This window comes from Mytilus galloprovincialis, chromosome 13, assembly GCF_965363235.1.
Source record: "Mytilus galloprovincialis chromosome 13, xbMytGall1.hap1.1, whole genome shotgun sequence".
NCBI classification, from domain to species: domain Eukaryota; kingdom Metazoa; phylum Mollusca; class Bivalvia; order Mytilida; family Mytilidae; genus Mytilus; species Mytilus galloprovincialis.
Genome location: NC_134850.1, coordinates 20395716 through 20467804, shown reverse-complemented (window position 1 = coordinate 20467804; position 72089 = coordinate 20395716). Strand labels below are relative to the sequence as shown.

At 32.9% G+C, this 72089-nt stretch overlaps 2 protein-coding genes and 2 long non-coding RNA genes across 4 annotated transcripts in view; 3 read left to right on the top strand and 1 right to left on the bottom strand.

The window, feature by feature from the left end:
* Positions 1-331, top strand: part of LOC143056725 (sushi, nidogen and EGF-like domain-containing protein 1) — an 11708-nt gene extending 11377 nt beyond the window's left edge. The window contains exon 8 of the mRNA XM_076229878.1: positions 1-331. This exon is cut by the window's left edge and continues 424 nt beyond it. Coding sequence (XP_076085993.1) covers positions 1-127 — 127 coding nt within the window. The 3' untranslated portion in view covers positions 128-331.
* A 21849-nt stretch (positions 332-22180) lies between these two features.
* On the top strand, positions 22181-40932 carry LOC143056724 (uncharacterized). Its single transcript, XR_012972477.1, has 8 exons — positions 22181-22317; positions 24424-24618; positions 25518-25820; positions 26670-26807; positions 28983-29142; positions 37469-37751; positions 38316-38593; positions 40343-40932. It is a non-coding gene; the product is annotated as an uncharacterized LOC143056724 (long non-coding RNA).
* LOC143056386 (uncharacterized) lies at positions 30738-36640 on the bottom strand. The gene is made up of 2 exons (XM_076229480.1): positions 36152-36640; positions 30738-34147 (listed from the first exon to the last, which is right to left on the bottom strand). Exons 1-2 carry the CDS (start codon positions 36506-36508, stop codon positions 33557-33559), a joined length of 948 nt encoding a protein of 315 aa, XP_076085595.1. The 5' UTR covers positions 36509-36640; the 3' UTR covers positions 30738-33556.
* A 10891-nt stretch (positions 40933-51823) lies between the features above and the next one.
* LOC143056931 (uncharacterized) lies at positions 51824-61370 on the top strand. The gene is made up of 5 exons (XR_012972570.1): positions 51824-51929; positions 52725-53428; positions 56581-56671; positions 59363-59386; positions 60181-61370. It is a non-coding gene; the product is annotated as an uncharacterized LOC143056931 (long non-coding RNA).
* The last annotated feature ends 10719 nt before the right edge of the window (positions 61371-72089 follow it).

Here is a 72089-nt window from a genome sequence, read left to right as displayed (position 1 = left end):
TGTAGATGCTAACTGGGACTATGTAGAAGATCTGGCATCATATGGCTATTTTGTATTCTCTAGCGAAGATGCAATTCTTTTGGCACGTCATTTGAAAAAAGAAATGAAAACCATGACATGCACATAGATCGCATTTGTCTAAATCATTTAATAGATTCAACTATTTTGTTCCAAACTATCTCGAAGCTTCCCATTAACAAACACAGACATTTTCATATTCAAATATTTATATTCATTGTGTAATGAATGTTAATTTCAGAAGGACGGTAAATTGCTGTTAGCTAATCATAATAACTGTATCATAATGAAACATAATAGATAATACAATCAACCTTGTTTTATTTAGTATATTGGTGCCGATAGCTATAAAATGCAATCAGCTAATTATCGATGTTCTATCCAAATCGTAACGATTTCAAAGTAACCTCCCAGTATAGTCTGATCAGAGAAAAAGTCAAAGAAACCTGAAAAAGTCAACATGATGAGCAATGTCGAACCGTTATATTTCTGTCGCTGTATGCTCTCTCAACAATAAATTTTAATCGCCAAAGTTTCTATCTTTATTACCACACCAAAATTGTGGACACCGAAGTAGCGGAATGAATGCTTGCAGATCTTTGTGATCTCGAAAACAGAGGGGTCTGTAATGCCTTTCGTTAGGTCCATGAAACTAATATTGTAGGTACGTTCTTTTTTTTTGGAAACTTTCGGATAATGGTACGCATTCTTTTGTTGTTAAGACCAAGTCATTTGACCACCACGTAATGGAATTCGGTACATGTCTTAATCAGCTAAACTCATTATTTTTTAGGAAGCTGAAAAATGGAAATAACATGATATTCCTTTAAAATATTTTAAAATCTTGATTAAGGTGGTGCCCAACATCTTGACTAAAATTGATTTGGCTCGTTCAATTTTCATAAAATTTTGACAAAATATTAACTTTGACCCTTTGAAAAAAATGTAAAAATTTCGAAACAAAAAAACCAATCACTTTCTCAGAAAAAAAATGGTTGGATATATAGCATTTTGACAAACACTAGTTTTGAACAATCCAAAGAGGCAATACAATCAGCCATACAAGCAGCACGTCCTGATACTCCGTACCAGCAAGACCAACGCAGTCGGAGTAAAATGAAGGCAAAAAGACCGACAGACACCAGTCTATAGAATAGGTAGCTACAGTCCGCGATATCCAGACAGGATAGTCGGACTCTAAACACCCATACATCATCACTAGTTTTGACCATTGAGACGCTTAATATGTCCTTAACAATACAAAGTTATTAAAATGTTCAGCTGATGTACAGAGTTATCTCCCTGTAGTGTTAGATACCACCTTAATAACCTGCTGCGGATAATTACAAGTAAAACATTATGATTGCTTGAATTAAAAGCAAACAAATAAGGTCAAAACAGAAAACAACTACAGGTATCATAATACAATAAGAAATAATTACTTATCTGGAGCACATTTTGCTTTAGATAATGGTAGAGTTATATGGTGATCATCATTGTTTTGCCTTTTGTTCCCTTTTCTTTCAGTCATTGTATTTCTTGTCCTTTTCTTCAAATAAAACCTTTAATTTATCCTTTGGTATCTTTTTGTTAACTCATATAGATCATAAGGAGGAGGACGGGATAGGAACCAGAGGTGTCCAAATAGTTTACCTAGCCTACAATTACCAACAGCTCTAGGTTATGAATTAGAACCTCCATTTGTAGCAAAATACGTGCGACGAATCCGATAGATGCTAGTGGTGTTTTGATACTTGTGGGGCTATTTGCATTGATATTGCAAAATATTGAATTGATCAAGTCTTGCATTTTACCAATTTTTATACCTGATAAAAATAACTAAACAATTTATTTTATAATTAAAAATGGAAATAGGGAATGTTTCAAAGAGACAACAACCCGATAAAAAAAGAAGAAAACCGCACAAGGTCATCAATGAGTCTTTAACACAGTATGAAAATCCCGCACCCGGGGATGGGCTTTCATATATTTATATTTATTTACTTTTTTGTATCAAAACATGCATTGTGTATTATAAGTTTATCATTGTTGTTACCCATGTAAAACTTTTGTACAAGGTCCCTTCTCTCAAATAAATAACCCTACTTTTGAGACGATTTCCTTGCTAAATAAAAATGGAGTGTATGCGATTAGATAAGCGGTGTTTTGATTTGCTATGATACTAAACAAATTTACGAAATTTGAATACCAGTTATCTCCAATTGCCATTAGTTTTCAGTGTGTTTGAATAATCCAAAATGTTCTTACACCGTCTTGAACATGTTGCATAGAAAGAAACAATTAACGTAATCCTGAAAAATTTCTGTGTGAAACTCAGAACCCATGAAGTAGACTGCCCCATAAAGGTAGCCTTTTCCAACAGTAGTATCCATGGCCCACTTGTCATATATTTCCTGGAAATTAAAACGAGTGAAAATTAATGTATGTTCATTATCGTCTTCCATGCATACCGATATAATTTGGAAGTAAAAGTGGTTTTTTTTTTGTTAAAGTGTTCCCCTGAAAACACGCAACATATTTCTTAAATTTCGAGGGTTTTAGTTTGTCACTATCTGAATACTTCGGTGTTGACATGAATATAAATAATGTGGTAATTCTTATAAATTTCCTGTTTACAAAACTTTATCGAAAAACTAAGGAAATTCTTCATTGTTCTTATCCCAGGCATAGATTACCTTAGCCGTATTTGGCACAATTTTTTGGAATTTTGGATCCTCAATGCTCTTCAACTTTGTACTTATTTGCCTTTATCAATATTTTGATATGAGCGTCACTGATGAGTCTTATGTAGACGAAACGCTCGTCTTACTATTATCCTGGTACATTTGATAACTATCTGACATTGTGTATGCCTAACATTTGCAAAACGACCTAATATAATTATGAAAATGATTGAAAATTCAACATATGTTGCCTCTGATGATCCAAAACAAGTGTTGCACATTGTTATTCTAAACTGTTTCCCAAAATTATCGCCCTGAAGATCATAAAAAAAACAATTATAATCAAATATGTCAATAAAGGTTTCGAATTTTGTAAATATTGTCGTTATTCTAATGATTATTCCGTTACAGAACAAATTCCCGACTATTTGGATAATATTGAGCTCCCTCTTTTTTTTATATTCAAATAAATTAACCCGGAAAATTCCGAAATATGTATTTAATTCTAGAGAAGTATGTAAAGATGATAGCATCAATGATATTACAGGTACGTCATGAAATTCCATTAATTTCAAATACATGTATGACCCTAGTTTCATGTTAATCAAACAAATCATTCTCCAGTAAAGGACATTATTATCGTCCGCAGTCAATTATCAATTGGAATGCGTATCGTAACATCATCCACGACTTACTCCGTACTCGCTGCAACAAATGGATAAAAAGAATAAAAGGCGAGAAAAAATTCTTATGATTCATTTTTTTAAATTTAGTAATGACTTTCAATATTTGAAACAAACATTTAAATTGTTTTTACTCCTAATAACAATCATAATAGACTTAGGTCTATTTTTCATATCAAAAATAAGCTAAAAGATCTCGCCAAGGAGTTTGTTATTGTACCGGCTGTTAAGGCAGCCAATAACGCAAAAGGAAATCGTGAATTTACGTTTATTTCAACGGACTCCATTCTCGGAAAATGACATATGTGACAAACATAAACTTTTAACTACCTCTACAAATGCAGCATGATATAACATGAAAATCCAACTATTAACTGGCTTCCATAGCTATAGATTTACTTCGTCTTGAAGCCATTCTTTCTCCACTAAACTGTCTATTCTACCTACTAGTACTCTTGATACAATAAAAAAAAATCTAGTAACACATTCTTCAAAAAAGGCCTTAGAGATTACTGAAATTAATACAAAAGGCGTGTCAAAAATCATGCTCATATTGGTGATTTCTAGGTTTTGATTTTTCTACCACTTTGTTTGCTATGAAGATTTCGTTTATAGTCAAGTTATCATAATTGCAATTTGGACTAACTGTGCACCGCTTATTGTGGGCCTGTTTCTGTGTTGTTACGAGTTACAAATTATGACTAAAATCATCAAAGCCCATCGAAACAACCTCCGATACAAAATTTAATAACACTTTTAAATATTTGGAGGATATGTTGACTCTCAATGATAATAACTTCAGTATGTACACTTAACAGAATTATCCTCCTGAACTGATTTTAAATAACGCTAATACTAACAATGATCACAACCCTTTCCTTGATCGCGATATCAATACCTTTATACACAATTTTCGACAAAAGACACGGTTTTTCATATCCTATAATTGTTAATTATCCATTTTTGATGCTGACGTTCCCTTGTCATCATTTATTCTAATATGACGTGCTTCTTTTGCTTTGTGAATAAACCCATGCTCTAAATCCAATAACCCCCCTTTTTAATCTTGATTGGTACATGAATTATACGAACATAGCAAAACAAAATATAAAAACCAGTGCAGGAAAATTAATTGACTTAATAATAAAAAAAAACGGGTGAAATAGGTAATAAAGCAAACAAATATCACATTAGATTTACTTCGCCCCATCAAAAAGTTCCCGCTAAATGAGCTTATGACTAAACTGCATATATGGAAGTCTAGTACTATGTTGGTGTAAAAAATAATGAAAATAATGGTTTTGGTATCTTCTTCCTTTTTTTTTTAAATAAGGTAAAAATTGCAAAAAATTAGAAATTTGTAAAAAATTGAGAAACTTAAAGAATTTAAACCTGATGATAAGAATTTCACCGCTAATACTCAAGATCGTTTGCAGTCATTCAGACATAAACATTGAAGTATATTAATAAATTCAGTTTAATGTTTTGAAAATTAATACTTAACGTTATCGGATGTATACCACTAATTGACATCCTCATCTTTCCCTCCAGTTTTTCTGGCATACATCATGAATAGGCTTGGTCAACCAATTCTGTAAGACACAACACAAGTAAATATGTCTCCATATTTCGTGTTATGAATATTTCTAACATATACTACATACGGTTACAAGTATCAACCAAATAGCACGTAATGATGGTGGCTCCAGTTTCATTAGTCATACATGGACCAAACTAAGTATTTATTAAAATCGTCATGTTAATGGATAACGGATATATCATATTATTAACTATGTTTTATCAGAACTTAATATAATGTCATTTTGAAAGAAATATAGGACTTACGTTATAATTTAAAAGAAAGTTGTGAAGTAGTAATTTACTTGCTCAACTATACATGTCACACATTTCAAACATTATTCAATAAAGCTAAGTATTGTTATCAGCGGAACAAGGACGTCATTCGTAAATATAAATCAACGTGCAAACATCTAACATGTCTAATACGTTCATGTTTTTATGTCAAATCTGTAATGGTAATATTCTTTACAAATCACGAAAATGTCGTCATTCATTTCAAATGCTATGCAAACCTTTAAACAGACTTATTCAGAATGGATAAAGTAACGATACTGTTGTCACATAAAAAAAGATGTGGTATGATTGTTAATAAGACAACACTCCACAAGAGACAAAAACAACACAGAAATTAACAACTATAGGTCACCGTACGGCCTTCGACAATGAGCAAAGCTCATACCGCATAGTCAGCTATAAAAGATCCCGAAATGAAAATGTAAAACAATTCAAACGAGAAAACTAACAGCTTAATTCATGTACAAAAATTGAACGGTAAACAAATATGTAACACATAAACAAACGATAACCCCTGAATTACAGTTTCCTGACTTTGGACAGGCACATACATGTACATACAGATTGTGGCGGAGTTAAATATGTTAGCGGGATCCAAACACCCCCTAACCTTGGACAGTATTATAACAGTACAACACAATAACGAACTATAAAAATCAGTTGAAAAAGGCTTAATTAAATCATCAGATGGACAAAAATCGAGTGGACGTGGACGGTTACTTGTACATCCTAACAATAAAAAGACAGTAGGTACAGATCTAAGAGTACTCGCAGTTAATTCATTAACGACGGCATTGTTTTGGTATCAACGTTGATTCACTCATAGTGTATTTTCATCAGATATGAACACATTTACTTGTACTGAGTTTGACATTTACTATCTACGTAAATGTTCAAGTATTTAATCAAGACTGAGTTAGACAAGTGCTTCGTACGAACCAAATTTGTAAAGTGTCAATTTTATTGATACGAATTTAATGTAAAATACAAAATGTTTATAAAATGCACGTGTATGTGAATTGAGAGTGAATACCTTGCTACTACAATTACTGCTACTGAGTAAGTAATGAATGAGGTTGTTAAATTTTATTTATGCCTTTTCGTGCTTCTTTGTCACATCTTGATTTGTTTTTATATGGATTAAGATTATAACACATTCTTGACAGCTGTACCCCTATTTCTAACATTTCTAACCATTGTGGTTGGTTTTTTTTTTGTTCACGCGTCGTTGTCAACATAATGGAATTTGATGCGACGATCATATAAGTGAGATGTTTAGCTAGCTATAAAACCAGGTTCACTCCAACATTTTCTACATAAGAAAATACCTGTCCCAATAATTACCAAAGGTACCAGGCTTATAATTTAATACGCCACACGCGCGTTTCGTCTATATAAGACTCATTAGTGACGCTCAGACAAAAACATTAGAAAGCGAAACAAGTACAAAGTTGAAGAGCATTACTGATCCAAAATACCAAAACCAAAAGGTTATCTATGCCTTGACAAGAAAATCTGTATAGTATTTCGAACAATTCATAATTTAGCAAACAGTCAATCTATAAAATGACCATATAATTAATATCCATGTCAACATCGAAGAGCTGACTACTGAGCTGGTGATATCCTCGGAAACGAAACATCTGCCAGCAGTGACATCGACCCAGTGGTTTAACTAGTTATCAAAGATACCAGGCTTATCATTTAATACGTCAGACGCGCGTTTCGTCTACAAAAGACTCATCAATGACGCCCAGATAAAAAAAACATAGAAAGCATGACCCAAAATACCAAATAGTTATGTCAATTACGGCTAAGGGTACATGTATCTATGACGTCAGCAATATGACAGTCAATTTGTTTGATGTGTTTGAGCTTTTGATTTTGCCATTTGCAATTGATAAGGGATTTGAATTTTTCCTCAGAGTTCAGTTTATTTCTGATTTTACTTTTAACTATAGTTATTATGCAAATATACTTATAATGCAGAAATTGATTTTTTGTTTTATATCTATGTGTTGATTTTTTGTTTGTGTGTTAATGAATTTTTTGTTTTAATTCTTTTGTTTTTTATGCTTGTTGATTTTGTTGATGTTTGTTGTCCTATTTAATCAAGATGTTATTTATTTACAAAACATTTTCAAAATTATTCATTTTGACCTCACTTGAACCATATGTACAGATCAATATAAATATCACGTGATATGAAAGGTCGTGACCACTATAACCTTGACTCGGCCTGACAAAAGTAAACAAATAAACAGTTTATTGTGTGAAATTTACATAGTATAGTCAGTTCAAATACTAACTAAGGTTTGTGGTTTATCATTATTTTTGGTGAAGGCTTGCATTGTGTTAAATTATTTTACAATGTATATATTGAATTTGATAATTCTTGGTTTCATCAAGGGTATAAATATCTATAAAAAAAAAACAATTCTCCAACTGCGTTCTATCAATTAGATGTAGGAATATATAGGTCATATGTATGTATACTAACGGATTCAGTACGTTGCGATGTAACAGGTGAAGGTATATTGATATAGTCCAAGTCATGAAAAATAAATTTAAACGTTTTGATTAATTGACTGATTTTGTAGATTACAAAATTGATTAACACGGAAATTAATATGAAACAATCAAATTAAAATATCGAAGAAAGCAGTATACTAGACCATGAAGAAAAAACATAACAGGTCTTCAAAAATTGCAGAGGAGCTCCTGGTTTCTGTTATTTAAAGAAAATATAAATCAAAATCACGTACATGTAACTCGAAATATATCGTCTCTCATTTTTTGTCTGAGTTGTCGTTCTTAGTTTCTTGATATTTATTTGGTTATCGTAATTGTATTGTGGAAGGGGTATTTTAATCAGAAAATCATTTGATTTAAAAGAGGGTATAATCCTTTGTACCACTTTGTACCCTTATATTAACTGCCATGACTGCATGCCTAATCATTAATGTGATACTAGACCATGTTACAATTATTTTTAATCTCATTAAGCAACTTGAAGTCATATAAAATGAGATTGGAAATTAGGAATATGTCAAAAGAGAAAACAACCTAACCAAAGAACAGACAACAGCCGAAGGTCACCAATGGGTCTTCAACGCAGCGAGAAAATTCCGCACCCGGAGGTGGTCCTAAGCTGGCCTGTAAATAAAATTGTATACTAGTTCAGTTAAAATGGACGTCACACTGAACTCCAAAACATATTAAGGATTATGTACCCTTGTGTTGATTCAATGCTAAACATATGAACATTTTATAGAAAATCCACAGCCTTTATCCTTGTACTCTCATATTTGGCAATTTGGTGACTGATAGATATAGGATTATTGCATGCAGTGCTAGCATTGATTTCCTAAAAACAAGTTTATTAAGGGAGCTACCATTTGATTTTTATGGGGGTCTAGGATGACATTTGAAAAAAAAATAGGTAGGACAGGAGTTTTGAGTAAAAAAAAAAGGCAGGATGAGACACTTTGCAAAAAATAAAAGGCAGGATGACAATTTAGGTAAAAAAAGTCAGGATAAACTAATAAAAAAAAGGCAGGACCGAATAGAGTGAAAAATAAAAAGGCAGGACAGAGATTACAACTAAAAAAAATGCAGGACAAAATTTTTCATCCTAGCCCCCCCCCCCCCCCCCCCCCCCCCCCCCCCCCCCCTTTAAAATCAAATGGTAGCTCCCTAATGTGGTTATTGGTTAAAACAAATGATATGGACCAAATCAAGTACACCTTTTAGGGTGCGCTCGACTTTAGTGACTCAGCACGAGGTATTTTAGAATATGCAGGTTGGTTAAACATTTTGTAGAAAATGAACACTAGCACATCATAGAAAAGCAAGTGAGTAATCTATGTTTCATATTTTAAAACGAAAATATCTGTATTAAAGGCTGTGGATTTTCTATAAAAATCTTGGTTTATTTGCCACAATTAAGGTTCATGTGGACCCTATGGCTAAAATGGCTGCATTTTCACCTCCAAATATACTCTGAGTACAGACAAACATGTGCATCTGGAAAAGTTTTAAGGCATAGCATGCCCTAGATAATTAAATAGAATTCAAATGCATTGTATGATATAGAAAATTCATATTAACTTAACTGGATTTTGCCGTGCACTTTTTTTCGTACCTGCAGAAGATGATGAAATTAACAATCAGTTGAACTTTCTTTGATATGGTCCTTAATAGTTATCCCACGATGACGCGGTGTGTCAGTGTAAGATCACCCCGATGGCCGGAGGCCAGAGGGTGATCTTACACTGACACACCAAGTCCGAGTGGGATAACTATTTTACATCCCAGCTGTTTTAGATTAGACGAAAAACCATTTACAATTCATAAAATCTAGTTTAGAACGCCACACAACCATTATAATATACTTTATACATTACTATATGATTTGTACCCTTTTTGACCCCCGAACATGATGAGTAGATATCAAACAATGTAAACTCGCCCCACTGGCCAATCGGCCCAACCTATATCGCCACTTTATGAAAAAAATCGCCCCACTCTTGTTTACCTACTCTCCCCACTTTTGAAAAAGTGTAAAATCAAACTGAACAATCACTGACAACTCACTTAATTATTAACGAAAAGGGTTTAAACCCCACTGAATAAAGGTCTGCCAACTCGCCCCACTTATAAAAAACATCATGCTTCCTTTAAGTATGTTAAATTACTGATATATCGTATCCAGTCGTCCTGGTGTAGTGGTTGTGTCGTGGCTTGATATGCTAAAGGTCTTGAGTTCGAATCCCAGCATATACATTGGATTTTTTCTACGTGAATTTTGATAGATAGTCTTTTCCGTATAATTGTATGTTTAATTATAAGTTTTATATTGGATTTGACATTCCCGCCAAAATGTTACAGAACAAAGGAAAGCATGCATAACAAAGAAACTCAAACTAGGGTGATCTGGTAGGGGTGATCCGGCTCAGATCACCCCTGTTAGAACAAAGGAGCTGGGATGTAAACTCAGGTACACAGTTAAATCACCAATTATTGTCAAGTATCTATTGTCCATGTCAATCAATACAGCTCACTTCAATTATTACCTGTGGGGAAGTTGATTCGCAAACCTGTTTCCCAACTTAGTTTATTTTGGCATCTTTTAGAGGAACAAAAAAAAGTGCACTGCAAAATCCTTGTAAGTTTTTATTTTTCATATATACATAAAACATATTTGAAATTTATTTATCTAGGGCATGCTATGCCTTAAAAATTCTACATATGCACAGGTTTGAATGTACTCAGAGTAAATTTTGAGGTGAAAATACGGCCATTTTAGCCAAAGGGTCCACATGAACCTTAAAGTACTCTTTTTCTGGTAAATGCAATGAAACAGTAAATAATTAGGCTTTCCATCAAGTTTCCCCTTGGTATATGTACTAAATGGCCTATCTCTATTATTCATTATATCTGTAGTTTTGATACAATTGATGTTTGAAAAATTCGTACAAAAATGGCCACATAAGGGGTTATAAACCCTAATGAAATAAAATTAAAAAACACAACATAGTACACTTTTATACTACTTTCTCAACCTAAACCCCAATCACAGTATATATTGAATGCATGTGCATCATGTGTCTATTACTATTGTCCATATTTGGCTTTCAAAATATTTGTTTTTTAGCATTATTAATGTTACTCAAGCTCAACATTTGCACTTGCTATAATTGATTGATCAATTGGTTATTTTTAAAATGTCCAGCGTCAAATATTACACCATTTAAGCCGATAACTCGTTAGTATGATTCAAATGAAAAATTTACCCTCCGTTTTTATATATATAATACTACACCGACACGAACTTAAAATGTAACAGTCGGTACGCTGATATATTTACTGTATCACCCTAATCTAAAATATTCTTTTAAAAGTACGAGTCGCGTGTATTAGTCCTAAATGCTGCATGTTTTCGGAGAGACTTTTTGATCATTTTTTTCACAGTATTGAAACTATGAATGAAAATAAATGTTTGGTAAAGGTCCAACAAGACAATAACCACCTATCAACAAAACTTCAGATACAAGATTTTTCAAATCTACCGGTACCGAAACAAGTTTAGAGGAAATAAATACGCTCTCTGAATATGCTGTAGTACTTTCAACTGAACAACTTTGATATTTGATCTGCAAATAAGTCAACATGACCGAAATCTTCAGTCGATAAGAGTTAGTGTCCTTGGTCTGATGTTTCCGTATTTCTAGTACGCTTTTTGCATATGGGGTCATTGGTGTCTAAGCGTGACGCGATATTGTCGTTTTTGGAATCGTGACACGGGAAAGTCAAATTATTGTGCAGTGAAAACGGGATTTGAAGTCGAGCGGGACACGGGAAATGACAAAAAATTATAAATGCTTACTTACATAGTGTAATCGGGATACGGGAATCTGACAAAACAGTTAGCGGGATCCGGGATCACAACCCCCCAATGAGACCCCCTGCATAGACTAAAGAAGGTAGAGAGAAAGTGCAAATAAAAACCATTAGACTCTTTACACGAGTTGATTCATATTTTACATGAGTTGATAGCCATCAATACTGGTTACTTCCTATTATTTGTCGGGGTTTATTTTTGTGAAAACTATAGGAGATAGAGAAAAGCCTAATCAAGCAAAATTATAAGCATAGAAAGCACTATAAAATACACAAAATACGTTAAAAAAAAGTCCACGCCTTATAAAATCTGTTTCCCTTACATGCTGATTATCGATTGATTTAAGTGTTATAAATAATATTCTGCTAAGTATAATTCATATTTTATAGATGGACTGAAAGTAAAATTCATAATTTTAACATAAAAATAACTAACCATACAGTGTCTGTAAATGTTATATAAATATGAATAAAATTATTATTCGACTATAAATCACAATTTCAATTATTTGCTTCCAACTTGAAAACTATAATATAAAAAAGAAGATGTGGTATGATTGCTAATGAGACAATTGTCCAGAGGAGACCAAAATGACATAGACATTAACAACTATAGGTCACCGTACGGCCTTCAACAATGAGCAAAGCCCATACCGCATAGTCAGCTATAAAAGGCTCCGATAAGACAATGTAAAACAATTCAAACGAGAAAACTAACGGCCTTATTTATATAAAAAAATGAACGAAAAACAAATATGTAACACATAAACAAACGACAACCACTGAATTACAGGCTCTTGACTTGGTACAGGCACATACTTAAATAATGTAAGCGGGATCCCAACCCTCCCCTAACCTGAGACAGTGGTATAACAGTACAACATAAGAACGAACTATAAAAATCAGTTGAAAAAGGGTTAACTCATCAGATGGACCAAAATACAAGTGGAAGTGGCCGGGTACTTGTACATCCCGAAAAAAAAAGACAGTAAGAACAGATCTGAGAGTACTCGCAGTTATCTGACTGCTAGTTCAAAGCCACTAACAACTAATAAAACAAATCATGCATCCAAGACTAAACTATCAATCCGTATACATCCAACATCCAATGGATTTAGTATAGTGCATAGAAAAGAGACTGACTGTCCAGCGAGTAATGGTTCTAGAATTTCTGTTATTAATTGTCATTAATTCATTTTTGTACGATCTTTCTATTTCAGAACACATTAATACTTTAAGACATTGCTCGTCCAAACTAAAAAAAAATCGGACCAACATTTTTATTAAATTTAGCTGATTGTTTCTATTTTTTGTTAGAGTTTAACCGTTTGTCTTCGTTGAATTTCACTGCACTTTAAGTTCTATTGATTAATTAACAACTAAATATATATTTCAGCTGAACATGGCGACATCAATTCCAACATGCGACGTTTGCATCAATAATGACATATCGAAAACTGCCTCTGGTTGGTGTCTAGAATGTAAAGAAGCTATCTGCACTGATTGTGAAAAACAGCATGGCTGTATGAAATTAACAAAGAATCATAAAATAATACCTATAGACAATAACAAGATGCCAACTTCCAATCTTGATTCGGAGCAGGAATGCAATGACCATTCCCGAAAGTTAGATTTTTTTTGTTTAAAACACTCTCAACCATGCTGTGTTACTTGCATTTTTGAGAAACACAAAAGATGTCAAGAATTGAAGCCATTACCGGAAGTCGAAAAGGGGATGACGTCATTCGATAGTTCGTTTTCAAATTTAGAAGATCGAGTAGAGGATATTATTGAAAGTATCACCGGTCTATTAAAGGAGAAACGAGAAAATAAAACAAGATTAAAAGTTCAAAAAAATAACATCATAACCGAAGTGCAAACTATTCGAAAGTCAATAAATAGACACTTTGATAAAGTTCAGCTGATTCTAATGGAGGGACTGGAAAAGGAAGAAAAAACACAAAACGAAAGAATAGATATGTGTATTGAGAAGCTTTCAGCAATCCTAAAGAAAGTTGACAAATTGTCAAGTAAGTTGGAACAAGCAAAGCAACATAAATCAGAGTTCCAGGCTTTTCTTGCTGCTTTTGAATGGGACAAAACAATTGAAAAAGAAGAAAAAGCATGGACTTCATTGCAAACAGATAAATTATCAGATAGCGCTGACATTCAGTTAGATCTTTCATCGATACTCAAGGAGTTTGAAAAAGATTTAACTGAATTTGGAAAGATAGAAGTGACGTATTCACCATCTAAGAAACTTCTATTAGAGAATCCTCCAAACCAAGGACATTCATTGACCTCTGCTTCAAGCGCCATTTATAAAATAAACCTGACAAACATTTGTTCTTTTCAAACACCGTCGGGGACATCGAGGGAAACACTTATAACAGATATAGATATGTTAGATGATGGACGAATTATCCTAGCCGACAATTCGTCAAACCGACGTCTTATTTTAATGAGTCAGGAAGGTGAACTTATCAAAATCATTCAAATAAATGATATATGTTTCGGTGTTGCAGTCATAGACAAATCGACAATTGCTACAACATTAGTAAAAAAGAAGAGCATTGCTATCGTTGATATTGACTCATCGGAGGTGCAACAATGTATATCAATGAGCGAGGAGTGTTACGGTTTATCTTTTGCCGGTGAAACATTAGTAGTCAGCCTCGATGACCCAACATTCCAGTTCGTTAATCTCTCCGGTAAAGTTGTATCTTCTGTTTGGAAAGCTGATTACGCCGACTACTGTTGTGTTCATAATAACAAGCTGTACTATGCAACATCAAGTGGCGACTCAGTATTCGAGGCGAAATTGAACGGAGATATTGTCTGGAAATCTTACTGCCAGAAATACGATTTTCCCGATGGTATTACTACGGATGCTTCTGGTAATGTCTTTGTTGCTTGCAAGAGTAGTAAGAAAGTATTAGTCTTTGGAAAAGATGGCAAGGAATCTAGAGTTCTTTTGACTAAAGAAAATGGGTTGAACAATCCCAGGGCTATACATTACAAGCGTAAAATGAACATACTTCTTGTGTGTAATTTATCTGGAAAATGTTTTTTATACAAAGTTACAAATTGAACAGTAATCTTGATGCATCAACATAAAAAAATTTGGTTAAATATTTTTATTCATTCGTTATGCCTCCGCCGTAGAAGAGGGGGCAATACGTTTTACCCTTCTCCGTCCGTATGTCCGTCCGTACGTCCCGAAATTGGTTTCCTTCCTCTTACTTAAGTTTGCCTTAACCAAATGAAATACAATGCTTATTGCCACACACACTGATAAACTTTCAATCTTTGGGGCGTCACTATAACCGTTTTAGATTAATGTTCCTTTACCATGTTTACAAATGGGAAAATTGCTGAATTTTTAGTTTCCGTTCTCTTATTTTTGTTTGCCTCAACCAAATGTTACGAATCTTTAACACACTGCTTATTAAAACTGAACACAAATCAAGTTTTTACCATTCTACCCTTATTTCTCTTCACAAATGAAAAACATGGTTCTGTTCTATAATACCCCAGTCCCACTAGGCCACGATCGCACTACGCTCTGTGAAAAAAATGCAAATTTTAATGATCGTAGTACGATCGTGTAGATCGCAGTAAGGTCGTATCACGGTCGTGGTGAGGTCTTCAAGATCGTGATGAGCGTGGCAAACTTTGAACATGTTCAAAACAATTGTGGTGCGGTCGTGGCGAAATCAGGTCGTAGTAGAAGCGTAGAGAGAGCGCACTAAGATCGCAAAGTTCGCTGTACCTTCGTAGTGAGAGCGTAGCGAAAACGTTATTCTATTCGGAAAACTGCGCTACGATCTCATTGCGACGTTATTACGACCTCACTACGACCATCACGTTCTCACCGCGACCAAACTACGCTTCCACTACGACTATACCACGCTGTTCACGACCATAGTAAGATTCTAGCACGCCCTTGTCGTCCTCATCACGCTCTTTTTACGACCTGACTACGTTCATACTAAGACCATTATTCTCATTATCATTTTCCCATAAAATATATTGATTCTCTCCAGGTTTTGTTTGTCTGTATGTAATTGGGACTTCTTGTCCATTTTCTCTAACGGCTCAACCATGCTTGAAGGACGCCTCCGGGTGCGGGAATTTCTCGCTACATTGAAGACCTGTTGGTGACCTTCTGCTGTTGTTTTTTTCTGTGGTCGGGTTGTTGTCTCTTTGGCACATTCCCCATTTCCATTCTCAATTTTATTCTTGTTTTCATATAGATTAGACCGTTGCTTTCCCCGTTTGAATGGTTTTACACTAGTAATTTTTGGGGCCTTTTATATCTTGCTGTTCGGTGTAAGCCAAGGCTCCGTGTTGAAGTCCGTATCTTGGCCTATGATTGTTACTTTTAAAATTGTTACTTGGATGGAGAGTTGTCTCATTGGCACTCATACCACATCTTCCTATATCTATTGACACATCTGTTTCATATTTGCTATCGTTCACTAAAATATCGTCATTTCAGCTTTATGGACCAGCAATAGGTTGTAATTTAGGTCGGATTGGTCGGTCCGACATGTCTACTTGATCAAGATTCGTTACTATCAGAGCTCCATTTGCCTCTACATCAACCCTAACACCACTCCCACGTGTTCTAGTAGATTTTGGTGGCATGACTGTATTTTTTTCGAGAAATCTACGTATTAATCAGAAATAGAACTGAAGGAATGATACTGTATCGATATGATGAGCGTGGTGAGATCGTGGTCTAGTGGGACTGGGGCTTAACTTAAGTTTGCTCCGACAAATATTATAAAAGCCCCAGTCCCACTAGACCACGATCGCACCACGCCCACCGCGATCTAAATTAAATTCAGATCGTGGTGAGGTCGCGGTATGAGCGGCATGAAAATGTAAATTTTCGTTGCTTTCACGATGCTACTACGTCCTCATTACGCTTCTACAACGATCCCGCTACGATTATAACACGTTTTCACCGCGCTTATTCTGCGACCTTACTACGCTTATCAAGATCTTTCTACGCTCATCACGTTCTCACTACGACCATACCACGAGTTATCCGATTGCAACACGATCTTACCACGCTTCTACTGCGATTATAGCACGTTCTTACAACGATTACACTACGTTCAAACCGCGATCTTACTACGCTCTCAGCAATAACATCAACATTGTGTTCCATATCGATACAGTATCATTCCTTCAGTTCTATTTCTGATTAATTCGTAGATTTCTCGAAAAAAATACAGTCATGCCACCAAAATCTACTAGAACACGTGGGAGTGGTGTTAGGGTTGATGTAGAGGCAAATGGAGCTCTGATAGTAACGAATCTTGATCAAGTAGACATGTCGGACCGACCAATCCGACCTAAATTACAACCTATTGCTGGTCCATAAAGCTGAAATGACGATATTTTAGTGAACGATAGCAAATATGAAACAGATGTGTCAATAGATATAGGAAGATGTGGTATGAGTGCCAATGAGACAACTCTCCATCCAAGTAACAATTTTAAAAGTAACAATCATAGGCCAAGATACGGACTTCAACACGGAGCCTTGGCTTACACCGAACAGCAAGATATAAAAGGCCCCAAAAATTACTAGTGTAAAACCATTCAAACGGGGAAAGCAACGGTCTAATCTATATGAAAACAAGAATAAAATTGAGAATGGAAATGGGGAATGTGCCAAAGAGACAACAACCCGACCACAGAAAAAAACAACAGCAGAAGGTCGCCAACAGGTCTTCAATGTAGCGAGAAATTCCCGCACCCGGAGGCGTCCTTCAAGCATGGTTGAGCCGTTAGAGAAAATGGACAAGAAGTCCCAATTACATACAGACAAACAAAACCTGGAGAGAATTAATATATTTTATGGGAAAATGATAATGAGAATAATGGTCTTAGTATGAACGTAGTCAGGTCGTAAGAAGAGCGTGATGAGGACGGCAAGGGCGTGCTAGAATCGTACTATGGTCGTGAACAGCGTGGTATAGTCGTAGTGGAAGCGTTACGTAGTTTGGTCGCGGTGTGAGAACGTGATGGTCGTAGTGAGGTCGTAATAACGTCGCAATGAGATCGTAGCGCAGTTTCTCCGAATAGAATAACGCTTTCGCTACGCTCTCACTACGAAGGTACAGCGAACTTTGCGATCTTAGTGCGCTCTCTCTACGCTTCTACTACGACCTGATTTCGCCACGACCGCACCACGATTGTTTTGAACATGTTCAAAGTTTGCCACGCTCATCACGATCTTGAAGACCTCACAACGACCGTGATACGACCTTACTGCGATCTACACGATCGTACTACGATCATTAAAATTTGCATTTTTTTCACAGAGCGTAGTGCGATCGTGGCCTAGTGGGACTGGGGTAAAAGCTTATATACAATGCGCATTACCACAATACTCAAGTACAAATTTGGGAAGCGTCACTTTTACGGTTCTTGAGTTATGTCCTTTTATATGCAAGCGGTGGGCGCTATCTGTGCTCCATATGTACTATATCTATATATTTAATTCTGTGTTGGTAAATTTCGAAAACAATTATGAAACTATCATTCAAAATACCCCAGGGCATGCCAGGCAGAGGTGACCTTTTATAAATTTCACTTTTATTTTGGGTTTGCTTTGAGGATATATTTGTTTGGTACGCATCATTCGCTTTTTATGTTGAGGTTGAAACTTGTGGATGAAGTTTATTCCAGATGAAAGATTTCATCACACGCAATAAATAAATTGTTAAATTGTCAGAGCAACATTGAAAAATCCCTGAAGATCTATTTTTCTAAAGAAGATGTAGTATGGTTGATAATGAGACAAACTATCTACTAGCTATATACACTGTAAAAATGGTGTTTAGATCCTAAACACAATTCTAAGCACATCTTTAGTGCACTTTTTTTTACATGTTTAGATCTAAACGTGTCTCAGTACAATGTGTTTAGGATTGTGTTTAGAATCGTGTTTAGCTTAGAAAAATGTGTTTAATTTCTATACACTTTCATTTTTAAACGTGTTTAAATTCATGTCATGTTTAAATATTATGTGCTTACTGAAAAATGTGTTTAGAAATTAAACACAATCCTAAACACGTTTAGATCTAAACATGTATCGCAAGTGTTTAAATTCTAAGCACGATATTTACAGTGTATATTTATATAGAAAGACAGACCAAATAACAAGAAAGTGTTCGTATAGGGTGAAAGGTCACAACAAAGTTTGATTTTCTATACAGAAATAGCAGATATGATTTATTGTATAGTTTCTGTATTATCATTTACGATAGGTATTAATCTAACAATTTGTGTGATCCTCCCGCATGTACTGTCATATGTAATGCCAGACACAGTCTATACTAATCAATAGAGACAGGTGAAGCATTGAATTTCTTTGAATGTAAATTAATCACATTGAGCATCAACTTGGACATTTGATATTCTAAGTATATGAAAATTAGCATTAAAATATCCTACGTCCTACACAATATTCATCATTATTCTTCCTCAGGAAAGATCAAAAGTAAACATTTGAAAATCAAGAATATATGAGAACTTGCGTTCGTGCGGAAATTACCACCAAAATAAACTAGAAATAATAGTTCTATCGATCTAAGGTAAATTTTGCTTGAGAAAGTTTGCACGACGGGTGCCACATGTGTAGGAGGATCTGCTTACCCTTCTGGAGCACCTGGGATCACCCCTAGTTTTTGGTGGGGTTCGTGTTGCTTATTCTTTAGTTTTCTGTGTTGTGTCATGTGTACTATTGTTTGTCTTTTTCATTTTTAGCCATGGCGTTGTCAGTTTATTTTCGATTTATGAGTTTGACTCTGGTATCTTTCGTACCTCTTTTTTTGCACCCTTGTTTTTGAATAATTAAACATTTATCTACATATATATAAAATTTTACAAAGAAGAAAATAATCAATTGAATGTAAAATTTTGATATTTGATATATTTAAAAAAAAAACGGCTAAACGAAATAAAAGGGCTTCAAAGTGCTTTATCGTGTTTATCCGAGCAAGTTGGCCACTAACACCAGATAAATTTAAAGCCCAAATTAAATGGCATGCGCAGAATAACAAATGAATTCTTGTACAGGTCGGGACCACTACCTTATATGGAAATGCATAAATTAGCATACTTATGTTCTCTCACGTGTAATTGTTTATTTACATGTGACGCAATTTATTTTTACCTAGGTTTTTGACCAATCCACAAAATGAGTAACAATGCATGATGGACTACTACGTGTTTACAATCAACCGAGAACACGTGTTATTTACTAAAATACAACACATTTTTTCGTGCAATGCGGGATTCACAATTTCGCTTAGTTTTTCATTTTGTGTATCCTCATTTATAGTTCGTAAAAAGTATTCCTTCCATGCTCAGATTAACGTAGAGTTGTTTCTATGCGAAGAAAAAAGGGTTTGAATTACCCGATATATAGCCTTTAATATGTTTGATGATGGCACGGAGATTTCATGTATTTGTCCACCCGACAGCAACGAAACAACAGTGAAAAACAATTACCCATCAGACAAACTTACTAGTGTAAAGTAAGCCGTCCATAACAGTCGGTGCTAATATTCACGAGTACAGCAATTTCCGTATAGATAATTAAAGGCAAATGTGTGATCCTTGAATTTTGTGTTCGTAAAAAGTGCGAAGAAATATTTACATACATGGCAGTGTTAACAAAATCTACAAGTATTTATTTTTGTCACATTTCAGTATACGAGACTTCCAAACTGTTCCCTTTGTTTTGAAGGTAGTGAAGTAGTTTCATTTTGTTTTCGTTTTTTAAAGGACGACATCAAAAGATCGATGTAGGATAAAAAGCTTAAATCGAATAGTTTGTTTTTTGTTTTTTGTTTTGTTTTTTTTTTTTTGGGGGGGGGGGGGGTGAAAGTGCTGCAAGTTTTATCGATCCAAAATCAATTTTATATAAATACATATTGGTCAATCAATTTTTCCCAAATTAAGTTTAGAGAGGGGGTGTGGGGTCAGTGAAAAAACTATGCGAATTAAATTCTTATCCTTCATTGAACTTTTGATGTCGTCCCTTAAACGAGCTCGGACATTTACCAAAATAAATAAAATCATTACAGCTGATTTCCTAATGCTTGCAAAGTAAAACTTTGGTTGGCTTGCTTGCTTTGTGTGTATAGTTGTTTATACAAGCTTTGAAAATAAGATTGACATCTTTAAACAATATATACAGGCATAGTTTAACTTGTATATTTTATATTTGAATTTAATTCTTCTCTTTTTATACATTTTATTGGGCCGGTTATATTTTTTTTTTTTTTTTTTTTTTTGGATTGTTTTACACAAGTAATTTTGTGGTTATTTATAGCGTACTTTTCGGCACTGAACCTATGACTGCTTACTTTACTAGATTGTGTCTTTTTTGGAAAGATGTCTCATTTGGTACTCATCTTCTCATTTCTATATACAAAGCACGTTTTAGAATAAAAATAATAGGTAATGTGGCACCCACTGTGATCCATGAGCTTTAAACATTGGAGATATTTCACATACGTCAACATGACAGCAGTCGAACGATAAAAAAACCTCTGAGGTATATTTTGTGATAAAACTAGCAACACACGGACTTTATCGATGGATGAAGCTATACAAAATGTATTAAGCTATATACCGTACCCGCTCAGTGGCGGATCTAAAAAAAAAAAGGGGGGGGGTTCCGGGGGTTGGAACGATCAATGCATTTGCCAGAATGGGGACATGTAGTTGGAACCCCCACCCCCTTTTATCATGGGTTAGCACCCTCCTTTTTAAAATGGCTGGATCCGCCCTGCCGCTTTCATAACACTTATTTTTAGCATACTGAATATTATAATGTTTTTACTTTCAGTTCAGGACCTGATAAAAATTTTACACATCCAGTACAGAAAGAAATGTTTCAATGAAACTTTTCGTGTTTTTCCAGGCAGAAATGATTTTGGAATGACATTATACAGGTTTAAAAGAGCTAAAAAAAAATCATAGTGGACAGTGGTCATCATTCATCTGAAATTTCACTGCTTCAGGTCGTAAAATAATTGCACAGGTACAATGCATACCAATGGAGAAAACCTGTTCAACAACTTTTAATAAGGCGAAAAAGAAAGTCCAATAGCGAAGCCCGTAAACAATACTTTTTTAATCTGAGCATGCAAATTGAAGATTATGCTATATATTTTACAAAAATCACATTCGCAGAACAAAAACTTATATTTTGAGAATCCCAGACACTATATTAGTTGACAGTTCTTCCACTAATTCCACGTGTATTCCGGTTGTAGTAAACTCGTAGTAGCCCACAATGCATTGTAGCTCATTGAGTCGATTGATCTATTTTTCAAGGTCGTATTGGACTTGTATTTGGGAAATTACTATGCAAATATATTCTGACGTAAAGAAATCTAGAGTTCTCGACCTGTTGTAGTATTGATCGTAAAGAAATGATTAAAAATGTCATTTCTATAAGACAGATAAAATCAAACTGATTACACACGTATTATCAAAAACTATATTGATAAATTTTTGGTAGTTAAGGAGCTTGTGTTTTCTATAACATTAACCATTTATCCAAAGTCGACGTGTATAGCCAATAAAAAAATTATCATTACGGAAGTGAAAGATTGAAGGTAATGTAATATCTTTATTTTAAATTGCCTATAATGATATTATTATCAAATCATAGCGTCTTGTATTCGTTTTCGATCAAAATATTTTAGCTGTTTTTGCATTTAGGTATATGAATATGTTATATGAGCATGGTGAGTGTCAATGAGACAACTCTCCATCCAAGTCACAATATAAAATGTATACTAGTCAACCATTGTTGGTCAAAGTGTGATTTTCAACACTGAGTCTTGGTTCACACCGAAAAGCAAGCTATAAATAACTAGTGTAAAACCCTTCCAACGGACAAACCAACGGTCTACATGGTCTAATCTATATAATAAAAACGAGAAACGAGAAATACATCAATACACGACGACTACTGAACCTCAGATTCCTGACTTAGGATTTAGGTGCAAACAAATGCAGCGGGTGTAAACGTTTTAATAGATACCAACATTCACCCTAATCTGAAACAGTAGTGTAACATGTGTTAAATCACAACATAAAAGGACAGACTATAAAATATTAATTGAATGACTAACTCAATCAAAAGAAAAATCAACACAAGTTAAAACACACTGAACGAATAAATTTGGTGCAGTTTGAAAGACTTTAAAACGTTTCATATTAATTCCCTTTAGATTTCGCCGGGGGTTTGCTCGCCGTCAATGTGTTTTATGTTTGAACACGCACCATTCTGTATGTGCCTGTCCAAAACAGGCCTATAAATTTTCTGTTTTGAATTGTTTTACTTTTGTAATTTCGGGGTCTTTTATAGCTTAGTAGCTATGTGGTACAGATTTCGCTCATTGTTGTAAGTCTTTGGGATACCTATTTATACTACCAAAGAAAACAAAAACGATTTCAGTGAGCCGCAACCTCTCTGAAACCATATACAAATCGGAAATATTTGTGATATGACGTATAAATGTTGTGATTTGCACTTCCTAAATTTGTCTTTGTAACTAACTTTTTTCCACAGAAAGCTCCAATTTTTGAGAAAATCAGTGTCAAAATTCGGAGACCGTCATCGATCTGTGTATTATACGCCTTCGCGCATGCTCGGTCGACGTACTGCCTGTGGGATTTAACTTTATGTATAAATCAGAAATACAAGACAATGGTTTAGATTAAAAATTACACCCTACCAGGCCCTTTTGTTTTCCACATAATTATATTACCAGTAATTAACCTATTTCGTGTTGGATCCAATAGTAAATGACTCAAAATTACCTGATGCCTGTAATCTATTCTGTACGTTTCGCCTCTGTCAGGCGCACAACCAAACGGTGTATTCAGGATTTGCTTTAAACATGGGTAATAATCACACCTGAACTTTGTCATTATACAGACAATAACTGTGCACCTTATAATCAGCATGACTTTAATAAAAGACAATACGAATTCGAAGAATAAGGCGTCTGTTCTTTACTCAATCACGTACCCGCGATGAAAAGGCGCGGGTATGGTAATAGTAGTTGTTAATTTCTATGTCAGTCTCTGGTTGGAAGTTGTCTTACTGGCAATCATATCACATCTCTTTATTTTTACATTCGGACGTTAAAATTATACGAAGTGCTATTTACATTTAATTGCAATTGTCAACAATAATTGTCTGCGTATTATAATGTGAACCTCCCTTTCCGTTTTCATGCAATATCTGGAATTATTCCTATGTTAATTTAACTTGCTATTCTTCAACGTTAACTACCTCTAGATTTCTCTGGTTTATAGATTAAAAAAGAGTGACGAAAGATACCAAAGGGACAGTCAAACTCATAAATCGAAAATAAACTGACAACGCCATGGCTAAAAATGAAAAAGATAAACAGACAAACAATAGTACACATGACACAACATAGAAAACTAAAGAATAAACAACACGAACCCCACCAAAAACAAGGGGTGACCTCTGAGGACAAATCCCCGCATGTAGCATCAAATCACACTCGGTATCCCTAATGTCTTTTTTTCTGATTCACTCCGTTGTTCTATTTGATATCATATTTTCCCATTTCTCATATGTTTGCATTTTTATTTAAACAACAACTTATTTTCAATATGATTAATGAATTCGTGAGGAATATTGTAAAAATAAAACTAAATAAAAATCATAATTTGAACAGCTTGAGATGCTACCAGTGATTTACCTGCTTATATTCTTGGATACAGTATTTGGGAAAGTTCCAATGTCAGACTTCTTTTCGTTTGGACACAGTACAGCTGACCTTTTTCTTCCTGCAAACGATGATGGATATTCACCGGTACAGAACCTATCAGTGGTATTTGAATTCTTCTCTGAACATCACAAGCAGCTCTTTGTAAGTGTTATATGTGTGCATTTTAATTTATAGACCAACTAGAACTTCAAATTTGGAACCTTTTCAGTTTTCATTTTATTTCTTATTATTGTGTTTCTAGAAACAGGATTTTATTTATGTATACATCGTATGAAATACATGTACAAAAGAACTTGCAAAACATGTATAATATTTAATTATTATAAATCCTGAAACAAACATGCTATTGCACTTGTTCTTATGTACACGTAATCTTTAAAATGGGTTAACTGGTTGCAACGAAATTCAAAATTCCGACATGTTCATTGGTTATTCATACTATTCTTTTTCATGTTTTTGTTAAATATAATTCCATTCTGAAGCGTACAATATAATTGAAAACGTCTGATGTTAAAAGTTTTCTAGGTTACTAACACAATATTCTCAGCACCGTAAGCGGACTTGTATTCGACGCAAATTGAAACTTTTTCAACAGGTCAAAGAAGAAAAAATAGTTTCGACAACTTATAAGAGTTGATATAAGCAATTTGTAAATCTCACTCTTTATGAAGCCTATTATTATCCAATTGTGGCCTATCTTGAAAATGATAGTGTAATTAGAATATCTAGTTCAAAGATGACCGTGTATGGTCATTTAATAACTATATGAAATATCTTTTAGAACTTTACCGTGTCATCTTGCTTGTTTTTTATTAATTTACCCTTAACTATTTTTTCATTAATTGTCATCCGCCATTTCCGCCATTTTATTTATTTTTTTTAAATCTATCCCTTTTTACTCAAATCTCCTGTCCTGTCTTTTTTTCAAATTTCATCCCAACTCCCCATTAAGATAACATGATCCCTAAGTGTTATACATTCCGACGAACACAGCATAACGCATTTAAAGTAGTTTTAATTGTTTGTACTTGTTGTTTAAGGTGAATACAAATGGACTTATATCGTTTACGAGTCCTGTCGGTTCATATACATCAGAACCATTTCCGACAATTGGCACACGAATAGTTCTTGCTCCTTTCTGGTCAGATGTAAGAACTTCATTTTGTGGTTCAACATGTAGAATTTCGTATAGAGAATCAACAGAACCAGTCGACTTACTCAAGGCTTCTTCGGAAATCAAGAAATATTTTCCTGTAATGAAGCATTTTAGTGCAAGCTGGACGTACGTTGTTACTTGGTATAATGTTCCTTTCTGTGGAGCCTCAAGCATAGGCATCAACAAGGTTTAATTTCATTTACGAATATAGTTACTTTATGATACAGTGTTCTCTGTAAGGGTATAGTCACTGTGACCAAATAGTCTTTCTTTGTCACTAGGTACATCTGTACTATAATATGTAAATAAGTTTGAAAGTCCGCAATGATCATCATGATGGTTGACAGAAAATCAGCAAGTCCATGAAAAGGTTCGTAGCAGTATTCTCATTCAACATGCGATCATGACAGCCTTGTGAACAAGTATAAGAAAGAAAGAAAAAAGAAAACACTAGTAATCAGGGAAAATATCACAAGGTTTTGAAAAGATATAATTTGTATAAAAAATTACAATAAATTTTAAATACCATTTTTACCCGTGCTACTAGAATATAGTTTTTCGTTTGTTTACAGCTGCATGTTATGATGAAATATAGATTTTCTGTCAATCATATAAAATTCAAGAATTGAGAAAAATCTGTTATTTCTCGTTTTGTTAAAAAAAAATGATAATTTTGGAGCATATTACAACATTTCTTCTGCTGAATAAATATTTGAGATAAGTCGAGATATTCTGCAATCATATGTTTTAAATAGAGAATATCTCAGTTTAACTGCAATATCTGAGACAATCCTGGATTTGTACAAAATTTTGGATCTCATACTAAATGATCGCAGCTTGAGACAAATTACTGACAGAGATAATCCTGATTTTAACCGAGAAAATAATAGTTTAAGAAAATTTAAAGTGGCAACGGTGTGCCATGCTTTCAAAGTAAGCAATTATCATTGTTGATGTATGGCTGTCTTACTATCCATTATACCGAATATGTCTATTTTTGTTTTGAAGTTAATTGAAGCATGTCCGTTTATTTCAGAGAAACACGTTTCAAGCCATTTTGATTTCAGACAGCAAAAGTACGTTTGTAATTTACAACTACAATAAGATAGAATGGACCACAGGGTTGCAAAGTCATGGTGATGTCGATACCGGTCTTGGTGGTATACCTGCACAGGTATATAAATAATTATTAGTGATTGAAGATACCAATAAAATGTTTTAATCGATGTCTAAATACAATGTAGTTGTCTTTGTTATATCTAAATGATTATTACATGTATATTAAATGATTTATAAGAATCCGTACTTTTGATTTGCTGACAGTTAAAAGAAAACCCTTACGAAAATAATCTTCATTTTCCAATGAAAAGTAACATTCATAATACCACGTGCTCCCCGTGACACAAGTTTTATAAGACATGTTATTTAAGGTTGTTCAGTGGTATAGAAAAATAAAATGACAGAATTGTGTAATACTTTGTCAAAATGAAGATTTTACTATGCTTTTTTTTAATTGATAAAAAGTATGGGTCATTGCGCTATTTTTTAAGAAACGAGACTTTCAAAATTCCCAAAGTTTGTTAAATTGTTTATGAAACAACACATATTTGAGCATAAAAAGAAATCTATGAGACAGAACTTTGAAATAAAAAATAAAAAATGTGGCACAGACATTGTTTTCTTGTTACATGTAAAAAAAGAAATTTTCCCGATATGTCTTGTGTAAAAGAGTTAGGTCTTTTTTGAAAAAAATAATTTAAAAGCACAAATATTTGGTATTTCTTAAAACATTTTCGATAATGCAATGAAGAACTAAGTTTTCTTCATATAAGTTTTCTTCATATAAATGAACAGTGTAACCAATATATTGCAAATTTGCCTCTAAATTTGCAGAATTGGGCTAAGAACTAGATTATTTACTGTGATTGTACAATTCAAGATTGCGGTATACCTTAAATAATCTTAATGGTTGAAACATAAAAATGTAGGTTTAAAAATTGAAATTTAGAGAAAACACATTCATTTTTTGATTTAGATGAAACGGCTTATCACAGATCATATGCATGTATTTATTCGTTCGTTGTGTGTTTATGTGTCACTTCGGTTTTTTTTTTGGATTGATTTAAGTCATTCCAATTGATATTTTATAGTGTGTCTTTCTATGCTGTGGTTTCAGAAAAGGGAGAAGGTTTGATACCACAAAAACGTTAAATCCTGTTGCAAGTGTTTGCATCTGTCCTAAGTCAGGAATCTGATGTTCAGTGGTTGTCGTCTGTTTGTGTGGTTCATAAGTGTTTCTCGTTTCTCGTTTTTTTATATAGATTAGACCGTTGGTTTTCCAGTTTGAATGATTTTACACAAGTAATTTTTGGGGCCCTTTATAGCTTGCTGTTTGGTGTGAGCCTATGTTCAGCGTTGAAGGCCGTACCTTGACCTATAATGGTTTACTTTTGTAAATTGTGACTTGGATGGAGAGTTGTCTCATTGTCACTCATACCACATCTTCCTATTTCTATGTGTATTCATCTCTATTTTTGTGCATTATATCACTCAATTTAATTTCATTTCATGAAATATTGAGCAAAATATTCATTACTTTTCTCTAGATCGGATAATATAAAGCTAGGTGTATTATGTAGACGCGTGTCTATTCTTGGAGATCGTAGGCTTACCTCTATATCATTTTGGTAAACCAATGACAAGAACCCATGTTTCGAGCGGCAAGTTCCAGTCTTTAAAATAGTACTAGAACCTATGTCAGTAGAAAAAAAACATACATCATTCGATACCTTATACATTTTTTTCCATTCATATGTAACTTTTATTCAAGTACTAAGCTCTTCTAGCAAAAGAAAAAAAAATAACTGTAAATAGTTGCTATCTTTGCCCATTTATAGCTTGTTGTTGCCCTTTATAGCTTGTTGTTCGGTGTGAGCCAAGGCTCTGTGTTGAAGGCCGTACATTGACCTATAATGGTTTACTTTTTAAATTGTTATTTGGATGGAGAGTTGTCTCATTGGCACTCACACCACATCTTCCTATATCTATTGACAAACTTAGCAACGTAACACGATGACGTCGTTCGTGAGTCTACGCAAACATGTTTGTGTCAATAACGTGATATCGGATTATGTAAATGATTGGACAAGTGAAATAATATTGGCACCATAAAGACCAATACATATGATTATATTAATGAAGACATATATATATATATTTGATGAGCAGTTATCAAGTTGTCTAGCATATCGTAAGGTAGATTTTATTCAATGTAATATCAAATCACATAAATTATTATTTAATTTCAAAACTCTTTTTTTCTCACGATATATATCTTTTAATCTGAAAGGTAGGATTCAATATGGGGGACGATAACCACTTTTATTCTGTAGAAGGTTCTAGAACGTCACAAATTATCAATTTACCCAACCTATCAAACGTCGGCCATCCAGGAAAGTTTGTCTTCAGAGTAGACTTGAGAGACATCAAACCTGCACCAACACATGGAGGTATTTAAAGTTTTCTTTATAAAACTTTTCCGTTGATTATATATATTTAAAATAGTGTTCTATTATAAATGATTCCCATGTCCCAATATATAAGATTTGGATTGAAAAGCATCTCTAAACGAGGTGCTAAAGGGACAAAAGACAAAATGTGTTAACAAATTTTGTTCCTGTCTATAGCGAAAATTCCTTTCATTGCTTATATTTCTAATCTATATTCTACAATTTGTAGTTATCACCAGCTTCAATGATAATGTCTTGACAAATAAAATTTGCCTTTTCTAAAATAAAATAATAAATTCATACTTTATTTTGCCTCTGAACGAAGATGATAAGCCATAAACTGACATTTTTGTTCTATTTTCTACCTTCAACTTTTTAATGGGTTGTTTTTTGCTTTTTGTTTTTGTTTGTTTTTGTTTTTGTTTTTGTTTTTGTTTTTGTTTTTTTTTCTTTCTGTTTTTTTTTTTTTTTTCTTTCTGTTTTTTTTTTTTTTTTTTTTCTCACAAGATCAAGCTTTAGTTACCGATACACTTAACGATACACTTAACGATGAAATCCTTGTATACCATGAGACTCAACAACTATACAAATTATGTCAGGTGTCAATATAATTATAAATGAAATATCAGTGTATCTGTACATACAAAAGCTACAACTATCAATGGGGTGTAACAGGCACAGAATAGAATAAATAAATATATTGTGATATATTAATCCCTTATCAGTGTTATCATCTCCTGAGATGTCATGACAATATTTCCATAGTCCACATGTAACCTCATCATTTGACCAGTTCTTCCATGTTGTATGTACTAAATCAACAATACTTTCATCCCTCACCTGTGATCAAACTGACACCAGTCCTGGGAAGTTCTTATCTATATAGGAACATGTGTTAATCATTTAGAATAGTGTTCTATTATAAATGATTCCCATGTCCCAATATATAAGATTTGGATTGAAAAGCATCTCAAAACCTCGTTACTTAAATAACATATCAAAATACTGCAAGTGCCACCTTAACTAACAACAGCCCTATGATCCTTATCAATACTCAATTAAATAATTTACCTTCCTCCCTACAATTAAAACAAATTAATTATTTCTTTTAATTCTAAAATGTTGAAAATAATGTTTGGAATGTTCAATATTGTTTGGAAAATTTCACTGAATAAAACATAGGACCCCAAAATAAAATTGTTCCGTCAAATTTTAAATTTGAATTTAAATTTAAAATATATATTAACCTTAAACTACATCAACAAATTTCAACTAAAAACTTTTAATGATTATTGGCAAATTTTATCAACACCAATGAAAACTTTTTGTAATATATATACTGGATAACTATATATATATATAAGAAGCACATGATACTGACGAATGACACAACATCCAAATACCAGATAAAGCTACTTATTCTGACAGTATCCAAGTATTCTTACCATGATATAAATCAAACTTGGCATATTTACCAAACAATTAATCAAGCAACTCTTATTGATTATAGAAAATTGACTAATTTTACAAATTCTAAAAAACTTTATTGTTGTAATTCATATTTTTATTACCACAACAAATACTTACATATCACTAAACTATATCACTAACATGCATGCTATATTTCACACTATTAGCTCATAAATCCATTCAGGTTCTGAATAAACATGTTTCTTCCTGTCTCATTTAAATGTACACTATCTACAAGTCCTCTCTTTGAAATGTTCGAGTTATCAATAAAGAAAAAATTAAACCTTCTACACAATTCTTTACTGTGTGTATTGAAATCATTAATTCTAAAGTTTACTACATCATTGCATGTTTTTATACATCCAGAGAAAACAAATGCTATATCATGCTTTGTTTGTAAATCACGTATAGAACTGAAAACATACTGTATATCCTTTTTTGCGTTTTTTAATTGGATGTCTCCAGGTTTAAAATGTTTATTTAAATCATTAGTTCCAGAATGAAAAATAACAACGAATACATCTAATATATCAATCAAACGTATCAAACAATGGAAAGAATCCATCAATTTTGCACCGCCATTTGACACTACATGTACATTATCATAAACATCTGTCAAAAATCGAATTATAGAATCCCCAATGAATAACACTGGAATGAATTTTTGGGGATTTGTGGAAATGATTTTCGAATACTTATCTGCACATGTATTATTGTCTCCAATGAAAGAAAATTTTGCAGCACATAAATTGCACTGAAGACCTCTTTTATCTGGTAAAAACCCTTTCTTTGAAGGATACAATAAAACTCCCTTGTCTCCTTTATAACCAATAGTAACAATCTCTTTAGAATAAGATAAAATAACCGTAAACCATGGCTTCACCGGTTTAAAGTCAGGAAAAATTAAAGTGCATGTAATTTTTTCTTGTATAATAAATTTGACAACTGCTGAGATTAAACAGAATGGTGGAAATGCGTAATAAATTTCACTTGACTTGTAAATCTGTGCAAAGGCATCTACACCGGACGATAATGGTGTTTTATAAGGAGTAAAATGGGATATTTCAAAACCTTCATTATCTAACATAGCATTACTATCTAATGAAAACATATCAACTGAATGTGGTCCAAATTTTTGTTGTATGTAAATCCAAGTTCTTTTTGAAATAGATGCATCTGACTTAGAATACACTCTAGACAAATAATCAGAAGGGTTTTCAGAAGTATGAATATAAGACAAAGAAAGATTACAATTTTGCTGAAACGTTAACTGAATAATTTCTTTCATTATTTCATTGATTAAGTTGTTTTTTGAGTATTGATTATTCCAAGCATAGACTACAGCTTGATTATCTACTTCTGCAGTTACTCTCTTGTTTATTATCAGTGTTTTTATACAAATGAGGGCGTTTTTTAATGCTAGAGCTTCCTTAACCATGATAGGTAGGTCTTTAGTTTCACCATTCCAATAATCAGAAAAATCATGTCTTACTCCTTCATTATTAAAAATAGCTCCCCATTTATAATCGGACGCATCAGAAGAAAGTGACAAAGATAATACATTATGACGTTCGTTAACCCAAGGGAAGGGTTTTGTCCAGTTGTCTATGAAACTCCAATATTGTAACTCTTTTCGTAGATCTTCATCTATTATAATAAACATTGGACCTTTAATAGCCTTTGAAATTGCCCTGTTACACGTTGATGTATATAATTTTGCTCCAGGAATTGCCAAAGACAAAGAAATGCATATTCCTACAAATTTCTGGAGAATAGTAATTGGACAAGTTGATTTTTTAAGGATAGATTCTCGAAGAGCACAAAACTTTTCCTTACGTTTTTTTGTTATAAAAAATGAAGCTTTAACTGAGTCTATAATCATTCCTAAAAATACAATTGACTGGGTAGGAATCAAGACTGACTTGTCAATATTTAGAAAGTAACCTAAATTTACAAACAATTTTACAGAATATTTTATGGCAATATTTGACCTCATTAATTCATTATCTAACCTAGGGTCAATGTAACCATTAAAAGATTCAATTAACCTATCATCAATATATAATAAACAAGAAATTGATTTCTTTCTTAAAAAGGAAATTGCCTGTAAATTTAAATTATGATAAACATATGCGGAATTCTTCCATCCGAAAGGCAGTGTATTACAACAAAAATAATGACCTCCCCATTGAAAACCTAATAACATTCTACTTGATTCTGTCACAAAAACATTATCATATCCAGATTTATCATCTAATTTCGTGAGATAAGCATTTTGTTTAATTGTTCTAGGGACGTCCACTAAGGTATCTTAATTAAATGGGGTATCTTTCATAAAACAGTTTAAATACATAAGATTTATGCACAATCTAGGTTTCAATGGTTCTATAGTTATTGGTGATACAATGTGAGGTGGCTTTACTTCACCCAATTTTCCTAGGTACGATATAGCACCAGAACGTAGCCTTGATAAAAGTTCTGTATTAATAAAATCAACATGGTGTTCACAGTTTGAGGCATTTTTAAAAATACGTGTAGGTGGATAATCATTGTTGTATTTTACATTCCAGAAAATTCCTTTAAATGGTTGCATGAAATTGTTAATGTCAACAAAATTCTCTATCCAATTCTTCATCTCCTGGTTTTTGTCCAGAATTTCCCCCCACAACTCCGTATTTTTGTGAACATTCCCAGCAACAAAACGTGATGGGTCCAAAAAGTAAAAATCTTCATCAAGATTTCCATCTAAAACATCCTTATTGCAGTCAAATGTTCTCATATCCTGTGTCACTAAAATATTTTTAACATCTACATACTGTACATCATTATATAACCTTGGATTCACTAGAGCAGGTAAAAAATCAATGCTATATTCCCATGCATAAGGTCTAATACGAAGATCAGTTGAAGAAAGTTCCTGTAAAAATAATACGGGATTGATCAGTTATTTTGGACAGTCTATTTTAAAATGATTAATATCTCCACACTTGAAACATCCAGTGTAATTTGATGGGGGTTTCCTCTGTCCATTTCCTGGCATCCTACGAGGATTCTGGGCAAATCTTTGGGCCATAAATGGGGTACTCGGCCTAGGGTTTAATACAGACTGCATACATTGCATCATTGTTGCAAATTGTTGAAACTGATTCTCATTTCCCAAGTTTTTTGTTTCAACCTCCTCTTTTTGTTGTTTTGTACTTAAAAGTTCATTTCCATGTATCTTTAAAAATTTCTGTTCTTTTTCAAATAATTTAGTCTCAGCAGGTGATGACAAAAGCGAAGTGACTAAAAATCCCACTCTTTCGTGATTTTTATGGCACAGAAATCTCTGTAAAACCATTGAATAAAGTTCTCTATCTTGATGACCAACCCTTCTAGCTACCTCATCCAGGTGCATAAGTTTTAATTGTAAAGTATCAACATTAATTTCTCTTGACCTAGCTGCATATTCTTTGACCTCCCTCAGAGCTTGTTCTATTACATCTACATTTATCCCTTTTTTTAGAAGTTCAATTTCTGCTTTTAACTGGGTTGTCTACAATGTGATCAAATAAACTAATTAATCAGTTACCTTTTTAAAATGTTCAAAATTATTGTAGCGTTGGTATTTCCCAGTTAAATGAGAAATTTCAGAATCACTCAGTTTTGACAAAGACCTTGCAGACACTGATTTTTCATTGATTTCATTAGTTACTGTATAATGTTTTAGCATTTTATCCGATTTCCAGCCTACATGTGATTTTATGCACTCAGAATTTAAACCTAGCCATGTTAATGTCAAGGCACACCCACTTCTTGTACTATGTGGCGTTTCACCTTCCCATATATTCAAATCTGTTAGATGAGATTTTAAACGAGCATTAGCAGCAGCAGAAGTGAAAGGTACATCAGAAAGTGCCATACAAGATGGTGCCAATGGTCGAAATAAATAGCCACCTACAATTTCCAATTTACTCACTTTACAGAACTCTATATAGTCACGTAATACAGTCACAGGACAAAATTCTGTATTAACAGAATTATAAATGATAACTACCCTGGGGTCACTTATATCTATTGTTTTACCCTTCATCATGGAAATTATAACACCTTCTTCTCCAGGTAACCAACGAACTTGATCAGTCAACACAGAACCGAGATCTCCTGCTCTATCACCAGTAAAAGACAGTATGTTAAAAAAGGTCTTATCACGAACAAGTATATACTTTTGAAATATTCCTAATTTTTTGTTTGACATCTTATATGATATATATCTTGAAACAAGTATTAACTTATTTGAAAAAAGTGGCACTGCGTGTTTTGGTAATGCGGCTGCCATTGATTGTTCTAACTTTATAGCTGATAGGTACTTTTTTATAATCGAAGATGCTGCTGGATTACCTAATCCTAACATGTCATTCCAATCTGTGCCACGACCGTGATCACGAAAAATTGCCCTTAGTTGACCAATCAAACTATCAACCGATCAAGCTGAAAGTCGAAGGGGACATCCACATTGAAATTTTCCTTTGACTCCCCTATTTTTACATTGTGCTTTATGAATTTGGGTTTTTCCGCTATCATCTTTGTATACCAAGAATTTCCTAATGTCAGATGGTAGGGCGTCATTTAATGATTTTTGAGGATTTAAATCACTTAGAAATGATACAATACTTTTTTGTAATACGAGTTTCTGTTTAGAATATTTTGTACTCTAAAGTAAAGAGTCTAATTCAAGTATCCTGTCATTTAACTCTTCTTCTCTAAAAGACATCTCTCCTGACGCACAATTATCACATGTATGCTGTAAAATCGGAAACAATTTTTTTTATTGAACTACTATTAATATGAAAGAAATATGTGCACACATTATTTAATTAAAGACTTATACGTGTTCACATCGATGTCTTTTATGTGTTGCTGTTAACTTTAATAAAGTAACAGATAAAAAATTAAAATAATATAAAATATCTAGTCGTCGTTAAAATCTTAACTTAGACCGTCTTAATAAGTTACTTAAGCTATTTCACTGAAATACACATGCCTTCATCTGTATACCGATGTAAAATTCATAGAAACTGTTGTTTCCTTAAAATAACTCCACAGTTCTTATTCTTTTTATGCCCACTGTGTTTTCCTTCACACATCATTTCTTTTTTAATTCTCTATACTATACAAGTATACCTGCTCCCAGATTATTTTTTTTTTAAATTTTGACCATTTCATTGAAATGAGATCTAAACTACCACAGTTCCCGTTCTAATATGCATGCCCACTGTGGATTTGATCTAAAACCTGCATTACAACTCATTTACTTTTTGAAGGTATTCTGCATTTTCGAATCAACAGATTCACAGACACACCTGCTCAGGAGTACCCCTGATGCCAAATTAAAGCCATATTCAACACTTATATTCATTCACCAGAGCTCAAACTCTCTATTACAGTAACTTCTACTTTTACATATACAATGTAACTCCATATGGCAACTTGTAATGCATTTACCCAGGGAGCATGAAAATAAAATTACTTCACCAATAATTGCATAATTTTAACTTACTGTAGGTTCTCCAGATATCTTTTTACTTGGTGAGCTATCATCATTCCCTGATTTTCTCTTTTTCTCTTGTCTCCTACTATCACTTGAGTTGGCATTTGCCAATTCTATGCCAATATGGCAAAGTCTAATTAAGTCACTAGATTCTAGTTCCCTTTTCAACATCTTTTCCACTTTGGCAATGGAAACAGACAAACTTTTTTCTAACCGGTTTTTTAATTTCAAAACACTTAACGTCCTTAAATCCTCCTCCTCTTTAAAACTATGTAATTCATCATAATGAATATCATTATTATACGTCATTATAAGTTCTAAATACATGTCAGCACTAAACTCTGATATTTCTTTGTCCAGCAACATGATTAGAAATATATATAGATAGCAAGTAATTAATCTAAAGATAAACGATGCTGACTGACCAAAGCCTGTGATCAAACTGACACCAGTCCTGGGAAGTTCTTATCTATATAGGAACATGTGTTAATCATTTAGAATAGTTAACTGCTACAAGTTTGATTGCGAGTATAACAGATGAAAGATTTACATACAACATGTCCGCAGTGAACTTTTTGCAAGTTCCTACAAGCTCCTACAAGTTCTAAGTAAATTCATGTATTTGCTTCCTTATATTTTGTCATTTATAACATATTTGTTTTAAAATGCTCCTTGTGTGTAGTTAATACATGTTTATTTTATAATTCGTGTTGTTTGAATGCTTTATTATGTGAACGTTATGAGTAACTAACACTCCCAACATGTGAGGTAAGAATATATAAAACAGTCAAGTGAAATTATTTAGTCAAAGTATATCAAACAATACCATTGAAAACAAACGAAAGACTACGAAAAGACACATAAGCTCCAAATAAACAACGTCAGAACATTTCCGTTCAAGTCAGGAAAATAACAGTTGTTATCCATAAGTTTGATGTGTTTCAGTTTTTGATTTTGCCACTTGATAAGGAACTTTCCGGATTGAATTTTTCTTGGAGTTCGGTATTTTTTGTGATTTTACTTTCTACATAGACAATCAAAAGATTAAGCAACTATAACCTAACCAAACACCTCGAAATATCACAGTTGTGCTACTAGGATATTCAGATTCTGCTTCACTAGTGGAACCTGTCGTGCTGATCAGGTACATACATAGTACAATGTATGTGGTAAATCTCGTTGGAAATGTCACAATCGGGGAAATTACTTAATGCTAATCAACTAGTTAATGTTATGAACCCACCATCAAAACACAAAATAAGTTATAGTAATAAACATTCCCAAGTCTGCAAAAATTTATTAATGTATCCTTTATGTTTCTTTTAGATCCCGGTCAGTGCTTTTTGAAGGCAGCAGATATAGTATTCGTGGTAGATGTATCCCTAAGTGTTAACATAGCTGCTTTAAAAGGATTATTATCGGATGTAATATCAAAGATGCCGATTAATGATATCGAATGTCAGATTGCAATGAAATCTTTTTCAACAGATGCGAAAACGGAATTCAATTTTAAGGACCATAAAACGAAAAATGAAATCAAAACTTATATTGCCAACATGAACCGATTTGCAGGTGGTTCAAATCTAAGAGATGCCTTACGTCCTATCATGTAGGTTTGTAATGAAACGAAGTCGTGGAAAATAAAATAAAAATTAAATACGTAATTAGAAATTTAAGAATGTTCAAAATTTCTCAAAATTCACACTAGTCTGTGATTGTATATTTTTAAGTTGTAAATTTGCGAATTCTGGTGGTAATGTAGTGTCCTATCGAAAGAGGGAGGAATCTTGGTTTGATCCCATCTTTGTCTTTCAAAAATTGAAATGAAAAAAAGATAATAATAAAAATTTCTTGGGTGAAAGCCAAGGCTGGATCATGATAAACTCGTGCGGAACTTACGTTTGTCTTCTATTTCAAATGTGTTATCAACCGGTTTTCACTGGGGAGGGGCTTTACTTGATGAATAGTAGTTGTGTAAAGTTAACTATTTGAATCTATAATAGCGTTATTTGATTACAAAGTTGTAAAGTGACTTCCATCGATGATTTTATCGTTTACTAAAAGTATTGACTTCTTGCTAAATTCTGGATGTTTGTTTGAACAATGATTATGCCACATATATATAGTGTATATATCTGTATATGATGTAATAAAAGTATTTTATAATTAACAGGCAAATGTTCTCATACAGCAAAGGATCCCGATCGTATGCAAAACGTTTCATAATCATATTCACTGATGGCTTGATGGTTCTAAGTCCCGAACTTAAAACTGAAGTTGGTAATTTACTGGGCTATCCAAATATGATTGTTTCTAGCGTTGGGATTGGTTCTTCCGTCAAACATGACCATCTTGAACAGATTTCTACAGACATTAACACAATTATTCGACCATCAGCAAATGATATTTGGAAGTACCTACAGAAATCATTAGCTGTTCCCGGATGTCTTGGTACGTATAATTTAGCAAAATATTTGTATTGCATAACTTTCGATGCATTAGTTTACATAGTGATGTAAACAAACAGCAAAATATCTCTACATGAGTTTGAATTGATTGTTGTCCTGTTATTTACCAATAACATAAGCAAGCGGATGATACCAAAAGAATATTAAAACATAGAATTTTCGAACAAAAACTGACAACCCCGTTTGAAAAAAACAAATTAAAAAAAAAACGATCAAACAACTACAAAAACAAAACGATCAAAAGACATACATTAGTCGCCAAGAAAGATATAGGAAACCGACGAATGAGAAATGCGAAGACCTTGATAAACTTGTCTTTATTCTGGTCCTCAGAAAGGGTTGCCAACTCCCACTCATCATGTGCTCGCTTCACGTTAGTCATATATGGATATCGTTTCAAAGATATATTGGGCAATAAAACATTACGCAAAAGCGGATGGGTTAATGGCAATTATCTGATACTAAGACATCAACGATATCGTATGTCAATTTTCTAACCCTGAAACTTCTCATGAAAAAGGATATATAAGACTGTTACGTGTATAAACAACACAGATATTGAAAAAAAATCAAAATAGCAAACATTTCAAATTTAAGCAAGAATAACACGAACCCTTCATCAGTAAGATATCATTTGAAAAGGGCGTATCTGTGAATTGAAATAATAAAAAACTAACTTATTACAGATCTCGTAGTCGATGAAAGCTAGCCCAAGGCCAATAACAGCTATTATAAAAATCATGTATCTTTGACAAAATACCAATCAGAACACAGTTAACATCCAATAGATTTAGTGTTAAGACGCTTCTATACGCAGTGTATCCGTTGAAACAAAATGTTGTTAAACAAATATTCCTGTTAAAGACAACATAACACGTTTCAAACCAGGGGGAAATCATAAAGTCAATGAAACTGTAAAACTTTACTTAATATAAACATGATAAAAGAGTGTAGCTAATATACCTAAAAGATATTGCAGCAATTTCGCAAATATTCAAACAATTATCAATATTTTCTGAACATTAATGAAGGAACGTTGATATAAAACTTCCAACCAATGCAACTTCTGATAAAAATGCTTTTAGGATTGGGGGTTAACTTCGATAAAATTTTGCTTTTGTTGACAATTTCTTCTTTTGTTGCCAAAAATCAATCAGAATTGCAGTTTTGAGCTACCTTTAGGCTTTTTTGTAATTTTCATCAAATGTTTTGAAAAACTTTATTATGATGTTAGAACCGCAAAATACCCAAATTAGTTTTATGATAATGCAACTATTAGTAAAGGTATAAAAACTGTTAAAAAAAACTTCCTGTGAAATATTTGAAAAGGGTTTACTCATTCATATTTCTGGTTATGTGCTCAAACAATAAAAATAAAAACCCTGCAGTTTCACTTGTTTTAGGGAAATATAATTTTAGACTAACGGATAGAGTGCCAAATTAGGTAAATTTTGAAGTGAAATTCATTTCGTCAGAGAGCATATACATAAAATAAATAATTGTTTTTTTTTTAATTTAAAATATTGCAATTTGTTTTTTTTTTTAAAAGCAATGCACTTAAAGTGAAGTGCAAGACAGTGCAAATGCAAATGAACAGACAGTGAAGGATGTTGAATATATACGTATCGTATACGAAGATGTTAGTCATTTTTTTTATTTCATAGGATTTTATTTCATTTTTTGGTCCAATATGTATGAAAAACACTAAACAACCTTTATATCTACCTTTTAGCTTGTGAAGTACATGTTGGTGGTGAGATACGTATTTTGCTTGAGAATTCCGGATCAATAACACAAGAACTTTTCAAAGAAGGAAGGCAATTTATATATACCTTTATCGAAGAGCTCACAAATCTTAATTTATCGAATGTTAATTTATCCGTGGATATATTCAGTGACGTAGTAACAAATGCTATTCCGTTAAATAATATTTCTGGACTAAAACGAAGACTTGGTGGACTTTCTCTTGTCGAATATACTCGAAATGATGTCAACCAATCATTGATTATACAGCACATCAAAGATCTTGGGATTACTTCATCGTCAAACAATTTCATTATATTTATTTCAAATGGTGTCTTTATTAATTCTCATTTCATTGAGAAACAAAAACACTCAATTGTAAATGCGGCACCGGTCATGGTATCTATAGGTCTTGGTAAAGATACTAACTGGGACAATTTAGAAGATTTGGCAACTTATGGCTATTTTGTGTTCTCAAGTGATGATGCACATCTTCTAGCACGTTATTTGAAAAAAGAAATGGCAATAACGACATGCACATAAATTACAGTTAGCCTATTTTCCGAAGTGTATGAAACTTATTTAAAATGTACAACTCTTAATAAGTCAAATATTCTTTTGAGACTTTACGTTTTTACAATTTGTTTTGCTTTTGCTTTTATTCTTGGATACACATATCTAATTCTTAGTAGAAGTTCCATATAATGTTCGAATCGAGACCAACAAAAGACATACAGACAACCCAAAAACTTAGTTTTTGTTATTTTATCATAAAGAAAAAATGTGGTATGATTGTTAATAATAAAAACAAACTATCCACATGAGACCAAATGTCATAGAGGTTTGCAACCATAGGGTACCATTTGGCCTTCAACAATGATCAAAAGTCATATAACATTGTCATCTATAATAGTTACACACTGTTTTCTGTTTACAGTGGGATTTAGATGGAACTTAACAAGGTAGTGGTCGTAGTATACAACCTTTTAGATTGAATAGCGGTCTCAATAGAAAAGAAGGTTGTTTTAATTTCGACAATTTATTTTTTAAATATTTAAATACCATGAACCCCATCTTTGCGTTTGAATATAATGATATTCATGTTTTCATTGTACACGGATGACCCACTTGCAATATTATTTGCTCTGTTTATTTAACCGAAATTGTGGTCGAAACTCTCATTTGGACTTCAACTTCATCAAAAACTACCTTGACCAGAACAGAAGAACGAACGAAAAACGCACAGACCGAACAAAATACCCCTTTGTAGAGCATAAAAACGAATAATAAATATAAAATAACAAATTTTCAACATTAGCCAAAATTGTAAAGTCGATTGACTACAAAGATTAAGGCATGCATAGAACAGTGAGTTTGCTTTTAGTAACAGCAAGCATTTGCTGATAGGTATTAGTAAGTTCTATTGGTCTAGTAACTTTTTGCGTCTTCTGTAATACAGATATCATAGAATTTCCATGTTGTCAGAAAAAACTCTTATTAATCTTCTGTTGCTAGTCCAGCGATGTAAAAACTTGTAAGGATCAGGTTCTATAAAATACTTGTTTAAACTCTGTCCAATATGGGAATCTTTTTGTTAGTTAACTTTAGTTTTGTATTTTCAGTAACTTTTCTAGCCTTTTTTTCAATTTGGTGTGAAGGGAACTCGTTTTTCTTTTTAATTTACATATTTAACACTCATTTATTATAAAAGGTCGCAATAAGCTGGTTTATGAGATAGCTTTTGTGGGTATTATATAAGAAGCTGTCTCATTAGTTCGTTACTACGTGTCCTCTAACACCACATAAGAATGATTTGTCCTGATATAACAATAAGTAATTTAAACAAAAGCAGTCCCTATAGAAACTGAATTAATAAAAACAATTATCATTTTTATTGACCAAAAACTAAATGTTCTCTGCTTTTGTATCAGCATTTACTTAAAATCTGCTGTGGCTTCATCTAAGTGTCTGCAAATAAAAAAATACATGAAATAATTTTTAAATCTAAAAAAAAATAAATATCGACTCTAGTGTGTTCTCAGAAAAAAAATATTGGGGTCAGGACAACAATAAAATAGACATACTTGAACTTGACTGTACAAATAATTTTGATTGCCTCATAGTAATTTATTAATCTTTTTATGTTAACTGGACCTTATTAACGACGAAACACATCACCTTTTGAAGAGTATTTAGTAGAATTCAATATGTTAAATGTTAAGATATGTAATTTATGAGGAGAACAATAATTCTCATAGTTAACATTCTCAGTAAATAGATTTGTAAGTCAATATCTTGGAAAACCATAGTTGTCCAGTAGAAAATATGTAAGCATTGTATTTTAGGAATTGTCACCTAGAATGAATAGAGTTATCTTTCTTTGTACTATTTATTTGTATTTGTATTGCAGGGTCATTAATTTAAAGAAATATTATATTATATCACAATAAAACAAATCCATTGATCCTGGTTACAGATCTTCTCAAATATGCGCATTTTTCCTCCAGACACTTGTCAAAAACAAGAGGATCTAAGAAGCCAGATTATTTAATTTCACTTTCAGATATATTGATGATGTTCTTTCCATAAACAATCCGAACTTTTCTGATTGGGTTCCATTAATATATCACCAGAACTAGAGATTAAAGAAACAACAGACACGGCTTCCTCCGCTTCATTTTTAGACTTATATCTCGAATATCTCGATATCCAACTTATGCGATATTCAAGAGCTTGCAGCTCCTACTCAGACTTTGTAAAACGTCATTACTGTCTGAGTAGAAAGTTGATGAACCAGGGGTATGTCAAAGAACGTCTCGTCCTTTTTCTAAAAAAGTTCATCGGAAGGTACCAAGACCTTGTTGATAAATATTCCGTATCAACTTCACAAATAATACACGATGGTCTTGATGTATAGATTCTGCGTACTGATGTTGTTTATCATCTTAACAACGTGTTTTATAGTTCTTTCATTTGTCTTTGTTCTAGATCTATTATTAATATTACTTTTACTGTTGAATGGTTTAATGTGATATTCGTTTGACGTGGCTCGGTACTTATACATCTCGCCAATGTGTTTGTATTGTCTTTCATTTTTTGGTGGTGTGTTTTGGATATGCGACTTTTTGTATTTCTTTGGTTCTTATAACGTGACTCTGTACTTTAAAAGATCCCGTCAGTATGATATTGTTCTATTTTATGTCATTATGATATATTTCTATTATGAATTACAACATACGTTGAACCAAAAACGTCAAAATCATTCAATCTCGTAGTGGAATTAACTATTTGTGGATTCTTATAAATTCTATATATAACTTTTGGACTAGTTTAAATCTCGGTCTATTTCTGAAATTTATTCTTACATACTTTAGATTTTTTAACCCTGTATGCTAACATTGCCTAGGTAAATTTTAAAATTGCTTGTATGCACATTGAACGACAAATCTATGTGACGTATAAAATTTTCTGACGTCAAACACACAAATCAATGAATGTGTTTGTAGATAGATGTTTTTGTGTTCTGTTAAATTGTTCCCTTTAAAATTGTTATACGATGATGACTGATGTACCCATATTCTGACTATTTTATTTATTGTGTCTGTTTAGTTAACGCATCAATTTAAATATAACGAAATTTGATGGGACTGTCATAAAAGTGAGAGGGTTAGCGCTATAAAACCAGGTTTAATCCACCATTTTCTACATTTGAAAATGCCTGTACCAAGTCAAGAATATGACAGTTCTTGTCCATTCGTTTTTGATGCGTTTTGTTATTTGATTTTGCCATGTGATTATGGACTTTCCGAATTCATTTTCCTCTAAGTTCAGTATTTTTGTGATTTACTTTTTAAAACTGTTGTTTAAAAGAGTTATTCTAAGGACAAATTTAGTACAGTTTATTGTTTCTTTGTTATATTATCTACTCTTTTCGAAGTGATAACTTTGTCCAAGTTTTAACAATTTAATATATTTCAAAATATCTTACCAGTATCTTTTAATCATACTCGCGATGCCACCAAGGTCTGTCATGATGATGCCAGTGTCCATGCCCACCACCCCACCACGGTCTTCTATTCCATCCACCTCCATGGTAACCTTGGGCTGATACTAATAGACAAACATATATATGTATCTGTATATATTGTTCACATCAGTAACAAGACAAAACACAAAATATTCCAATCAAATATTATTTGAATCGACATTAACTTATTTTTTTTAATAATATTCAATTAGTTCAAAGCTTCAAAACGTGTATAATAAACATGCATTTGAATCTTTTGTGCACATACATTTGATGAGTACAAACAGTGCAACACCACTTTATGTATGCTAGTTATCAGCAAGACTGACTACTGAACCTATCATAAAGTCCACCAGTCGCGGTATAGACTCTGTGTTTGAATAGAAAATGAAAACTTTTTTTTTAAATGTCATGCATTTCTATATTCACCGTTATAGTTGCAGATGGGTTTTTTTTTCTCGGACAAAACAATTATTCTTGATCATGTTGATAGATTATAAAAACATAAGAATATTTTTTGAAAATATTAAGTCTTTGATAATAATAGTACTTACCTTCTGTCGGCACAAATGCCGCCATTATAACCATACACATAACAAGAAAAGCTAACGTTTTGAACAGGATTGCCATTATACAATCGTTGTATGATGTGTGACTTCAAAACTGTTTATCTTACAAATATATATACCATAACAGACACCTACGATAGCGGTATGTTTGTGTCCAATGTGTTTACATTTGTTTTACTTGTACATGATACAAGTTAATTGAAAATATTGTTTAACTCTTTAAAATTGATGACATTGGAGTTTTATATAGATGACATTGCATGTTTTATTACATATTCATTTTACATGGACATGAACGAGAATATGACTTTCATTTCAAAATACAAATGAAATTTGTCTAAGCAGTTTCGTTAACTTTATAGTCCATCAGCTGGTAAGGCAAAATTTCAGTTCTGTGTTACACCCCAGGGTACCGCAATTTTTTGGTATAAGTCTAAAGAGTAATGTCTGAAGAATATTTTAAGAGGTGTTAGACTTTTGAAAAAGTGTCCAAAAGGGGTTAAAAGGGGTCTTATTTAAGAGTATATCAAAAATTTTGTTTCACACATATATACAGAAAAAAGAAAAAATAACCAAGTATTCGGTACAATTACCCTTATTAAATTGAACAAATCATATCTTATTAATACGGAGGCTAATTTTTATTTAATTTTTAAATCGTATAGGACCAAGAAAAAAAGGGTGAGGATAATATCAAAAATTCATGATGTTGAATGAACGAAAGCATCCATACTAGTTTTTTTGATAAAATAAGGTATGTTTTTTACATTGAAACATAAAGCATCAAGTAACTAAAGGCAGTTGAACAAAATTCAAAGGTAAGAAAGGGAAAAAACATGGAATCAATGACAAACACAAACATAAGCAATGTACATCACAGTCATTGAAAAACACACATAGTACTAAAAAAATAAAAGAACTGTCAGGGTTTCAAGATCTATATCAAAGTTATTTTAACAACCGAATCACCACTTTTTAAGGTCATGAAGAAGGTCAATCCATAGAATCATCTTCATTTTCGTCAACGCCATCTACCGAATCATCATCACCATCATCTTCATCATCTTCGTCGTCATTGTCAGCCATATCAACGATTTGATTATTCTTGTTGCTACAATCACTTGTATATTTGCAGCCATCTGTACAGGATAAACCTTGTCGAATACATGAACATCTTTTGGTGGCACAACCAGCGCAGCTATACATGAACAGGTTATCAGTATCCATAAAGCATCTAACGCTGGCGGTTGGTCTAGCCAATTGATGCTGATCAAATCGTTCTTAACAATCCAATCATGGTTGTTTGGCGATGGAACAGTGTTGTGTTATAGAGTAGATTTCCAAATCTTTGCCTGAATGTGAATCGTTTGATGTGCTTTAACATTGCATCTTTTGTTGGGTCAGTAGATGACAATGAATGATTCAAAACGCCAAATGCTTTGCTTTTTCCCTTACCAGACAAAGCACTAACTGAATCACAACCACTAAAGGCGTGAAATCCTGTCAGTGCTCTACAAACATTCTCCCCAAATTTTGCGCACATTGATTGCACATTTAATAATCTGCATTTGGAAGACGTACCTATCAGAAGAATAATATTTGAACTGATGCGATTCTGAAAATAGCAGGCCAATACTTCCACATCAGATTGATTTTATTACAATTGAATCGCAACCTTTGTCAGCTGCGTGTTTTTCATGAAGAAACATTTTTGTGTCGGCTTCTTCCTGTTTGCTTAGAAGCTCAGTGCATTTTACAATTGTCACTATTTCATTTTCAACAGTGATACAAATAAATCAATTCCTTCAAGTGTATAAAATCTATAGGATTGTTTACTCCATTCCGACACAAGAATTTAACAAAAGCAACTTTGTTTCTACCAACTGACAACAATTTCTTCAATTGCCGAGGACACGATTGTGATGGTCTCGAAATTATTGTTATGATTTGCCCTCCCAAGGACCTGCGATCCCCTTCTAATTTTTTTATGGATATTGTGGGATACTGATCAGTGACAAAATCAATGCGGGGAGCTCTTTTTGAAACTGAAAGGATGGTTTTAAAAACAACATTTGCCAAATCAGAAAAAGTACTTGGTATCCTTGTGATGGATTGAATGACTGCCATGCCATCAAATATCCACATGCTCAGGAATAGCTTGCATTTGTTCAACGCCCTTTTCTAAAAGACCAGCAAGGACAGATTTATTTGTCTTTACTAGTGTACCATCAACGTTTGCAAGAGACTATGGAAGAGGACATAATTCAAACTTGAGGACCTGTCGCATATCCAACTGTCTTGTCTGGGCTATTACTCTATATCTACTTTCAATGTGTTGTTGTTCATATACATGTATCAGTTATTAACTGCTTACCTTTTATTTCCTTTCTTGAAAATGTAAGTAATGATTGTCTTTTAATTGGTTTGAAAATGCCGATTGACTTTTGAACAAGCCGTTCACTGATGAAATTGTCTAAAGCCAACTTTCCCTTTTTATAGGCGTCGCACATTAATTCAGAAGAAGAAACAGTGCCCGAGGACAAGCCTGATAGCTGCTCAGATGTCTCAAATGGGTTTGTCCACCTTTGCAGTGTTTGAACCAATTTCAAAACGTCAGTTTCATCTCATTTCATTCGAGTTTTGTCAAGTTCTGTTTGTGTGGATGTTTCAGGATTAACTATTCATGCCAAATCTCGACATTTTGATGATATTGAAGCTCTTTCGTGTGCATTTAGCAACCAACATTTAACAGAACCTTTATTCAAACTGAAACCAACAACGCCATCTCTTGTTTTGGTATTTCTGTTTAACGTTTGCTCGATATTTTTGTCAACTGGAGATCTAGAAAATCCATGAGAGCTTCTCTGAACACAAAAACCACCAGATGAAAGATATACATGGGCATCAGGATATGTATTTGGCAGATTTTGCATATGAAGCAAATAGACTGACATATATCGGGAATATTTTTGACGTCATATGCGAAAAACCATGGTAACATTTTTTCAACACATGCCAAATGAAGTTCCCAATTACCTTCCCTTGTTGCTTTTATAAATGCCAATAAAAGTTCGACCATTTCTATGTAAGAATTCCAGAACTTTTTCATTAGTCCCTCACTTAGATTACAATATACACTAAAGGCCTCAAATAGTTAACAACATAAGGTGAAATTAACAAGGTTTTTAAGTTGTTTTCTGTTAAATTTTGTCTGATTTGAGCTAAGATTGACAGAACAGATGCTGAAAATTAGGATCGAAAAATTCATTCTCATCATATGAATTAAGCCAAGAGCCAAATGCTTCCCAACATAATCGTTTTAAAGCTTAAAAAACAATTTTGAGCAATCGCAGCGCTCGATTATAATGTTTACCTTCAAATACACCAGTCAAAGAACCTGACCCAATAACTCCAGACTCCAACATGAGATCGCCCAGCCCTGCATCGCTAAACCGTTTCCCAATGACTGCTATAAAAGCACATGTAGTGTGACAATATGTACAAAATTTATAAAACAATAGTGAAGCAATACATCCAATCAAGAAGGAAAGAAAAATGATAAAAAGCACTATCAAATGAGAAACAATGTATATATTACGAAAAGCAAATAAATAATAACCAGATGGTATGCCAAATCGACATAATTGTGTGCCAAAGAAAGTAAAAAGTCTTAACAAATTCCCCAACTGACTATTTGACCTACGTTCACTCAATCACCACATAGCTAAAACACAAAATGTAAATAAGCACACCTTTATTGAGTTCGATAGAGTGCACCTTTTCAAAACGCAAAAAATTTACTTTAATTTGTAATTTTTCATAAATATTTTGTTACACATTTACTTTATAAAATAATTTGTCTCACAAAAACAACATAATCGACAATTAAATGTTTGTTTTCAGTTGCAAATTGATGAGTTTAAAGTGCGTATGTGTGCACTCAGGTATGAATATATTGTCGACTGAATCGAAGACGGTATACGTAATTTGATGATTTCCGGTATTTTACGAGTATTTGCACGTACATATGTTTTATTGAATAATTCATATTTTAGACGATAAATACATACTGCAAATAGTTTAAACATTGCATACTGGTCAATTTTAAAGTTTAATTCACAAAAACGGACAATTGTATTACGAATTTCTTCATGAAATGAGAAAATATGCCTTAATTTTAACCCAAAAAAATCGGATTGTTTGTAATGTAAATACACACTTTTTTAAAACAAAAAATCTTTAGTTTTACATTAAATATGATAGTTTTATATCTGTTTTAGTTGTTTTAACCTATACTTTATTTTGTTTCAATCGCTTTATATTAAAAATTTTAATTAAAAATTACTTAGTCGTGATAGCTAAATAAGGGGACCATTGTAAGGGACGTTTTGAAACCTCTTTTGGACACTTTTTTTTTGGTCTAACACCTTGTATTTTATTAATAAGATACTGAAGTTGAATTCTATCAAAAAAAATCGCGGTACCCTGGGGTGTAACACAAACTCCTTAACTAGAGCGCTTTTGAAAACTAGCTGATGGACTATTAACACATGAACGACGTTTCAAAATACTATTGAACTCTATTGTCTTTTTCAAGACCATATACATAATTATATGTCTATAAGTTTTCCTGGTAAGAGATTGTACATTTTTCAACTGTTCATTCTTACTTACCATATATATTTCACTAGCTAAAATACAATCTTCCGAAAATTTTGAACAATAGCACACCATTCCACCGTACAATGGGAATATCTAGAAATAGCTACATTCTTTAATCAATATTGATGTTGATAACGCTATGTATAACAACTTCCATATAAACACATATATCATAATAAATTTAGGAGAACGCAAATAGCTGCGCAAAGGAGGCTCGACCGTTTCGAGCAATTGTTGCCAAAGTTGCTTAACTTTTTGTGATTAATTTTGAAAACTAAAAGAACATCATTTAAGTCATACTGTGGTTATTGAGGCTAAAGTATTTTCTTTCTTGTGTCTTTAGGAAATTGTTAAAATAATCGACTTAAATGCTTCTTTGTGTTATGAATAACAACTAGCCTTTGATTTAAGTAACTGTTTCCATCAAAAAGGTCTCAATTTCTGTCACTGTATAATAGCAAGGATTTCAATTAATACATGTCTTTCACTTAAATACCAAATCAAAACTATAAATAATTATCAAAGGTACAAGGATTATAATTTAGTACGCCAGACGCGCGTTTCGTCTAGATAAGACTCATCAGTGACGCTCACATCAAAATATTTATAAAGCCAAACAAGTACAAAGTTGAAGACCATTGAGGATCCAAAATTCCAAAAAAGTTGTGCCAAATACAGCTAAGGTAATCTATGCCTGGGATAAGAAAATCCTTAGTTTTTCGAAAAATTCATAGTTTTGTAAACAGGAAATTTATAAAAATGACCACATTATTGATGTTCATGTCAACACCGAAGTGTTGACTACTAGGCTGGTGATACCCTCGGGGAAGAAACGTACATCTGCAGTGGCATCGACCCAGTGGTGTATACTCGATAAATCGATAAACTTAAGTACATAGTGAACATGAAAGTTTGTGTCGAGCTGGGTTGCAAGTTGATACTTATCATGGAAACGATAAAAAAAAATAAGAATCATCATTTTTTTAGGTCAAAGTGAGAAAAGGGATAGAAACGCATCAGAGAAACTACAAAAGGGATAATCAATGGCAAGACCCCGTCCTTCCCATAAGAGTATAAAGAGTCCCTCTGATTCTGAGATTAAATATGATTAAATATGTGCTACACCTTTGTCACCGTATATGTACCTGATAATTTTCTTTCTACATTTTTGTGTTTTATTTACTTGATTTTCCCCACATTGTTTGTTTCCCAAGATTTCCTTATTTAATTCAGCTATGTTAACAAAGCGTTATCAAAACAAACTATGTATTTGTTATGTTCTTAATTATTATACTTTTGTTTGGGTTCTCCGTTTAAAAATAAGTAACACCATTTGTGTTTACAAATACTTTCAGATTTACGTTTGTCGTTCTTGTTGTCACTATATTTTTAAAGATCATCATTATATCTTTGACTGTCGGTTTTTTTTTTCAGTGTGATATTATTCGTATGAGAGCTATCCATATTTCAGATAGACCGGAATAGATGTTCATGTTAATTTCAAGAACACATGGTCGATGACTTATTGTATTCGTTAATTGTTAATATATAAACATATTGACACAAAAAAAAGAACAGAAAAACATATCTTGTTAATTTAATATTTATGTACGGCCTTTTTTTGTCATTACAAGAATTCCATTTACATTATACAGTGTATTTGTATGCTTTCAGCCTGTTGCTCTTTCTTTAAAAAAAAAGTAAGTCTCATCAAGCTGTTGTCTACATTCGAGGGTAAAATGCACACGGAGATAGCTCAATAGAAAATTTAATTAAAAAACAGCTCTTATTTGCTTAACTCCGTTCTTTATTTGGCCTTAATAACCTTTTTGATTCAAGCATTCTAGTGGATCGAATCCTTCTTCACATTATTGTGTAGAGAAAAACAATTAAAGAACACAAACAAGTCTTCAGCTAATTAAATACATATATTTAAACTCTCGGGTATTTAACACAACAATTATAAAGCATATATATTTGAAGAAATGTAATGATATATCAAATGTACATTATTGTAATTCAGCACTTTTAAAGGGAAACAGTTTCATTTCATATCGATTATTTCTTATCCTTTGTTTTAAATACCATAGCTTGTAAAAATCTAAAAAGCTTGAGCATGACAGTCCTATTTAACTAATTATTAATATTTGAATTGCATACTTATTGTTCTTATGACAAAAGAGAATTTTCAAATGCAGCGAGTTGTGAAATTGCGTCAGTGAAACACAGGCACTCTGGACACGTGATATCTACATATTTCGACAGAAATGAAATTATAAGTGGTCACTTATGACAAAAAAGGGAATACAGATAAACAGGTAAAAAGTTAAGTCTTTACTATTTTGAATTAAGCATTTTATAGACTTGGTATTTACGAAAATATATCGTGTTTTGTTTAAGACAGGTTTTCTGTATCTTGTGTATTCTTATCTCTTTTCTTTATAAACAACTCCATGTATAATAACTGGTCTACATAGAACGTAACATATACAAAGTACCCTAAATGCAGATCGGTAGCAGTTTACCATCAAAGTGGATTGGAATGTATAATAACAAATTAACGAGAGTGTTCTTTTGTAGATTTGTTTCAATTATTTTTGTGTAACTTTTTTTAATTAGTATTCCCTATCGTTTTGTATCTTAAAATCAACTAAAATCACCGACTTGCAGTTGATTAACAATTGGAATGCGTATCATCAAACGTGTGTATTGTTTGTAGCGTACGTTATTCCACTTTACATATTTGAATTACCATATTGGGTTTCTATTTTTTTTAAAGAAAATTTCTTATAATATAGGTTTACTTAACAAATATGAGCACATGTAATAAAATCATTTAACTTATAATAATAATTGATCTTTTCAACAAAAGCAGTATAAACAATATTAATAAGGACCATCATGTGTCCATAGTACACGGATGTCCCACTCGCACTATCATTTTCTATGTTCAGTGGACAGTAAAATTTGGGTCAAAACTCTAATTTGGCATTACAATTAAGAATATCATATCATTGGTAACATGTGTACAATGCAGTAGTCGTATTATTTATATCAAATGTTTCAAGCTGATCAATGCGGATTGCTAGTAATTCGTATTATTTTCTTATTAGGCTGAGCTTTCATTATGACTCAAAAAGAACGAGAGAATTTTTACAGAATTGCAACCGTAATAGTCGATCATGGAACGGAATCACTATCAGCAGTTTTGGACAATGATTTATCAACCACTTCTATTACCTTTGAAGATTTCATTAACATACATCACCATGAATTATATCACCTTTGTTACAATAGAATCCCTTGTTGTCAGTGTACTGGTGGACGGCTTGTACAGGCAAATCCAAATAGGATTATGTATCCAGGACAGTTGGATGTACTGCTCGACAAAAGCGGACCAACCATGCTTGGACACAATCCAAATTTATCTACGACGCCTCAACATTGTTGTCGTCCTGCCAAAAAATATTTGGCAATTGCTAATCTTGACATCACCTTACTACGCTGCTTGTTGGTGAACTTTGCAAATAACTGCCAAACAAATTCTACCCTAAAGCAAGATGTAGAAGATCTTGTTAAATATAGAAACACACTGTATGGCCATGCACAAGAAGCAAAATGTTCAGATTCTGAATACGCAAAGTACAAAACTGATGTGGAAGGAGTAATTCTACGTATTGCTCGATTCTGTAATATTGAGAATGGTATGAGACAAAAATTGAATGATGCTTCTCAGAGACATTTGGACGAGACTATTCTCAAGAAATACCAAATTACATTGCTTGAGCAGAGTTTACACGAAAATCACATTGAAGAGGTATCAGTAAAAATTAATCTGTTATATCTACTTTAAATCGTTCAATCAATTGCAAATGAATGCCAAAAGCTGAATGAATATACCATATCAGATGGTGAACTCATTCGAAAGAGAGGCGAAATAAACTATAAAGGGACATTCAAACTCATAAGTTGAAATTGAAATGACAACACGATGGCAAAAATAGAAAAGATCGAAAGATAAACAACAGCATACAAAACAGAAGATTAATTTCAAAATATTTTTAATTCAGTCAAAAAAATATCTACTTACATGTATTTATGTTTTTTATTAATTATCAGGTACCCTATACGCCACAATAGCCATTCGATGTTCCATACTTATAAAAACACTGAAGCAACGTATTATTGGCTGACTTATTCACTCATGTTACTATCATAGCGCTTTTCTTTTCGGATAATTTGGTGTTTATGACAGTAATTTCCGTTTCTGTTATTTACTCACAGCTGATTAAGATCACGAACGAAAGTTTGACATATTGTGTAGAATATTCGCGTCTATGTGTTTTCATCTTACTGTCGAATATATCTTCTTCTTCAGTTTTGCTTTATGCCCGCGTCACACTGTCCCGATTTTTATATACGATGGACACCCGAATGCGAAAATTGTAAGTTCGTACGAAGTTGGTCCCGATCTCGTTAAAATACCAATAAGTAACCGAAGCAAGTACGATGAATAACGAAGTCTATACGATGGTGCCGAAATTATATACGATAGCAAAAGATGGACATACGAAGGTTAACCGAAGACGGGTATTTAAGCTTCATATCTCAGCCGAAGCCTACACGATGGATCACGAAGGCTACACGATGGATTACGATGATGGCGCGATGGCCATACGATGTCTAAAAGATACGAACAGAATTTCGATAACATATCGTTTCTGTACAAGTCTGCCATGCATGGCGGGAAATCGATTTTTTTGTCTAATTCTTATAAAACTTAGTTTATTATCCCCTCGCATACTACATGTAAGTTGCGTGTATAGATAAAATTGTTATGGACACTCTAGAACCAAAATGCTCAAAACTAGGTATGGTGTTACTCGTTAAGAATATCTTAAGCGCTATTGACTTTAAAGTTCAAAGGTCAAGGTCACAGTGGCAGTTGTAATACAAGGCAATATCACCCTTGTGGACTATCTGAAACCAATATGCTTCAAAAGATTTTAACCACATTTGGTATATTGTTCCTCCTTGTAATGATCTGACATTGTTTACGTTTAAGGCCAAAGGTCAAGGTCATGCAGATGGACTTGTTTTTTCTCCTTGAAATAGCATAATACACAGGAAATTGGTTGCTCATTTTTTTACCTGCTGGTTCTAAAGACAATATTAAAGGTATTTCCAGTTACTGAATGCCTCGTGTAAAGAGAGTGCCACGCTCTTTGCACGTTAAGAACCCTTTGCAACAACTCTTTGAGGGGTCCGTAGGTGGCCTGTTGCAAGGCAAAATTTCTGTCCCTATCCAATATACCCTCATTTTCCAGTGGCCGTCCAAATTTCCCCGACCATCATACCAGATGGCCTCTATTGTATCAACCTACCTATTGTATTTATTGTGAACTTGTTCTCGTCCTGAATATGCATGAAATATTTGCCACTGGACGTTAAGCAACCAACAATCAATCAATCTGAATGTTTTGGTTGATTTCTAAAAACATAGTTAATGTATCAAATATGCATATTCAATTTACCATTTTCTACATGTGTCATATACAAATATTGTGTCCATATTTGTCCCCAATATGTTACATACGAGGGGATGCCACGCTCGGCATTGTCTTGTTTGAACTGTAAAATGTGTGCACTAGTCTGAATAATCACCCATAATTATGCCCATGTTTACTGATCTATCTTAAAGGTAAGGTAATGGGTTCGTTGATTTATTTTCCTTTTATTCAAAAAGAGTTCTTTCCAGGAGAATATCATAATAATATAGACAAAAAGAAGGATGTGGGGAAAGCAACAAATGCGGCAAAATATGACATATAGAAAACAAAATGGTTATGGAGTAAACATTCGTTTGACAACAACTCAGACGATACATAAAAAATCAGAATAATGAGGAAAAAGTTGGTTTTCCTATATACGTGTACCTGCAGTGTTGGTGTACGAGGCGCGTTTATGATTTTCATTATGTTACTTGATATGAAAAATTGACAAAAAATAATATTTTACTTGTAAAAGTAAATCCTGAGCCTGTAATAGCTGCTCTTCTTGTTCCATTTGAATTAATAGAAACAACTCTGTCGCCTTTCTCGTTCTCATAGAATCATATGATATGAGCTCCATGTTTCTTAACTGTCGTATTAGACTGACCAGTGCATATCGCGCATGGCACTTTAAATGTATTTTAGCGCGAAAATTAACTTACATTTAGCTGGATTTATTGCCGTCGTAGTTCCATCTTGTCGCCTTCGTACTTTTATTCGATGGCAACACGACGGGATTACGAGGTCTTCACGAAGTCGTGTTGCCATCGTAAGACCTTCGGGTATCTTCGTGATTCATTCATGTAGACATCGTAATGTCAAAACTGCCCGATGGAAACGATGGTAACACGAATGCAATACGATGTGCAAAGATGCATTCCCGGTGACATTACGATGGTGAGGATGGTGATACGAACTCAATACGAACCCTCAACATCGGACGCACCTTCGGGGATTTTTTAACATGTTAAAAAATTTATAACCCTTCCCGAAGTTGTCCCCGAAGGCTAGAAAAAGTGGCCGCTGGTTCTACGATGGTTAAAGATGGCACTACGAATAGCCCGATCTAGATACGATCAGTCCCGATTTTGAAAATTTCCATTATCGTGTTGCCATCGGCGTAAAAATCGGGACAGTGTGACGCGGGCATTACAGTTACCTTTTATGGAAACACGATTTCTAATCGAAATGCTTGTGTATATAAATCAAATTGCGTCATAATTCAGGCAGCTTTTCCCCCGTTTCTATTGTTTTAAAAGATCGTGCAGTCACCAATTAATGCTTAAATCAAATTCATCTGGACTTTTTGATAGTTGTATCATTGGCAATCACAACAAATCATTTCCTTATTTCGTATAAGAATATCCGTTGTCAACATAGATCCAATAAGATAAATAATTTGTTGATTGCATTTTAGAAAATTGATGACTTACAACAACAACTGGTCGTTCAAGATGCAAAATTAAATTGTCGAATTGACACTATCGAAGGAAAAGTAAATGAAGTGGGTAGGTACATATTTGAAGTTAAGGTAAAACGAGTATGTCAAGTAAGACCCCTTTTAGGCCCCAAAATATAACAGTTTTACAAATTTGTAAGCATGTAAACTTTTAGCTATTTATTGGAAAGTAGAATACTAATGTTAAATAAATATGGGTTGTTTTTTTTACAATACATTGCACATATATCGGGTACTTGCATCATTAAGTTATGCTAAATTACTGAAATCTTCACAATAATTTTAGCATTTGACTTGAATTTTTGACGGTTTCCGTCTTAAATGGAAGTGACCGCATTTGTGTTCATTCTTAATATTTACATGCAAGTTGTATTTGATGATAAGTATGGGCCGACACTAAGACGGTCCATTATATGATATGGGTTTTAGATTGTCACATGAGATTCTGCGGATCTATATTTCTATTTTCTGCGGTATATGAAATAAATACATTTTTTTTTATAAATTTTGATATAAGAAGATGTCAAATATTTATTACAAGGATTGTTCATTTATTATGCACAGAACGCGTGACCCGGATTTGGGGATTTACCAAGCCAGGTTATTTTTAGAAATGAAAACTCAAGGTACCAAGTTCTTACAAGAACTCGTCGTCGGAACATGGTAAATGATTGATAGCTTGAGGTTGTTTTTTTTTTATCAAAATAGTTGTTGTATATTCTATTATGATTATTATGATTATTATATATATAAAGTTTTCATCATTTAGAAAAAATAATCATAATAAAGATTGATATCTTTACTTTCAACGTAACGATCTCGGAAGTTTTTATAGATAACATATTTCTACAACTGAAAGTGATTTCAAACCTCTCAAATATTCACTTGGTGTTTGTTAATACTATGCCGTTTTACTGCAACCAAACAGATTGAAATGAAAACATTTTTTTAAGGATTTGTCAGTTGTGACGAATAGAGCAATTTTCTATACTGTCTGAAGCTTTATGATTTTAACTTGTATGTAGCAGTTTTTTAATCTGTAGTATACATGGTATACCCAATAAAAATATGAAGGGATATTGAGTAAATGTACACGAGACAAAATTAATATCAATACGTGGTAAAACCAAAATATGGAAAGTTTGTATTGTTTTTGTTCATATTCATGAGGCATTCAACGTTGATCAATATTTCTCATAGTAGGTTTCAGTTGGTCCTTCTCACCGGTTGAGCAGAATTATTGGTTAAATATCTTCATTCCTGTAGTTATGACTGTTTGTTGCTACTTTTTAATTTCACTAAAACCGAATAGAAGTGAAACCATTATGTTTAGGGTTTCTCAACCTTTACCGAGAGGTATATTTTGACATTTAATTGCTTGTAGATTTTTATATGTTTTTGTCAAACGAAATTGGGAAAGGGATAAAGTGTTTCATTTGTCAGTCACAAAGTTAAAGTTCGTCTATCTGTGGAAGTATAAGTCTTAGTTCTTGAGACTTTGTTCATAGATGCGTCTTGAATAATCATGGGGTCCTGATAAAAGTAAGATAATCTTGACCAACATTGCACAAAGGCGCTAATGATTAATGTTTGCGTTAGAGTCCATATCTGAGAGAAAGATATTTTGTCAGTAGATGCGTCTGTTATAGTTAGAATCGAGGGTCCTAAAAAATATGTCATCTTGACATAAAATTCATGGATGAGTAAATGAGGTGAAAGGCTGCGTTTAAGTCCGTATCTGAGATGAGGAATACACATATTTTGTCAGTAGATGCAACTTTGATAAGTCACGAGTTTCAAAATCAAGTCTTGGAAATGAATAACATGATATTCCATTTCATTAACTGCACTTCAATGATATTCGATTTCATCAACTGCACAATTAAGTTTTCAGCATCATCATAACTAATAGGATTGAACCAACTAAAGTCATCTCAATATACAGATTGTTTATACAATGCTTTGCACCAAAAACCTCCATATTTCCGGCCCAAAAAACTATCTTGTACATAACATATATAGGCGGAGAGTGAACACGGATGCAGTCCCTTTCATTTTTGACAAAAACCATTTGAAATGTGACATATTATGGCATTTTTGAAAGATTTTGCATATAAAGCTTGAATTTGAGCGTCATTAATGACTAAATCGGTTCCAATCTTTCACATGAACTACTTGAATCGACGTGAGTAGACACGAAATGTGGTATATGAGTCTAAATTAAAAATGTGTTCATGCTTTGCCAAAACGTAGTATATATTGATATATGTTCAAAAATATAATAAAAAATGTTGGTCACCGCACATTTTCTTAATCTACAGGTGTGACAAAATGACACATTTTGTATGGATTATACAGGGGAATACATCATTATGTGATTAGAAGCTAAACTAACTGATAGAATTGTAAAATAAAGTACAAGAAGATAGCTTGAAGAGAAAATTATCACCATGCGGGGTTTTTTTTCCTGCAAAAATACAACATAGCAAAATTCCATGTAGATTTCTTCAGAAAATGCACTACTTCAAAGTTACCTCCCCTTAAAATGTCCGACAAATGAATGTCTTATGCACATCTCAATGTTGTTATTTGGTAGATTTATAGCACTTTTTAATTAATTTTTGAATCCAAGGGGCCAAATAAGAAGCACAGTAATAAATCTCCAATTAAATCTGTTGTTTTGATGTACAACCAATTTCTACATTATAACATTATCCTATAAATCATTATGTTTTCTCAGGATACAGGAAAACCAATATAATAGGTAAGTTTTGTTCAAAAAATTATATTTGTGAGGATGAAAATCACTGTTACTTAACTTAATACTGCAGCTTATCGATACTTTATTTTTACTTATAAGAAAATAAGGAGATGTGGTAGGAATACCCATTAGACTACTAAAGTTATTGTAGAAATACTGACATTTGATAAAAAAGAAGAAAAAAGGAAAAAGAAGTATAAATTGTAATTCAAATTTTAGTATTATACACTCGTGAGCAGTTTATGAAAATCAATTTTATTTACAAAATTAGCTTGAATTTTTAACTGATAAAAATTATGTATTCGTTTCAACTCTATAGTTAACACAAGTATAGTTATTTTTTTTATAAACAGCTGTTTAGGAATATTTCTAAATTATGCATACGTATTGTATTTGAATACTAAAATTGTTGACAGAAAATTGCCAACTTCAAAATACTTTTAATGTTGTGTTTTTTTATTCTTCAGTCTTTTTGTTTATGTATAATTGAACTTAAGTAATGAATGTTGGTTTTTTTTCGATATTACCTATTTTTCTATCACAAGTATCGCGGAGTTGTATAATACCTAAAAATATGTTCACAATTATGTACAATTAGAAAAAAACACACAATAGCATGTACTATTTCAACAATATCCCTTTATGTGCTTTTGACTTCATTAAAAAAAATATCCAATATGTATAATCAAACAGCTTAAAACCTTCTTATAATTGATTGTGAATTGCATATCATGTATTATATACCGCATAACGATAAATTCAAATTGTAATATTTTAAGTCGTTTTCGTACTTTCAGCACAAACGGAAGCTCGCTTATTGGAACACTCTAAAGATGTCACGTATGCTATAACCGAAGATGTAAAAATATGCTACGAAATTCTTGAAAAATACAAGATACTGGTGATGTTTGCAAAAGCAGGAGGTGGCAAGTCTAAAACAAGTCTTCAGATAGCTATGATGTACCAAGAATATATGTTTACACCAATGATTTTTGTAAACGATGAAATAACGCAAAATAGAGATCTGATTAATTTTAATGATCAAACTATTGTAATAGTAGAAGATCTATTTGGTAGGTCGAACATTAATTTCAACGAAGATCTACATAGGGGCATACTTGATGTACTATATGCATGTATCAAACGCGAATCATGTAAATCAAAATTAATAATAACTATACGAGGTGATGACGAAACTAATAGAAATTTAATTGAAAAGCACAAATTTTTCGAAAAAGATGTTTTAATTAATATTGATACAAAACGACAATGGGGCTGCCGTGCAAAGATTTTGTCAAACCATATGAAAAAACACGACATTTCTTTGTGTAAATGTAAGCAGGTGAATTATTCTCCAATTTTCAATTTACCACCCGTGGCAATTGAACGATGCATTGCAGAAGTTGTTGAAACAAACGAGAACGCAATACAGCTATGTGTATCATTGTTTAATGATATATGTTCTGGTAAATATGAAATGCAAATTGGTTTTCCACAAGCATGCCATTTGTTTTGTAGCAACAAAAACTTAACAAAACAGGGAAGTTTCTATTTTACTCATGCATCCAAATCATTAGTAAATGAAATAATGGATTTTAAAATAAAAGGCTTTGATAATAAGCTAGTGCAATACCAATATTGTGTCTTAGTATATGCTGCAATGAAAAACTCAATTGATGTAGATTATATTGATGAAACGTGTTTTAAAAACATATTATCATACTTTGAAGATAGTCATACGATTAAAATGTCTTTATTGAGAGAAGCTGTCCGTACATTAGAAGGCACATACTTCACAAAAAAGTCTTCAATATCAGATCGAAGCCAACCCAAGAGATTAAAGTTTCTGATGTCTACATTCTTCAGCACTACACCATCCAAGAGGCGATATTAGTATCATATGGCGATGACGTCGATGTTTTGTCATTCTGTGAATTAGGTTTCTTGCTAGAATACATTAGACCAAAAGGATACAAAGATTTACTAAGTGACCATGCGGTTTTTCTTTTCATTGATTATCAACCGCTTACAAAAAAACTAATCAGCATGGTTTCAATTGATGATACAACGTGTACATGGTGTACAAGAGTTGGATTTTATTTAGAAACTGTGGCGTTGAGACATAGACGCGACGAAATAATTCAGTTTTTCTTCCAAAATATTGGGGATCTGAACCCAAAAGTGTACTCATGTCTTGTAAATGGTTTAACACTTTTTGGAAAAAATGCTGATTTTGTTAAGTTTCATCCAAAGATTTGCAAAAATGTCATGATACATTTCGGATTGACAGTTTTTCTGTCCTTCTGTAGACCAATGGGATGGACAGACAATAATTCAAACATTATAGAAATAGAGACTGATGTATTAGTGAAAGCACTTTGTGCAATCATGGATTGTTTCAAACTGGATGAAAATTGTCAAGAATTAGAATATAACAAAAGAAATTTACCTCTCTTTTGTAATCCTTTTGTATTGGCAAATAGTAGATTTGAAGTTGGTAAATACATATATGAAAATCTCATAGCAAAAGGTTTTATCGATATTGTAGAAAAGGTATTGACAAGTTTGAAACAAAATGCGCAGACAATCATTCCGATACATGCAAAGGAGTTTTTAGATGGACTATTAAACGAAGGAGAGCGATCAAGTATTGTATCTCAATTTAAAGATTTTTTTGAAGCATTCCTTTTCAAATATGGCAGTATTCCAACAATTTTAAAATTATGTATACCGTCAACTTCTACTATATCAAGTCCGAATATAATAAAAGTCGCCGATAAGTTACTTACAGGTAAACTATCAGCCTACTTAGAATCGTCATTTCAAATCGAATATGAATCGAAAACGATTCCATCAGCAGCGAACAGAGAAGATGGGGCATACTTTGTTTTCTGGGATGATGATTATTTAGAAATGGAGTATATTGATCATATTGCCGGCTTTTGTTTAAAACATGGTTTAAAATCAAACAATGACAAATTCCTCCGAACTCTGTATGAACAATTAGTGTCAGAAAGGGGAGATGAAGAAAGTGGAAATGATGATACCGAAAGCAGTTTGGATGACGAAAAGAACGGAGATGATGAAAATTCCATGGGAGTTGCTAACTACACAAAAGTTGTGTTCGATGATTATCCGAATGATGAATTGGGAGAAGATGAAGATGGAAGGATTATTCATATTTGTGTGCGTCCTGGCCTTGTTAAAAGTGTATACAGCGAGATGACTCGTGTTTACCCTGTTAGAAGAACTTACAGTCGTCTATGTAGGTTTTTGAGTCACTTTATGACGTATAGTTTGTTTGGTAAGATAACAGAATTTAAACGCATGGCAATAATTCAACAGAAAATGTCTTTTCTATACAGCTCCATAACTCCTGATCAGGAATTATCAGATTCCGATGATTTTGATGAGTATGTTGGATGACTTTGAATTAAGATAAGTGATTAATGTTTGTGTGCCAAACCAAATAGCTTGATACGTCATTTGAAATTATTCTATTATGCATTCCGTTTTCCCTTTTCGTTCAAATATTAAATTTAAATGTCATTTTAATACAAATGATTAAAGCAATGTAAATATATAAACTCGTTCAATTAAAAATATATGCATTGATTTTGAAACTCTTTAAAAATATTAATTGATTTTCCTTAATTTCATACAAGGATACCAGTAGATACACGAATGAATGAACGAAGATAAGTGAACACCATCAAAGTTACAGTTAGAAGGGACAGAACATTGATTAATGCTTGCATAAAGTATAGTGGCAAAATTTTTATTCGTGTTCAGAACGAGAACACATTTCGATTACTAGTAGTACAAAATACATGTTCCCATGTAATTTACAGAGGCAGATATTTACCCTTGTTACAGAATTCCTGGACAGCTAATAGCCTTTTTCAACTGATTTTTATAGTTCGTTCTTATGTTGTACTGTTATACCGCTGTCTCAGGTTAGGGGAGGGTTGGGATCCTGCTAACATGTTTAACCCCGCCACATTATTTATGTATGTGCCTGTCCCAAGTCAGGAGCCTGTAATTAAGTGGTTGTCGTTTATTTATGTGTTACATATTGGTTTTTCGTTCATTTTTGTACATGAATAAAGCCGTTAGTTTTCTCGTTTGAATTGTTTTACATTGTCTTATTGGGCCATTTATAGCTGACTATGCGGTATGGGCTTTGCTCATTGTTGAAGGCCGTACGGTGACCTATAGCTGTTCATGTCTGTGTCATTTTGGTCTTTTGTGGATAGTTGTCTCATTGGCAATCATACCACATCTTCTTTTTTATATTTATCGAGAGTATTCTTTAACATGTTTTAATGACTTGTAGAGAATAGGGCACTCAACTTACCAAGTAAAATCACAAAAATAGTGAGCTCCGTGGAAAATTCAAAAAGGAAAGTCTCTAATCAAATGACAAAATCAAAACCTCAAACACATCAAACGAATGGATAAAAACAAGATGCATCGTATTTCACGTCAATATTCCGTTATGACGTTGGTCTGTATACATGTATGCATCCTCATAGTCAAGCAGTCCCACTTCGTAGAGGCTTAAATTGCCGGACAGGAAGTGTCCGGGGATAGTTATATGTCAATCAAACTGTATGGTCATAGTCGAAGAAAAATCAGATATTTGAATAGACTAAATTCAAACGACGTTAAACAAACATTTTCCTTTCAAATAACAATCAAAATTCCGGCCAATCGTAAAAAACGTTTGAAGAAAAAAACAAAAACAAAAACAAAAAGGGCATTTACTGGGGACATAATTAAAAAAGATCCGATTTCTTAGTTAAAAAATAACCTGTTTGTCTGATTTACACGTACATGTGTACCAATAGGTTTTGTGTTTACAAACAAAACCTAGATAGAGACCATTGACATTGACCTGTCCACTAGTTGCAATCCAGGTATTGCGTTGACATCCATGACGTAATGATTAGATTGTAACCGATGAAAAAGTTAGTCATGACCTTGAATGTATATATTTTTGTACACACTTATGTTAAATATGACACAAGTAAAGGCCATGTCATTTTATGAAATCACTGGTACATTTGTTTATTGTTGATTCTACAAATGATTTCTCAAAATTCCTCACTGACAGGACCATATTCTTCCTGATTTGTAATAACATGAGCACTACAACGGGTGCCACATGTGGGGCAAGACCTGCTTACCCTTTCGGAGCCAAGTGATCACCCCTGTTTGTGGAAGGGTTCGTGTTGCTTATTCTTTAATTATCCCTGTTATGTCGTGTGTACTTTTATTTGTCTGTTTGTCTTTTTCTTTTTTAGCCATTGCGTTGGCAGTTTATTTTCGATCTATGAGTTTGAATGTTCCTCTGGTATCTTTTGTCCCTCTTTTTTCTGACTTATTATAGGCATTTCCCAAAGAAAATAGTAGTTTTTAACATGGTTTTATAGCTAGCTAAACCTTTTACCTGTATGGCTGTAGTTTATAGTACCGTTTCATTGACAAAAACAGGTGAGCAATCCACAACCAGGCCTTATACTTTAGGAAATGTGTCAGAATATTGGATCAAGCCGCAAACAATGAGTAAGCAAAGACAACAACTAAAGAAACAATTCCAAAAAAAAAAATACAAAAAAATATTTTCAAAAATTGCCAACAAAACAGGTTAAGGTAATTGTAGTATATTGGCAATAGTTAACAAAGGTACTATGCAGGATTATAATTTAGTACACCAGACGCGCTTTTCGTCTATATTAGAGTCATCAGTGATGCTCAGATCAAAATAGTTATAAAGCCAAACAAATACAAAGTTGTAGAGTATTGAGGATCCAAAATGTGTGTAACAGGAAATTTATAAAAATGATCCTATAATTGAAATTCATGTCAACACCGAAGTGCTGACTACTGGGCTGGTGATACCCTCGGGGACGAAACGTCCACCAGCAGTGGCATCGACCCAGTGGTGAAAATACTTTTCAAAGGTACCAGGATTATTATTTAGTACGCGTTTCGTCTATATAAGACTCATCAGTGACGCTCAAATAATAGTTATAAAGCAAAACGAGTACAAAGTTGAAGAGCGTTGAGGACCCAAAATTCCAAAAAATCGTGCCAAATACGGCTAAGGTAATCTATTTTTGAGATAAGAAACGTAGTTTTCGAAAAATTCAAAAACAGGAAATTTATAAAAATGAAAAACGCCGTAAACAAAATGGAATCATTCTGTAAAAGGTTGCATCTTGTGTCATATTCGGTTCAGGTAGCATTATACAGTTAAAAAAAGTCATAATTTTCTTTATCAGAGATTTTACTATCCTTGCTTTCTTGCAAATTACGCTAACGTTTGGTGTCATATATGTACATATGTATGTAATCAGTATCTCGTCATGGCATTTTCAATTTGTTTTACTAACAAGCTTGAATATCCCTTCAGTATCTGTTCTATCTTTGGGCATTCTGCATTTAACGAATGTTTTAACTTCAAATGCCTTCCTCTCATATGATATGTTTTATCTTTTACGTTCTCCACTAAAAGCAGACAAATGTTATCCCCGTGTACCCATAAGGCACTTTTGAGCAGTCAATCGCAATTGAATGTCTTTATCCCAAAAGAGATTAAACTGTCGAACCTGGTTCAACCCACCATGTTATCTTTCAATGTCCTGTGCCAATTCACAATTTATACACTTGTTATCAAAAATGAGCTGTTACTATGTTTGTTGGCGTTTGTTTTTGTAGCAGATCAATGTTTCTGTTGTTCCGTTGTTTTTCTTTGATAGTTGATGTGTTCCCACGGTTATGGTTTGTGACCCGGATTTGTTTTCACTTACTCGATTTATGATTCTTCAACAGAGATATATACATCTGTTGTATACATCCATATCATACCAAATCAGATAGCATCATTCATTTTATTGGAATGTGGTTGACATTATATTCCGTCATGACACGGTTGTTCTTCATTCAACTTTGTATTCCCATTTTCCCTTTTATAGTATTTAACATTATAACATTTAATGCTGATAATGTAATGGTTTTGTCGAGATAGGAAGATCGAATTGATGATGAGTTTTGTATAGACAAAGCATTCTTTTTACCTTTTATCTTTTTTAAATATGTTGCAAATAATTGAAAACTGCGGTGTTACATAATTTAATGCTTGCGAAGTGCTCTTCTTGATTTACCTTCATCAGGAACGCTAAAAGTCAAATATTTGAAAGTCAATGATTCATAAGAGTACCACAGAGAATATTCATACTTGTTTATTAAAACAAGTTCTAGCATGCGTTTTGGTAAACTGTTAACAAAATATCGTCAGTAATATCCGTTAACAGTACATAAGTTCATTATGCAGGACGTAGTAAACACTCAAATAATGCGGAAACTTTTTTATAATTCAAGGACTTCTTGAATAACAAATGATAACAAATAATTTAAATAATCAAAGTACACTATACGTTAACCTATGTACTACAGGTAACTAAATAGATTCTGAAAAAACAATCTAACATAAAAAAAAAAAAACACAAACAAACAAACAGGCAATTATTTTTTTATGGAATAGAAAAACATGTACAAATGTATATATGTTATCAGAAAAAAACAAGAAAGTAACATGTGTTTGTAGACGAGGAATATATGGTGGCCATCAATTTCCCCTTTTTTAATATAACATCGGGGTAATCTCTTTACATCTCTTTTGCAAACAAACGTGTAAAACGTGTTTAAATAAATTTAATTACAAGTGTTGGAGTAGGTTCATCTTTTGATTGTTATCAAACTGCACCTCTGTTTGAATTATTACAATGAGTAAAAAACAATAGATGTAATATTGTGCAAGCACAGATTGATTTAGTCAAGTGTGTTCCCAATTTCAATGTTTTTCGCTGTGATATATATACCCGATCATTCAAATCACAAATCGATATTCTGATTATGGACTTTCCGAATTGATTTTTCTCTGAGTTCAGTATTTTTGTGATTTTACTTTTTTCTATGATATCTATCGTTAACTCACATTAATATAAAGGTGGGTTTTTTTGTTGATGTATATATGGCTTAAAATTCTTATCATTGATTTATTTAAAAAAGAAATCAGACACATTATTTTTATTTTAACACCGAGTGGAAAGAATACGTTTTCCAATTAATAGAGTTCTTTCCAAACGTCTTTCACATTGCCTGTTTTATTGTTATGGCTCTCTTTTATCTTCTCATTTATACTTTTCAAAGTACCATAATCAACGACATAGGGTAAGAGGGTTCCTACGCACTGGGAGATTATGGATTTAAAAGTGTACGGAGACTATGGCAAATACATAGTGTCAGACAATATCTACTTTGCCAATCTGTTATAGTATGAAACCATAACACAGATTATCAAATCTTTGATTTTAGATGAGCAACATTTATGGGACCGGAACTGTTTACCACGTTCAAAAACTCAAGATCAACACCAGTTTTTTGGTTAGAATTCTCTTTTTTTCTGATTTGTTCTTTGTCTTGTCGTTTTTTGTCGTTATTTTGTGTTTATTGTTTTGTTTGCCATGGCATGTTTAGCTTATTTTCTTTGTTTTATAGTATGCCGTTAAATTCCACCCTTTAAGCAGATAAATATTAAATCCATTCACTTAAGGCTCTATTAAAAAGTTAATCGCAACTGTGTGTCTTTATCCAAAAAATAATATACTGTCGAATTTTCATCATATCATATCAAATATCTTCACTTAGTTTAATGAAATGTTGTTGATAATATAATCCATCATGACACAGTTGATCTTTATTTTACTGGGGTTTTTTTTCCAATTTTCTCTTTTTACAGTATTTTTACATAATGTTATGCATGTTGTTATGATATTGTAATTATTGCATTTATTTATGTTGGCCTGATTTGTATTGTGTGGCCTGATAGTTGTTTACAGAATAATTTTAGAATTGTGCAGTTTAGAAATCTCTGGAACAATTACAGAATGATTGGAACTTTCCAGAATGATTCTAATAAAAGATGCATTATATAAACTTCTACATTTTACTAGAAACTTCTGTTGTAACTTTCTAGGATGTTCCATTATAGACTGTTCTAGAATCTTCCATGACAAATATATATATATACAGACACTAAAGTTAAACTCACTCTCACACTTGGACTTAGACATCGATAGACATTAATATTCATAGCATTTGGATTGACACTTTTATTCTACAAACAACATCATACTGGATTGTGACCGTAGTAGTGAACGTAATATTCAGATTGGATTCAAAAAGATATCCGGATATAGATAAAGATAAAAGATTGGACTCATATTTTGACAGTTAAGTTGACAGTAATACTTGTGTAATACTTCTTGTAAACTTTTGTATAATAAATATTGTTAAATTTTACTATTGATTTGTGTCTTTTGTTGGCTACAATTTAAAGTCGATTTCTGGCCGTAACAATGTTATGCTGATAATGGAATGTTATTGAGAGACAGAGGAAGATCAAATTGAGGAGTTTTGATAGAGACAAAGCCGTCTTCTTACCTATAGGAGTTTTTTATATGTTGCAGCACAAAAATAAAAACAAAGGTTATATGATTTAATACATTCGAAGTGCTCTTCTGTATTTACCCATATCAGGAACGCATAAAGCCAAATATTTGAAAGCCAATGATTAATAAGAGTACCACAGAGAATATTTATACTTATTTATGACAGGTTCTAGCATGCGCAATGGAATTGTATACGACTGTTATACAAGTGACAGCTTTAACTAGCTATAAAACCAGGTTTTATCAACTATTTTCTAAATAAGAAAATGCCTGTACGAGGTCAGGAAAATGAAAGTTGTTCATTCGTTTGGTGTGTCTGAGCTTTTAATTTTGCCATTTGATTACGGACTTTCAGTTTTGGATTTCCTCAGAGTTCGGTATTCTTTTGATTTTACTTTTAAGTAAACTGCAAACAAAACATCGTCACTAATGTCCGTTAACAGTACACCAATTCAACTAGTAACCTTGCCATGCAGTTCGTAGTAAACACTCAAATAATGCGGAAACTTTTTTAAAATTCAAATTGCTTGAATAACAAATGATAACACATAATTTAAATAATCAAAGTGCACTATAAGTTAACCTATGTACTACAGGTGACTAAATTGATCTAAGATATATTAAGATTAAACAGGCGATGAAGCAAAAGAAAATAACATGCAAAAATAAATATGTTATCAAAAACAGCACAAGAAAGTAAAACATGTTTGTGCAGTTACTTTGTACTTGTTTGGCTTTATAAATATTTTGATATGAGCGTCACTGATGAGTCTTATGTAGACGAAACGCGCGTCTGGCGTACTATGAATTATAATACTGGTACCTTTGATAACTATTAGGACTAATGTAGTTCACACTCAGAAAATGTCCTATCATTTCAAATAAAATCGATATTTTTCAAAAAGTTATTACTAAGTAACTTCATGAGCGATTTTTATAAAATAGACAGCAAGGGTGAAGTTTTATGTTGTTTATTGGGCCATAATTTTTGATATGTTCGTTTTCATTCTCTACTGGGTTTTACACAAATGCAATTGTTTGCGTTTCTAATTTGGTTACAATACATAGCAAAACTAAAATTACAAAAATACTTAACTCCAAGGACAATTCAATTGGAAAATCTCTCATCATATGGAAAAATCAAATGACAAAACACATCAAACGAATGGACAACAACTATCATATTCCAAACTTGGTACAGGTATTTTCAAATGTAGAAAATGGTGGCTTGAACCTGGTTTTATAGCACTAAACCTCTCACTTGTACGACAGTCTCATCAAATTCCGTTATACATACAACGATGCGTGAACACAACAGACATAATAAATAAAACAGCCAAAATATAGGTACAGAATAAACTCATCATAGATACCAGGACTTAATTTAGTATATACGCCAGACGCGCGTTTCGTCTACAAAAGAATCATCAGTGACGCTCGAATCCAAAACAGTTTAAAATGCCAAATAAAGTACGAAGTTGAAGAGCATTGAGAACCAAAATTCCTAAAAGTTATGCCAAATACAGCTACGGTAATCTATGCCTGAGGTAGAAAACCCCTAGTAATTTAAAATATTCCACAATTTTGTAAGCAGTAAATTTATAAATATAATCATATTAATGACAATTAATGTCAGCACAAAAAGTCAGTCATCACTGTGTTACAATATCAAAACAAACAATTTTACAAAAAAAGTATAAAAGCATCTATCAAATTAAAAACACATTCATTGCTTTGCGTGTCTGGCGTCAGAAAATTCTTACGTCATATAAGAAGAAATTTTGTGGTTCAATGTTTATTCAAAACAATTTTATAATTTCCTATGGGGAATGTTGGCATACAGGGTAAAAAATCAAAAGTATGTTAGAATTAATTTCTAATTTCTGACCGAGATTTAAAATTATCCAGAAGTTTTTTTTCGAATTTTTTAGAATCCAAAAATGGTTAATACCACTATGCGATTTAAATAATTTTGTCGTTTGCCATTCAAAGTATTTTCTAATTGATAATAGAACTATAACAAAATGACGAGATATTTTAAAGTACAGAGTCGCGTTTTAAGAACCAAAGAAACACAAAAAGTCGCATATACAAAACACACCAGCAAAAATGAAAGATAATACACACATTGACGGGATGTATAAGTACCGAGCCACGTGAAATGGATATCACAGAAAACAATCCAAACAGTAAATGTAATACTAATTATAGAACAAACAAGAATGAAGAAACAATATAACATGTTGTTAAGATGATCAACACCATCAGTACGCAGAATCTATACATCAAGACCATCATGTATTATTTGTGATTTTAATACGGAATATTTATCAACAAGGTCTTTGTACCTTCCGGTGAACTTTTTTAGAAAAAGGACGAGACGTTCCACTTTCTGCTCAGACACTGATGACCTGCAAGCTCTTGAATATCGAATAAGTAGGAAAATGTATATCCCATATGCAGGTGAAGTTGGTATATTGCTACTAAGGAGGAGGACATTTATAATTTTAAAATTAAAATCGTCTCGTTTGTTATAGATTCTGGTACTGTGTTGACTGTGTATGTCAAATTCGAGATATAAGTCTAAAAATAGGACGGAGGAAGCCGTATATGTTGTTTCTTTTATTTTCTAGCTCTGGGGGATATATAAATGGACCCCCCCCCAAAAAAAAAAAAAAATCGGATTGTTAATTGAAAGAACATCATCAATATATCTGAAAGCGTGAAAGTGAAACTAAATAATCTGGCTTCTTTGATCTTCTTGTTTTATATAAAAACAAGAAGAGGTCGAAAAGGAGAGGCGCACAGTTCGTTACCATGTAAATGCGGACAATTTTTTGAAATAGTCTACCTCCAAATTCAACAATTATCTTGTCGATGAGAAACTCCAGCATACTGATCACTTTTTCTTCTATGTAGCATGTCTTACCCTTTTGTTATTCAATATTAACAAAATATGCCTTATGATATCCCAAAGTAATGAATTTATAGCGTATGCTACCATTTTTATGTTGAAAGGCATTGTGGATTATCTCTTTCAGGCGATTACACATGGAGAATAGCAAACTTTTCAAGAAATATTTTTCTGTGTCCACCTCGACAGAAAATTAAAATGAGCATGAATAATATCATGGCCTAATAAATAATAAATCTATATAAACATTTCTACATCTCATGGTATTTATTTG

Coding starts and splice junctions, on each gene's coding strand:
- LOC143056386 (XM_076229480.1), bottom strand. CDS start 36,508: ATGTTGCTGGACAAAGAAATATCAGAGTTTAGTGCTGACATGTATTTA. Junction 34,148..36,151: donor AGATATCTGGAGAACCTACA/GTAAGTTAAAAT, acceptor ATCACATTGTAG/ACAACCCAGTTAAAAGCAGA.